Source organism: Monodelphis domestica, chromosome 2 (genome assembly GCF_027887165.1).
Source record: "Monodelphis domestica isolate mMonDom1 chromosome 2, mMonDom1.pri, whole genome shotgun sequence".
In the NCBI taxonomy this organism is placed as follows: Eukaryota; Metazoa; Chordata; class Mammalia; order Didelphimorphia; family Didelphidae; genus Monodelphis; species Monodelphis domestica.
Window position 1 is genome coordinate 299,793,325 of NC_077228.1, and position 72,089 is coordinate 299,865,413.

At 37.0% G+C, this 72,089-nt stretch overlaps 1 protein-coding gene across 1 annotated transcript; it reads right to left on the minus strand.

Annotated features, from left to right (window-relative positions):
* Nucleotides 1-20,422: 20,422 nt before the first annotated feature.
* On the minus strand, nucleotides 20,423-58,650 carry LOC100016305 (interleukin-17F). Its single transcript, XM_056814718.1, has 4 exons — nucleotides 58,573-58,650; nucleotides 51,370-51,522; nucleotides 24,681-24,898; nucleotides 20,423-21,287 (listed from the first exon to the last, which is right to left on the minus strand). Exons 1-4 carry the CDS (start codon nucleotides 58,648-58,650, stop codon nucleotides 21,047-21,049), a joined length of 690 nt encoding a protein of 229 aa, XP_056670696.1. The 3' UTR covers nucleotides 20,423-21,046.
* Nucleotides 58,651-72,089: the final 13,439 nt, after the last annotated feature.

A 72,089-nucleotide genomic window follows, 5' to 3' on the forward strand; every position in this document is an offset into this window, starting at 1 on the left:
GGGCCATAGCATAGTAGAAAAGGAACTGGGAATGTTTACTTTAGAAAAGAGAAGACTTAGGGAGGAAGAATAAGATAACTCTCTCTTAATATTAAAAGTATGACATGGAAAAGGATGTTACATGTTAGAGGCCATATCCAAGTCCTCCGACCCTAAAGCCCAGTGCTTTGCACTCTCCCGTCTTGACTCTTGACCTATGGTGCTAGAGAAGACTTTTGAGAGTCCCTTGGACACGAAAGAGATCAAACTAGTCAATACTTAGAGAATTCAGACTATTCACTGGAAAGCCAAATATTGAAACTGAAGCTTAAATACTTTGGTCATATAATGAAAAGGCAAGACTCACTGGAAAAGACCCTGATGTTGAAAAAGGTTGAAGGCAAAAAGAGGAGACAGAAAACAAGGTGGATAGGTAGTGTCATGGAAACAATGGACATGAGCTCAGAAAGACTTCAGAAGATAGAAGAAGAGTGCAGATAGAAGGTCCTGGAATACGATCATGAAGATTTGGACATGACTGAGTGACAAAACAACAGCTGACAGCTTCTTGACTCTATGAAGTCCCTCCTAACTGAAAGTCTATAATTTCCCCATCATCAATCTAGTCTGAATCTTTCATTTTATCAAAAAAAAAGGCCCAAAGAAATTAAGAAAATTAAGAATCTCAGAATCATAACTTGTTAGGGCTGAAAGATACTTTGGAGACAGTCCAGGCTAACTTCACAGCTGGGAAAACTCCAGCCTAGAAAGGGAAAGTGATATATGGGACATATAGCTGATCAGTGATAAGAGTGAAGACCAGTAGTTGGGTCTCCTGACCTTCTGCTCCTTTCAGTAGATGAAGGGGTTTTCCTGAAGAGAAAGTGGATGGAGAGAGATAACAAAAATCAAATTTACCTACTTAGCAGTTTGCTCAAGGACCAAATTCAAAATGTTATTGTAAAAAAAATTTTTAAACACACAGAATAAGTCAAGGGATTGCCAAACATGGGGCACACAGACATCACTATGGCAATGTGGCACTTACCTTCAACCCGCTGAACCCTGTAGCAAAAAACAGTTGAGTTGGGGGCAGCTGGGTGACTCAGTGGATTGAGAGCTAGATGCAAAGACAGGAGGTCCAGGGTTCAAATCTGACCTCAGACACTTCCCAGCTGTGTGACCCTGGGCAAGTCACTTGACCCCCATTGTCTAGCCCTTACCACTCTTCTGCCTTGGAACCAATACACAGTATTGATTCTAAGACAGATGGTAAGGGTTTAAAAAAATCAATTGAGTAGCTAAAAAAATTAGGTCATGATCCTCCAGATAAAGTTCGTGGAAGGAGCATTTCACCAGTAATCACTTAACTCCCACAGGCATTATTACTGTAAGAAGTGGCTAGTTTCAGTCAGATTGTGAGAAGCCTAAAAACTTTTCCTCTTTCACCACATCGTCCTGATGTTGTCAAACTGAAAGAGCTTTTCCCACTGTATCTCCATTGTGGCTAGAGACTAGAGACAGTTCTCAGACAGCCTATTAACCACTTGTGTCTAATGTTCATCATCTTCCGGGGGAACCTATCCAGCCCTGGATTTCTAATTATAAAATAATATAAGAATGTATTTAATTCCCATTATTATAGTGATTTAATATTTACAACTGTGCGATTCAATTTCCTCATTGGTAAAATGAGAGAAGGACTGATGGCCTCTAAAATCCCTTTCTAGGCAGATAGGTGGCTCAGTGGATTGAGAGCCAAGCCTAGAGATGGGACGTCCTGGGTTCAAGCCTACCCTCAGACACTTCCTAGCTGTGTGGCCCATGCAAGTCACTTAACCCCATTTGCCTTGCCCTTACCTTTCTATCTTAGATTTGTTACTGTAAGATGGGAATAAAGGAGAACCCCTGGGATGATGTTATGTTAGTTAATTAGTTAGTACTGGTGATCTAACTCCCAAAGCAACTCCTTCCCTATCTGAGTAGACAACTAATTACTGCTCTCTACTTCAACCTAGATCACTAAAGGTGACTTGAAGGAGAAGCAGATTGCCCCAGATCAGAGGTCACTTCAGGAAATCAGTATGTATCAGTTGGCTAGGGATTTTGTGTAACCTCGATCTTCCTTAGATAATCTCTTTCTCTGAACAGATCTGCAAAGAGAAACCGGTATCAGACGCCCTAAGATGACTTTTACTTAGGACTAAGAAAGGTTGCTCTCCTAAAGCTCCTTCTACCAAACCCCTTCACCCTTTCAGTAATATCTGACTGCATATGAATATATTTCAAATATGGTTTATTAATATAGCTAGTAAGGGAAAGATAGAGGAATGAGGTAACTGGGAGGTCCCTAAGCTTAACTCTTCAGACCAGACTTGAGTCCCGGTTTTGACCACCAGACAGGACCAGTCTGGAAACAAATTCTTCCTTTCTCCTATGCTATACTAACAAACTAAATGTCTAAGTAGTAGCTTGAGTCTTGAGGTTAAGATGTTACAGACTGATGCTTTATCTTCAGGTCAGACACATAGACTGCCCTCCTGGGAATATTCCCTCTTGGGCCAATCTGAAATGTCTTGTCTGACCACCAAGTTCTTGACAAGATGAGATTCAAGACTGTTAATAGACACCAGAGACATAGAAGTCAATTTGGGACACTTCTGGGAATCGGAAGGAATTCACAATCCAGAACTCAGGAGAAGCTGGTTCATCCCACAAGGCTCAGAACTGAACTCCCTGTATTCGTTGAAAAACTTTCCCAGCATCCCTCTACAACATTCCGTCTCCCAGTCTGTCAATCATGTCTCTTGTCATGTTCCATCTCCACTCTGTATTAACTCTACTCTTATATTACTAAGGCAAAAAGTAAAAAATGTTTTTCTAGTTCTAAATGTATGGTCCTTTGATTCTAGCCCCTGGTTTTGCAAATGAAGAAAATGACTCTCAGAGCAATGAAGTACCATATTAGCTCCTGAGGCAGAATTTGAATCTAAGTCTTATTGACTCTAAATCCAGCACTCTTCTCTTCTAGAGCAGTTAAGGTAGCCCACAGTGACTAGAATTCAAGATTTGAAGTCAGGAAGATCTCACTGCCCTCAAGGCACATACTAATATTACCTTTGGGACCCTAAGTAAGTCATCTAATGTCTCTGAACCTCAGTTTTCTCATCTGTAAAAAAAGGAATAAGAGCATCTACCCCCACAAATGTTGTGAAGATCACAACATTTAAAAGCACTTTGCCAACCTTGAAGTGTTATATAAATGCTAGCTAGTCTAGGCACCAAATACAGCAAGTTGTTTAGCCAACTAATCAAAATGTATCAGGAAAAGAGATTACAAGACCAGATTCAAGACAATGATCTTTCATTTGTTACTTCAATTAAAAGGCAGTCATGGTATCCATTTTAGAGCTGGAAGGTGCAATAGTGGACCTCAGATGATCTAAATTAAATTTGTTTGGGATGTGAAATATTGCATATTTATTCATACTCAGTTGATATATTGCTTGGTTTGGCTAATTTTTTTAAATTCCTCTCTTTATTCTTCATTACAAAAGAAGGGTCACTGGGTATGGGGTGGGATATACTTGGAAATGAAAGGAATTTTTTAAAGATAGTAATGATTTTTTTAACAATCATTAACCTCCTCTATCTTTATATAGTAGACTCTATTATCTGACATGTCATTGGAAGTTTCATTAAGCACATTCTCTTCTTGATTTGAAAAGTACCGAAAGAATGGATGACTAAATTTCAAAGATGTATAATATCTCAAAATGCCTTTAACACAGAAAATCTATTGATTAAAATATAATCATACTTCAATGACAGGAGGAATTCATTCATTCATCAATCATTTATTGAACTACATATTCTTCTTTCCTTAGCCTCCTGGTTATTGAACAAACAAGACACTCCAGCTCTAAATTCCAGGCATTCCCTCCAGCTTTTCCCTATGCCTGGAATACTCTCCCTCTTCTTCTCCTTCCCCAAATCCTTTCATTCCAGAACTTTCACCTCTGTCAATTATTTCCTATTTATTCTAAAAACAGCTTGCTTTGTATATATGTGTTTGCAAGTTGTCTCTCTCTTTGGATCATAAGCTCCTTTAGGATGGAAACTATCTTTTGTCTCCTTTTGTATCCCCAACACTTAGGACAATCCTTGGCACATAGTAGCTACTTAATAAATATTGATTAATTGATTGATTGGCACTAGGGACCCAAAAACAAAAACAAAGCAGTCCCTGCCATTAATTTGACTGAGATGAGTGTACATTGAAAGAAAGGTTTTTTAAAATGTCATTGAAATCAGAAAACAAATAACTATATTAATCAGGGAAGGCTTTACTGTAAGAGATAAGCTGTGATGTGAGCTGTGGGATCCAAGAAGCAGAATTAAATCAGATTAGGATGTTTTACACAATGCCTCACAGACATTTAGGAAGATAAGTCTATCATGGTATTATAGAAGTACAGAAATGTCTGTTAGCATTGCTCTGTTAAGCACCATACAACATCATTTTAATATCTTCCTATTACCTGTAGGATCAAATATAAGATATTCTTTTTGAACTCTGAAAGGCTTAAAAACTCTGATCAATGCAATGCCAAATCATGGCTCCAAAAGACCAGCAATGCAACTGATAGTCTTAAGGTACGGAATGAGATCTGTATTTTAGGACACAGTCAATGTGTGAATTTGTTTTACTTGACTCCACATATTTGTATTTTGTTTGATTGTTAAAACTTTAACTTCAGCCTTAATATCAATTCTAAGACAGAAGAGTGGAAAGGGCAAGGCAATTGAGGTTAAGTGACTTGTCCAGGGTCACACAACTGGGAAGTATCTGAGGCCAGATTTGAACCTGAATCGCCAGAGCTGAAGCTCTATCCACTATGCTACCTAACTCTCTCTCTCTCTCTCTTTCTCTCTCTCTCTCTCTCTCTCTCTCTCTCTCTCTCTCTCTCTCTCTCTCTCTCTCTCTCTCTCTCTCTCTCTCTCTCTCTCTCAAATTTTAAACCATTGCCTTCTGTTTTAGTATCAATTCCAAAATAGAACAGACTCTATATTTGTTAAATATTGTTAAATAATGAGGCAGAGATAATATCTGAGGAGTTGTTAGAAGAGAGAAGTCAGCAAGTAGCAAGCCTGTCAAAAAAAAAGAAAGAAAATACAGTCAATGAAGCATTTTTTAAATGTACAGAAGAAAGCAAAATAAGCAGAACAGCTCTGAAAGTACAAGCTGTGAATAATGGGGATTTGTGGCTTCCTTTATAATCCTTTCTATATCTACTTTGTATATAAAAATATTCATCCTACTTGACATTTATTAAGTTAGAAATAGATTTTAAGAAATGTTAAACAAGTTTTTTAAAAACCCTGATCTCTTCAATAAAGTCTCTCATAACCTGGCTTTTTCCTCCCTTTCCAGTCCTTTTATTTGTTACTTCTCTCCCCATGTTCTACCATCCAACCATACTGGCTTATATACTGTCCTTCACACACAACATTCCATCTCCCTTCTCCATGGCTTTGGACTAGTTGACATCTCTCCCTACCCCATCCCCTTGCTTTTCTTCCTCACTAGGTAGCACAGTGGATAGATAGGACCTGGAATCAGGAAGATCTCTGAGTTCAAATCCAACCTCAGACACTTCCTAGTTATGTGGCCCTGGACAAGTCATTTAATCCCTGTTTGCCTCAGTTTGCTCATCTGTAAAATGAGGATAATAATAGCACCTACCACCCCCAAGATTGTTGTGAGAATAAAATGAGATAATAATAAATTGTATTATAAATAAGATAATAAAATGGAAAGTGTTTAGCTCAGGACTTGGCACTTAGTAAATGCCATTTATACATTTGCTATTCTTATTGTCATAGAATCCCTGGCTTCCTCCAAGATTCTGTCTTCTAGATAAGGCCTTTCCTAATCTACCACCTCTCACCTCCACCTCCCAACCTGAAGCCACTAATCCTTTCCCTTTGAAAGTTAACTTGTTTTCACTTGTGTTTCATATATATCTACTATACACATATAAACATATAAATGGGTATATCAATTCTTATGGTTGTCATGAGGATCAGATGAGATGAGAAATATAAAGCAAGGAAATATGAAACATGGCATAAATGTAGGCTACCAGTATTAGTGAAGTGAAAACTGAAAAATCTAACCAGTGAATATTTCCAAAGATCCAGATTTTGGAATTCCGTAAAAGTTAAAGACAAGGGTGAGAATTAGTCACATGTACACACCACCACCCTCTTTAATGAATCTCACTCAGCCTTGAGGTTGCCCCAGAAAAAAATCAGGCAATGGGTCCGTGGCCTGTAGGATAACCTGCACCGAGAAGTCCTCTGCCTCCTAAAACTCTTATCAAGTGGTTCCATTTTACACACTGACAGATCATCGGCTTTGATGTAGCCACACATGGATTTGTCCATTACGCCTCACGGAGACAATCCAATAAGGATCCCACTCCATTTCCCAGAGCATCCAGCCTCAGAGCCTCTGGCATTCATTTCTGTCAAAGCAGAGTAAAAGCGGTTGTGGGAATGGTTACATGGCTTTTCCTGTTGTCACCACTTGTTAAGTCATGCAAAGCCTTCACCTTCTGGCTCCGTGGAGGGCTGTGGTATATTACCTACAGGCAACAAGAAATGAAACCACAAAAAGGGAGCTCGACCAAGTGAGAAATCTTACTCTCTGAGAATGAGCGATCTGGAAGGGATCTCCGAGGTCATCTCACTCAACTCCTAGTTGAAATAAAGCATGCATCCATGTGGTATGTGGATCCAGTGTGGTACAAAGAGGGAGAAAAAACCCATTGGGTTTGGAGTCAGAGGCTCTTGAGTTCACATCCCAACTCTGCCATTTAGTGTTACTTGTATGACCTTGAACATGTCACATTCACTCTGGGTCTCAGTTTCTTCATCTGTAAAATAAAGGGGTTGGACTAGATGCCCTTTTAGAACTCAAACTCCCTCAGCTCCATATTATCCCCAAGATCAAATATTAAATCCTCTCTTTGACTTTTCGAGACCTTGATAACCTGACCTCTTCTTACTTTCCCAGTCTTCCTACACCTTACTCCCCTCCACATATTCTGCAACCCAGTGATACTGGCTTCCTGGGTGTTCTTTGCACATAGCCCAACTCTAGGCATTTTCCCTGACTATGACCCAGTGCCTGGAACCCTCACCTTTCTCATGTCTGTCTCCTAGATTCTCCAACTTCCTTCAAGTCCCAAAAAAAATCTTGCCTTCTACAAGGCATTCTTTCCTGATTCTCCCTTGCTGTTCACAATCTCCATCTACTGATTGCCTCTAATTTAGCATACACACACGTGCGCACACACACACATATGTGTATATATATATATATATATGTATATATCTTGCATGAGGTTGTCATGTGTTGTTTTCTTCACTTGATTGTGAGATCCTTAAGATTAAGGATATTGTTTGTTTGTTTTTAATTTTTAACCTCCTACCCTCTTTGGTTCCAAGACAAAAAAAAAAAAAAACCAGTAAGGGTTAGACAATTGGGGATAAATGACTTACCCAGGATCACACAATTAGAAAGTGTCTAAGGGCATTTCTGAACTTAGAACCTCCTGTCTCTCAAGGAGTGCCAAGCACTAGGGTTACAGAGAAAGTCAAAAAATAATCATCTAAAGACATACTTACTTACTTACTTACTTACTTACTTACTTACTTACTTACTTACTTACTTACTTACTTACTTACTTACATACACACTTAATAAATGCTGGTTAAAGCAATAACACCATTAAATCTATAAACCAAAGAAATCAAAAAAGAGGGAGGAAAAACCTATCTGAACAAAGATATGTATAGCATCTCTTTTTGTGGTGGCAAAGAACTGGAAGCTCAGGGGATGTCCATCAGCTAGGGAATGGCTGAACAAGTTGTAGTTTATTATTGTAATACAATGTTATTGTGCTACAAGAAACAATGAACAACTTTTTTTAAAAACCTAGAAAGACTTATATGAAGTGATACAAAGTGAAGAACATTATATACAGTAATGGCAATAGTATACAATGATCAACTGTGAATGACTTGGCTATTATCAGCAAAGCAAGAATCCAAGACCACTCATGATGAAAAAATGTTATCCACCACTGGAGAAAGAGCTGATGGAGTGTGAATGCAAATCAAAGCATACCATTTTTCATTTCATTTTATTCAAGAATTTTTTGTTTTAGTAATGTGTCTTCTTCCACAAGCTGGCAAAAAGGGAAATATGTATAACCTATATCAAATTGCTGGTCATCTAAAGAAACAGAGAGGGGAGGGAGGGAAATAATTTGGAATTCAAAATGTGAGAAAATACATGTTAAAAACTGCTTCTACATGTAGTCAAGAAAAAAGTAAAATTTTACTGAAAAAAATAGCTTGTTGACTTGACTCATCCCTTCCAGCTCTAAATCTATGATTACATGACCCTAGGAAAATGACCCAAGCTTATCTTGGACAATCCCCCAGCACCCTCATCAACTGAGGGAGCCTATTCCTTCTGTGGACAGATCTAATTGGAAGTTTTTCTTTATACTGAGCTGAAACTTGTCTTCTACCCATTGATACTAGCTATGCCTATGCACCTCCAATGACCCATAAACCTTTTTACCATCTTAATTTTTAAATGCACTGCTTTGCGTAAAATAAAGAAAAGATACAGAAGAGAATTGCTAACTATACCCAGGCTGCCTATAATAATTTCTCAAATGACTTGAGGCAACATGCAGACTACATTTAGCAAACAGATGTGCTGGCATAGAATAAAACTGTATTGGACAGTGATGCTTCAATGCTTACTTCAATGCCATTCTTTCATTTTGTTTTGTTTTGGTCTTTTGATTCCAGCTTTGTTTCCAGACCCTCATTTTGGAGGGGAAATTAATTTTATTAATTGTCTCCTAGAGGACTACCTCATGAGGGCAGAAGATGGGAAATCTGGAAATCAAATACTTGAAAACCAGGACTCTGAACATATTTATATAGTGGACAGGAAGAGATGATATGCCTGGGAATGATAACTATGGTTGTATTGATGGCATAGTCAAGGAGTTTAAAACCTATGATGTCTGTCAGTTCCTTTAACCCAACAACCTCAATGTAGATTGTAGAAATTCAATTTGATGAGCATTTATTAAGCACCTACTATGTGCCAACCACAAGAGATGCAAAGACAAAGCAGAAAATAATTCCTACCCTCAAGGAGCTTATATTCTCCCATGGATTCAGGTGATTTTCATCATTTCTCTTTTTCAGAAAGAAAAATCAAAATCCCACCCAAAGAGAAGAAAGACAAAGAGAAAACTACCCCACATCAAAGCTACCCCCCCAAAAAAGATGAAAGACAGAGAAAAATATATATTAGGACTTTTTCTAGTAACAAAGATCTAGAAATTAAGTAGATGACAGTTTAACAAGTAATTCCCAAGCAAATTATTGTACTTGAAAATAAAATAATATTATTATACCATAAGAAACAATGAAAAGGACAAATTCAGAGAAAATTGGGAAGACATATATGAAGTAAGCTGGGCCAGAGCAATTCATATATTGTCTATATTATTTAAAAAAGAGAAATTACGGGGACCACTGAGCTAGCCCTGAGCATAGGATCCAGGGAAAAGAGGAGAACTAGCACCTGTGGCTACAGGACAGCAGGGTACCTGGTCACAGTTCCAGGGCCAAGAAGAGCCTTAGAGCTTGTGGCTACAAAGTAGCAGAGACCCTTCCTGGGTAAACACCATAGGGCAGACCACGAAAGCAATCACGCCATCTTGGAAGCATAGAATATCTTCAGACCCTCCCAGAACAAGCTCTGAAGAAAGCAGCATTAAAAATCCTGAAATATGTTGATTATAAGAAACACATATAAGGCAGGGTGACACACACACACACACACCCACAGAGTAAAGATTAGGGGCTAGAACAGAATTTATTGTGTATCATTTAAAGTAAAAAAAGCAGGAGTAGCAATCATTATCTCAGACAAAGCTAAAGCAAAAATAGATCTGATTCAAAGAGATAAGGAAAGAAATTGCATCTGTCTAAAAGGTACTATAGATTGAAATAATATCAATATTAAATACATATACTCAAAATGGTATAGCCTCTAAATTTTTAAAGGAAAAATTAAATTAATTTCAGGAGGAATTAGACAGTAAAACTATACTAGCAGGGGACCTCAACTTCTCTCTTTCAGAATTAGATAAATCAAATAAAAAAAAATAAACAGGAAAGAAGTAAAGGAAGTGAATGAAATTTTAGAAAAGTTAGAACTAACAAATCTTTGGATAGAATTAAATGGCAATAGAAAGAAAAATAACTTCTTTTCAGCAGTACATGGCTCCTACACAAAAAATGGCCATGTATTAGAGCATAAAAAATTCACAACAAAATGCAGAAAAGCAAAAATAATAAATGCATCCTTTTCAGATCATAACGCAATAAAAATTTTAAGCAATAAAGCTCCATGGAAAGACAAATAAAAAATTCATTGATAATTAAATAATCTAACACCAAAAAAAGGTCAGGTCCAAGAACAAATTATAGAAACAATGAATAATTTTATTAATGAAAATGACAATGAGGAGACATCATATCAAAATTTATGGGATGTAGCCAAAGCAGTACTAAGGGGAGAATTTATATCTCTAAACATTCATATCAATAAAACAGAGAAAATGCAGATCAATGACTTAGACATACAACCAAAAAAAAACTAGAAAAGGAAGAAATTTAAAATGCTCATTTAAAGATTAAATTGGAAATCTTAAAATATAAAGGAGAAATTGATAAAATTGAAAGTAAGAGCATTGAATCAGCAGAGGGAGGGGACTCCCATAGTTCTCAGCACTTAGACCATCACATTATCCTCCATACCTATAATTAGATAGGAAAAATAAGCAAATAACCAAAAAAAGTACCTAACTCTAAAGAATTTTTATGGAGACAAAAAGCAAGGCATAGACATGGAAGCAGAGAGTAAAAGCAAAGGAAACATATGCAAAGTCCAAAAGAAAAATATGGATTGGACATAGATTCTGGGAAGGGCTCAAAAAAGACTTCATAAAGACAATTAAGGGAGGCAGAAGAAAAGTGAGAAAGAGAAATGAAAGTTATATAAGGAGAAATGAAAATTGAAATTAAGAGAATCATTGATCTAATAAATAAGATTAGGAGTTGGTTTTATGAAAAAATATAATAGTATGTTAGTTAATTTAATTTTAAAAGGAAAAGAAAAAATTAAATGATCAGTATCAAAAATGAAAAGGGTGAATGCAACACCAATGAAGAAGAAATGAAAGCAATCATTAGGAGATATTTTGCCCAATTATATGCCAATAAACCTGACATTCATAATGAAATGGATGAATAATTTACAAAAATACAAATTTCTCAGATTAACAAAAGAGGAAATTGAATACTTAAATAGTCCTATTTTAGGAAAAGAAATTGAACAAGCTGTCAAAGAATTTCCTAAGAAAAAAATCCCCAGGGCCAGATGGATTCATAAATTAATCTATCAAATATTTAAAGAAAAATTAATCCTAATATTACATAAATTATTTGGGAAAATAGAGAAGGAATCCTATCAAATTCTTTTTATGAAACAAATATGATACTGTTACTGAAGCCAGGAAGAGTAAAAACAGGGAAAGAAAATTATAGGCCAGTTTCATTAATGAATACATACGGATGCAAAAATGTTAAATAAGATACTTGTAAGGAGACTATAACAATATATCACAAGGATCATTCACTATGACCAGGTGGGTTTTGGACTAAAAATGAAAGACTGGTTTAATATTAGGAACACTATCAGCATAAATAACCACTTGAATAACGAAAGTAGCAGAAATCACATGATCATCTCAATAAATGCAGCAAAAGTCTTCAACAAAATACAACACCCATTTATATTAAAAACACTAGAAAGAGTTAGTAGATATGTGGAGAAAAATAAATAGGGACAAAAAGGAATACACCTTTTCAGCCGCACATGGTACATTCACAAAAATTGACCATGTATTAGGGCATAAAAAACATTGCAAACAAGTGCAAAAGAGCAGAAATAACAAATGCAACCTTCTCAGATCACAATACAATTAAAATAATAATTAGTAAGGGTACATAGTCAAATAAAAAATTAATTGGAAATTAAACAATGTGATTCTCCAAAATCAGTTAAAGAACAAATCATAGAAATGATTAATAACTTCATTGAAGAAAATGACAATGATGAGACATCCTTTCAAAATCTATGGGATGCAGCCAAAGCAATACTCATGGGGAAATTCATATCCTTGAGTTCATATATTAACACATTAGAGAGGGCAGAGGTCAATGAAATGGGCATGGAGGGGAGGGAGGGAAATAATGTGATTCTTGTAACCAAGGAATAAGGTTCTAAATTGACTAAATAAATTAATTCAAAAACTGCACACAAAAAAGCCACACACACTAGAAAGCAAGGAATAAATGGGTCATTCCTTGAAATGGTAAGTAGCTCCCTAAACCCTTCAGCAACTAACAGCTGCAATGGGAATAAGTTAAAAGCCTCCCAATAAGACCAGGAGTGAAGCAAGAATGTCCATTTTCACCACTATTATTTAATATTGTACTAGAAACATTAGCAGTGGCAATTAGGGAAGAAAAAGGAATTAAAGTAGGCTATGAAGAAACTAAACTATCACTTGCAGATGATATTATGGTCTACTTAAAGAATCTTAGAGAATCAACTAAAAAGCTAGTGGAAATGATCAACAACTTTTGCAAAGTTGCAGGATACAAAATAAACCCACAAAAATCATCAGCATTTCTGTATATTACCAACAAAGTCTAGACCAAGAGTTAGAATTCAAAATTCCATTTAAAATCACTCTAAACAATATAAAATGATGAGAATCTACTTGCCAAGGCAACCACAGGAATTGTACAAACACAATTACAAAATACTTTTCACAGAAATAGAGTCAGATCTAAACAACTGGAAAAATATTAATTACTCATGCCTGAGTTAATATAATAAAAATGATAATTCTACCTAAATTAATTTGCTCATTCAGTGCCATATCAATAAAACTAACAAATGATTATTTTCTAGAATTAGAAAAATAATAACAAAATTCATCTTGAAGAACAAAAGGTCAAGAATATCAAGAGAACTAATGGAAAAAAATGTGAAGGAAGGTGGCCTAGTAGTAACAGATCTCAAGCTGTACTATAAATCAGCAATCATCAAAACAATCTGGTACTGGCTAAGAAATAGAATGGTGTATCAATGGAATTGATTAGATACATGATATACAGAAATAAATGACCCTAGCTCATTTTTGTTTGGTAATGTTTGGTAAACATTGTTTGGTAATGGTAATAAAAAATGTTTTGTAAACACCAAAATCCCAACCTTTGGAAGAAGAACTCACTATTTAACAAAAACTGCTAGGAAAATTAGAAAACAGTATGGCAGAAGCTAGGGTTAGACCAATATCTCACACCCTAAATTGAGATAAGGTCAAATGGAGGTATGATTTATATATAAAGAGTGGTACCATAACTAAATTAAGGGAACGCAGAATAGTTTAACTGGAAGTCTTTGGAGAAGGGAAGAATTTATGACCAAACAAGAAACAAAGAAAAAAAGAGTATTAAAAGATGTAAAATGAATCATTTTGATTATATTAAATTAAAAAGCTTTTGTACAAACAAAAGTAATCTAATCAAGATTATAAGGGAAACAACAATCTGGGGAGTGGGGAACAAATGTCTACGATAAAGATCTAATTTCTCAAATTTATGGAGAAAGTTAAATTTAAAAGAATACAAGCCATTCCCCAAATGACAAATGATCAAAGAATATGAATAAGCAATTTCCAGATGAAGAAATCAAAGCCAACAATAATCATATGAAAAAAAAATGTTCTAAATCTCTCTTGATTAGGGAAATGCAAATTAAAACAACTTTGAAGTACCTCGCATCTATCAGATTGGCGAATATGGTAGTAAAGGAAAATGGTAAATGTTAGTGGGAATGTAGCAAAATCAGGACACTGATACGTTGTTGGTGGAATTGTGAACTGATCTAACCATTCTGGAGGGCAGCTTGGAACTACACCCAAAGGGCTATAAAACTGTACATACTGTTTGTTACTAGGGAAAATTATGAGATTTCTTCTGCACAATACCCTTTGATCTAGAAATACCACTACTGGGTCTGTATCCCAAAGAGATAATAATAAAGGGGAAAGGACCTATGATGAATGGGGTCCCAAATAGGGACAGGAGCAAGATAGACAAAGGGCCAAATGAAGGCAATCACACATGAGCTTAGTTCAGCGCTTCATGATTTATTCCATACACCTCTTCCCGCAGCTTCAGCAGCAGAGATATATTTCTTCCTGGAGTGAGAATCAAACCTGGCTAGCATGAGAACCAACCCTGGCTAGTGTGAGAATCAAGCAATAAACAGGAATGAAGTTTGTAGAATTCTGGGAATTGTATTTTCCTTAAGGTACTGAGAACTATTTTTCTTCTGGCAAGAAACATCAAGAACATCTGGAACCAAGAACTTGATTGCATTAGAATTTTATCTCAATGTGCTTTTCCCTGTGGTCAACCCCCTTTCATGACTTCCTTAGGAATGCCAGAGAAGAAGGGAAACATATGAGGGGGAATTAACTCTTTGAGTTCTTCTACATCTCCGCCTTCTTTGTTTTGTGAGTACTGCATATGGCAAGCCAGGAAGGAGGAGGGGAATGTGTTAGGGGGAATTAACCCCTTGAGTTCTCTACAAGGACTCACTTGTACAAAAATATTTATAGCAGCTTTTTTTGTAATGACAAAGGAAACTGAGGGAATGTCCATCAATTGGGGAATGGCTGAACAAATTGTGGTACATGTTGGTGATGGAATACTATTGTGCTTTAAGAAATGATAAACAAGATAATTTCAGAATAAGCTGAAAAGATCTTCAAGAACTGATGCAGAATGAAATAAACAGAACTGGGAGAGCATGGTACACAATAACAACAATATTGTATGGTGATTATTTGTGAAAACTTGACTACTCTCAGCAATTCAGTGACCTGGAACAATCCTGAAAGACTTATGACAGAAAATACTATCCACCTCCAGAGAAAGAAATGTTGGAGTCATCTGTCATGTCAGTGTATTTATGGTTTTATTTTGGGGTTTGGGTTATGTATGAATCTGCTCTTACAACAATGACCAACATGAAAGTGTGTTTAGCATGACAATAATTTTTTTTTAATCCTGAAGCATGGGACAGTACCTCCTCATTCTGAGGTAAGCAGAGTCCCACTTTAACATAAAGTTCAAAGTTAATAAATAGACTAGAAAAAAATGAACAAATGACCAAAAAAAAAAAAAGAACTTGACCATAAAAAGTGACTATGGTGGCAGGGAAGACAAAGCTGCAAACTGAAAAGACAATGTGAAACTAATTATAAGCAAATCCTCAAAGAAAAATTCACATGAATTCAACATGAATTCCTAGAAGACATAAAGGAGGTAAGAATAGTAGAGAGAAAATTGGGGAAAGAATGAGAATGATGCAAAAAAAATTGTTAAAAGAGAAATAACAACTTGATAAAAGAGGCACAAAAAAATACTGAAGAAAAAAACACTTTAAAAAAAGAACAAAATTAGCCAAATGGTAAAAGAAGAATAAAATTTCAGTTAAAAAAAAAGAACTCTATTAAAAAGCACAATTAAGCAAATGGGAAATGATATACAAAAGCTTACTGAGGTAAAAATGTCTTAAAAATTAGAACTTAGCAAATGGAAGTTACTGACTCCACAAGAAATTGAGAAACAATAAAACAAAGTCAAAATAGTGAAAAAAAATATTGAAGAAAATTTGAAATAGCTCATCAGAAAAATAACTGGCCTGGAAAATAGATTGAGGAGGCATAATTTAAGAATTATTGGACTATGAATTATTGGACATGACAAAAGCCAAAATCATAAAAAGAATCTATATATTACATTTCACGAATATAAAGGAAAACTTCCCCATAATCTTAGATCCACAAGATAAAAGAAAAATTGAAATGATCCACCAATCATCTCCTGAAGAGATCCCCAAATGAAAACTCCCAGGAATATTATAGACAAATTCCAGAGCTCTGAGATCAAGGGGAAAATATTGCAAGCTGTCAGAAACATGTATCTGAAAGAAGACCCCACCCCAAACTTCTATTTACTTGCTTGGAGTTCTGGTTAGCCATGTCACATGGAGAATTTAAAGGAATGCTAGACTTCAACTATCTAATAAACATGGTTTGCTAAAAGAAACAACTTTAGAAATCCACCTAAGTTGGAAAACTTCCAGAGAAGACAAATTTGACAAAGGGTATCAGATTTATGCCAGATGAAGATTGGTTAAATTGCCTGGGGATATTTATTTTCAAAAGGAGAAGACTCAGGGAGTGTGTGGTCACTTCCAAATATTTGAGAACTTTGATGCGGAAGGTGAATTAGACTTGTTCTGATTTGACCCCATGGAGCAGAATTAATAGAACTAACCATGAGAGTTACAAAAAATGTAAAGGAAAACTTCCTAACAATTAAAGTTATCCCAACCTTCCCTCTTCCAAACGTCCCAGTTTCTTCTAAGATCAAACATTCTCCCAGTCATCTAAGTTCCCAACCTCAGTGTCATCTTCAATCATCCCACATATTCAATCTCTTGTCAACTCATAGCCACAGTCTTGGTGCAATCATCATCTCATGCCTGTGAGATTCAATAGCCTTCTAATTCATCTCCCTGTCTCAGATCTCTTCCCACTCCAAGCCTTCCACTACTCAGTTGTCAAACCAATTTTCCTAAAATGTAGATCTAATCATGGGACTCTCCTACTTGATCTATACTATCTCCAAAATAAAATATAAAAGTCTGTTTGATTCTTAAAATCCTTCACAATCTGACATCACCATTTCATTCCAGTCATTTTTGTGCTTTATTGCTCTCCATAATCTCTATGATTCAGTGATTCTGTCCTTCTTCCTTACCTTCAAATAGGATATATCATTCCCCCGACTGTGTTTTCATTATCTATCTGCCATATTTGGAATGGTTTTTCCTTCACATCTCTGTCTCCTGCCTTTTCTGGCTTCTTAAAGACTCAGTTCAAATTCCATCTTTTTGAAGACACTTTTCCTGGCCCCCCTACACAACACACACACACACACACACACACACACTGCTAGTTCCAAACCTTTTAGATTACTTCTCATTTACACTTACATACATATATGTCTTGTTGTAAGGACACAGATCCTGAGCCAATTATATAGATGCAAGACTGCCCACCTCAATTATGCCTATTGTGTGACAAACCATCTGAGAGAATATTGAGATAGTGAAGAAGGGCTGTCCATACCAGCATAGGAGAAAATATGTAGATTTATTAAGGTCTATTGGGATAACTGGATTGTTTACGGAAGTTTACTCATGAGATCAATTGTCCTTTGTGGCAGGAGAACTGAAGAGTGGCAGGTCCCCACACCACCCCAAGTCAGGTCAGATATGATATATAAACAAAAAAAAAAGACAGTGCCAGGGAAGATCCATGGTCACATGCAAGTTTTCCCATAGGATAGGTGGGGCTTCTTTTGCTGGTTACATTTGTTTATGGTACTTTTTTTTAAAACCATTACCTTCTATCTTAGAATCAATACTGTATATTGGTTCCAAGGCAGAAGAGTGGTAAGGGCTAGGCAATAGGCATTAAGTGACTTGCCCAGGGTCACACAACTAGGAAATGTCTGAGGCCAGATTTGAACCTAGGACCTCCATCTCTGTGCCTGGCTCTCAATCCACTGAGCCACCCAGCTGCCCCCTATTTATGGTACTTTAAATTCTCCATGGAGTCATAAGTCACATTCTCTCTCTACCTACCACCGTACACTTGTAGCTAAATAACCATTTGCCTCTTGTCTCCTCCATTAGAATGTGAGCCCCTTGAGAGAAAGGACTGTCTATATTTTCACCTTTCCTTGAATCTTTAGTACTTAGCAAAGTTCCTGGCACATAGGAGACAATTTATATATAAGGGTAGATAGGTTTAGATATAGATATAGATATAGATATAGATATAGATATAGATATAGATATAGATATAGATATAGATATAGATATAGATATAGATATAGATATATAGCTTTCTATATACATACTTTCTAATTGTATAAAGCCCAGAAAATCACTTCACCTCAATTGCTTTGCCTTTACCCCTCTTTTGTCTTGCAATTGACACTTTTAGCAATTCTATGGCAGAAGACAAGGGTTTAAAAAATATCTGTTTCACTGATTAACAAAAGTGAAATCTATATCTTGGGAAATGATGAGTTCCCCTCACTCAGGGTCTTCAGACTGAAGCTGGATTCTCATCTGGCATATTATTTAGGAGATTCTCTGCGAGATGAAATTGTTGTCTGAGGTTGCTGCTAACTCTGAACATCTCTGAAAGACCCAAGGCCAAAGGCTTCATCGAGTTAGAGAAAGGAAAGACTTTTCTATAGAATCCAGCAAACTGCCTTTGGCACTGAGGGTTCTGGGTTCTACCCCAATTAGAAAGTCAAAAGAGGTGTCAGCACTCTAACAACAAGAAAAACCACTGGTGCCTCAGTTTCCCCTTCCCCCACTCTACCTAAAATTTATAAATAACCTCTTCATAATCCTCTACAGCAGAAACACAGGTTGAGGTTCTTAGTAAGGAAATTTAATGTGTTTTCAATATGGTGAATGAGACCCAACCAAGGGGATCTGGGAATTTGTTGCCACACTGCCACCTTGTGACAGGTGCAGGAATTGCAAGCCTCTGGGCATGAAAAGAGACATTATGCCATAGACAGTGGGAGCACTATAACTTCAGCGAAGGCCAGCCTGTGTTGGGTTCGCCTTTCCCTTCTCCATCTCATCTCATAACACCCCTTTGCATCATTGGAACCCCTCGAGATGCTTAAATCAGCTTCTTAAATAACTGCTTTATATGCTTAGTCCCCAAATGGCATCTCACTTCAGAGATAATGTGGGATTTTTTTGATATGTTAGTTATAGATATTTAGGTAGATGTATAGATAGATAAACAGATCAGTTTTACATATATTTATATAATTAAGTTTGCTGCACTTTTTCTCTTTTTTAATTCTTTATTGAAAAGATTGGCTTTCTCATTGGGAGAGAGGGGTATGGAGAAGGAAGAGATGCACTGGGAAATGTAGGTAATGTAAAAACAAAAGAAATTAAAATGTATTTTAAAAATAAGAAATACTATGTAACCATGGAAAAAATTTTAAAAAATAAAATAAAAATTATATTTAAAAACAAGAAATATTTTGTTTTTTCTGAATTGGGAGACAGATCCAGAGATGGAAGATCCTGGGTTCAAGTTTGTCCTCAGATATTAGCTGTGTGACCCTGGGCAAGTCACTTAACCCCCATTGCCTAGTTCTTGATGCTATTCTGCCTTGGAACCAATACACACTATTGATTCTAAGGAGGAAGATAAGGGCTTTTAACTAGACACTTTCTTTTTCATCAAGAGTCTCTCAAAGTAGTTAGAAAGAAAGAATAATAAACAGAATACCAGGAAGAGTGAGAGAGAGCTAGAGAAAGCTAAGTAGCTAGAGTGCTGGACCTGAAGTCCAGAGGACTAAGACATTTAGTAGCTGCAGCTGTCCAGCCTAGACACTTAGTAGATGCAAGACTTCGAGCAAGTCACTTAATCACTGCCTGCCTCCATTTTGTCAACTGTGAAATGGAGATAATAATAGCACCTACCTCCTAAGGCAGTTGTGATTAAATGAGGTCAAAGCATTTAGCACAGTGCCTGGCAAAATGATAATCCTTTCCCTCCCTCCTTCCTGTAGTCTTTTTTCTCCCGATTGCTTCCCATTAAGGACAGCTAGATGAAACAGTAGATGGTATTAGACCTAGAATTCAAATCTGGCCACACATATACTTATTAGTTGTATGGTCTTAGTTAAGTCATTTAACCTCTGTTTACCTTTTTTTCCTCAGCTATAGAATCAGGATTGGAATAGCAGCTACCTCCCAAGAGTGTTATGAGAATCCAATGAGATATTTGTAAAGCCATTTGCATAGTCTCTAGCACATAAGAATGTTTTTAAATGCTTATATCCTTCCTTCCATATGACCTCTGGGTTTTAGTATGTTAAATTATCTTCTCTCAGTAAATTGGTCCTAATATGTGCTCCCTCTCAGAGATGTATGGGAATTTTATGAAGTGATGGGATTTGTAGAAAACTTTGACTCCTTTGGTGACACATCCTCTTAGGAGACACTCCCAGTCAGAAATGAACAATCAAATACATTTTTAAGTAATAACATTTTATTATATTAGTTCCTCTTTTGATCTCATAGTATTTTTACTACTGAAATATATATATATTTATATTTATAAGCTTTGAATCATAAATAGGTGAACAGTTTCTTTAAAAACAGATATAAATATACAACAGTTCAGAACAGCCATAAACACATTTAAAATTAAATGATATGCCTTCTACTTTCTCTTGCCCATTTGTTGAATTTGGGGGCTTTATCCTTACTGAAAAAGATGAGAAAATAGGGGCACATTGTAACATTATAAATAAAGCCAAAGGAACAGGGATGGGAATGGATTACAACATGATAGAAACTAGCTTCCAGAAAAAAAAAAGACTAACGGAGCTTTTCAGAAAAATCCTTCACTCATTTTCAAAGTAATACCTAGCACTTAACAATATGGTATCCTGGATAAACTTCAATATAATATTAGATTATTTCAGTATCAAGTTATGTTTCCTGGGGAGCCCCAAAGTGGTGTTCTCCTTGATAGAAGAGAGTTTTCAGAGTTGTGTCCAGGTCAGATTGAACATCTCAAGGACTGGAGTTAATTTGGGTATGGAAAAACCTAAAAGTGATGTGGCAGAATGACTGCTATTTGGGAGAGATGTGAGCTTTTGGCCTCCCCAAAAAAGAGAGGGTCAGATCTCAAGCCATAGAGCGGGTCATGGGGGTGACGCAGGTACAGCCCACTGTCACCAATATCTTCTCTAATCGGAAGGAATGAGAGCAGCTCTGTGCTGGCTCTCTCCGGAGGACCAAGATCTCCTGCTGAATGGGAACAGAATTCTTGCTATTGTCTTCTTGTCCCTCAGCATTGATGCATGTGGAGTACCGGCAGCTGGCCTCTGCAATTTCTGAAGGGAATCTGTCCGGGTCTTTGGTGATGCTGTGGGAGAAAAGCACACAGAAGAAAGGGAAGATTAGACTGAAGGCAGAAAGGAAAGGTGGCTGATGTCTGGGCATGGCAGTGACCTCTTGCCCTCATCTATCTGTAAGGGAGGCATTACCCAGAAGTCTCCCAAACACTTATCTTTACGGCTTTCTGCTGATTGTGGGCTCCAGCCCACAAAATAACACTGAATCCAGTGATGCCAATTACAAGAGAAACCATCAACCACAAGGACTCTGAGACCTGGCACTTCTTCCTTAACAGGATACATCAGGGCATGGTGTTCTCACAAACATAGTTTTTAACATCTTCTCTCTGACCTGGCTGCTTCTCTGTGGGCTGGTCCCAATGGGAGAGGAAGAGCAGTGCCTACTGTCAATACACTCTCCTAAAAGTCAGCAGATTTTGTGCTTAACCCTTCCATTTTCACGTGGGCTTCCTGTATTCCACCATGTTTCCCAATCCAAGTGCCAGGAAACACTTGGGCAATGAAACAAGATTCAGTTATGTGTATATATGCACACACACACGTATTCACACCAGTAGAGAAATGCATTAATAAAGAATACTCCATATTTGTTGTTCAATCAGTTCAGTTGTGTCTGACCCCATTTGGGGTTTTCTTGGCAAAGATACCAGAGTGGTTTGCCATTTTCTTTTCCATTTCATTTTACTAATGAAGAAACTAAGGCCAACAAGGTTAAGTAACTTGCCCAGGGTCACCCAGTTAGCAAGTGTCTGAAACCAGTTCTGAACTCAGGAAGATGAGTCTTCCTGATTCCAGTTCCTGCACTCTATCCATTGTGCCAACCAGCCTGCCTTTATTATATTTTTCTATGTTTCCTTTTTTAAAAATTGATTGAGAGATTTTGATTTTCCCTGCCCTTACTGTGTAGTCTGAACAGCAACATGCCAATACAGTGAAAAGAACACAGTTGTGGAGATGAGACCTGGGTTAAAATCCTGCCTTTGATGTTTTCTATCTATGTAACCTTAGACAAGCCATTTGACTTCGCTGAACCTAGATTTCCTCATCTGTAAGCCAAATGGATTAGACTCACTGGTGTCTGAGGCTACTTCCAAATCTAGTCTATTGATTCTAAGAAAAGGAGATTAAGGAATTATTTCCAGGACTCTATGCCTTTTGGACTTTGATGATTTTGTCCTTATCACCCTTGTATATACATATATATAAGTATGGAAGTGATTATCAATTATAATACCTTTTGAGAGGTAGCCATGTGGCACAGTTAGGTACAGATGTGGCTTTGGAGATCAGTTAGTCCAACCTCCTCATTTCACAAATGGGTATACGGAGGCCCAGGAAGGCAAATGATTTGCACAAGGTCACACAACTAGCTAATGGTGAAGCTAAGATTAGAACTTGAGTTTCCCTATTCCCCTAGAATGTGCTTACTGATTACTGCCTCTCTTCTTTTTATGAGTGGTACCAAACAAATAATCAAACAAGATCTGCATCCTGCTAGCAGAAAAAAAAAAATAGAAGAAGACCAAAGAATCTGTGCAAGTTGAAGGGGGTGGTTCATCTGAAGCTCCCTGGACAGCACATGCCATAGCTAGCCCTGTGAACAAGCCACTGCTTTCTAAGGAACATTTGACACATCTGTATTATGTTTATTTCCCTTTGACTCAAATGGTGCCAAAGAAAGAGCCCTACAGCATTTGGAAGCAGAGAACATCGGGTTCAAATCCTAATTTGTGCTGCTTACTACCAACAGAATCACTGTGCCTCAGTTCCCTCAATTTTAAAATAAGGATATTGGAATAAATGACCTCAAAGATCCTTTCTAGCTCTAAACTTATGACCTTAATTTCTTTCTTTCTCTCTCTTAACCATCCTGATCCTCTCCACTCTGTTTCCCTCGCCCTATCATACCATAAGTTAAGAAAGCACTCATTGGCCATGTGCCAAGAAAATTGATTAGAATCATCAAGCTCAGAGACCCTAATTCTGGCATAAATCTGACCGTGATTGCCCTCCACATCATTTTACCCCACCGTTTTTGTCACTGAAAACTGTCTCCCTTTTGCCCCCCCCAAGATATGTTCTGCACCTTTCCTGAACTTCTGGGAGCAGCTGGGTGAATGGTAGATAGAGCACTGGCCCTGGAGGTAGAAAGACTGGAGTTCAAAATCAAACACTGACTGTGTGACCCTGGACACTTCATTTCATCTCTATTTCTTCAACTCTAAAATGGGGCTAATAATAGTACCTACCTCCTAGGATTGGTTGTGAAACTCAAATGGAGAAGGACATAACCAGACATGCCATACTTTCTTAGAAAAAGCTTCACCCTGGCTCTCTCTTACATCTATTTTCCCACTTGTTTCTCCACTTTTAAAAACTGTAAAGAAATTTTCTAGTCTTTTTGTCTTTGGGCAAGAAGGTACACCACCCTAGACCAGAAATCATCCATCCTGTACTTGAATAACTAGCAAGGTAGTGTGGTTCAGTAGAAAATCTCCTGGAATAGGGCTCAAGAGATCTGGAGCCTGGGTTTGAGACCCATCTTTGTATCCTATTAATTACATTACTTTAGAAAGTTACTTTTACCTCTCTAGACCTCAATCTCTTCATCAGTCAAATGAGAAAGTTTAATTGGATAATCTCGACAATCCTAGCTGTCTCTAAATTAGATTTAGAAATGGACAAAGTCTTAGGTGTCATCTAAGTCCAATCCTTTCATTTTATATAAGGAGCAGAGTGATGATTGTCATGTTCCAAGCTGCACAGGTAATAAGGGACAGATAATGAATTCCAATCCATTTCTTCTCATTCCAAATTCCATGCTCTTTCCACTGCCTCTCAAGGAAATCTCTCTGTATCCCATTTCAGTTTGAATCTTTTCTGAGGATTTTCCCTTAAATCTAAACAGTGTTCTTCCCACTAAGATAGAAAACCATTTCCTACTTTTCTATGTTTGGTGAAGATGAACTGGTCTCCACTCTCTAACTTGACTGAAGATTGTCACTAAATTTTGGATTAAGTCATTTGTGAACCGAAACCTGATTTCTTAAGCCTTTCCCATTTTAAAAATCCTTAATCATTTGTGTTGCTCTTTGATACATGACATCATTCTCATCCAAAGCAGTAAGAGAATATATGGTCTTTAGAAAAGTTCATGATGGAGGCAGCAACGTGATTCAGTGGATTAAGAGTCAGGCCTTGAAATGGGAGGTCCTGAGTTCAAATGTGGCCTCAGGCACTTCCTACCTGTATGACCTTGAGCAAGTTACTTAACTTGTCTAGCCCTCACCACTCTTTTGCCTTGGAACCGAGACATAGCATTGATTCTAAGAGAGAAGGTAAGAGTTTAAAAAAAAAAGAAAAAAGTGTATGACCCTATTTCTATGAAGAATAATCCTTACTTGTAATCCCAGGGAGAGATGGAGCGATTCTGGAAGGCACGTGCAGAGTGAATGACCTTATGTTGGTTGATGTATCGGATGTCAACCTTCACACTGTTGTTCTCCATTGGCGGACAATTATCACCATTCTGGGAACTTGCTCCTCTTTTTGTAATTTTCAAAGCTCCCACATTTCCAAGGAAAATAAGTCCCAGCATCACCAGCAACAGTAATTCAAACTGAAAGAAAAATGGTATATTCTTGGTTATGGGCTCTGTCTCTGGTTGGAGTTAGGAAGATCTGAGTTTAAATCTAGCCTCAGACTCTTACTATCTGTGGGACCTTGAGTGAGCCACCCAACTAAGTCTTCCTCAGTTCCTCATCTATAAAATGATCTGGAGAAGGAAATAGCAAAAAGCTCTAGTATCTCTGCCAAGAAAACCCAAAATGGGATCACAAAGAGTCAGACTCAATTGAAATGACTGAACAATAACTAAAAATTATAATGAATAGTAATACATGATATCAGATTACTGCAGATTACTTTAGGCTTTTTGAAAGGGTTTTTACATCCATTTTTTTCTTTTGATTGATCAATCAAAATACATTAATTAAGTACCTACTAGGTGCCAGGCACCAGGCATTCACGTGCAAAGAATGAAACAATCCATATTTGAAAAAACACTTACACTCTAATGTTTGTTCACATCAACCCTATAAGGACTGTAGAATAGGCAGTATTATACCACTTTATAGGAGAAAAATTTGAGACTCAAACATATATATCCCCATATGTATATCCATCCACCCACCTATTTCCTCCCTACCAGGGACTGCAACTAATGCAAGTCTTAACCTATAGAGTAAAGAGTAGAACCACAGCTCCTAAAGGCTAGTGCATTGGAGTGCTCTATCCATTCATTGTAATTATGATTAACAGTATATATTTGATATTTGAAAACTGGATTCAAGAAAATTCCAGGGCTGAGGGCTTCTGAACCATTATCTGTAATCACGTCTGGCAGAACACCATGCAGCTCAAACGATGCAAGTGCTTTCTTATCTGGAGATCAGACAAGGTTTGAAATCTATACTGCTGGCCTTTATTTAGAAGCCCTGAATCAAAAACTCAAGATTGGTGGTTTATGTAAATCAAGGTGACACATCTATTTTTCTTCTGAAGAACTCAAAGCAATTTATAGAAAGAAAGGTTACTTTTATTTTTCATAAAGCATAGGAATGAATATTTATCTTCATCATGTAAAGGCACAAGTGACGCATGAAAAAGGGCATATTGATGATAATCAGAGCTTGCATTTATATAGTTTTAAGGTATATAATGTTTTTTGCATAGATTATCTCCTATGATTCTTAAACAGTTCCATGAGTTGAGTGCTATCATCCAACTGTAAGCTATAAAGTGGAGAGTCATTTTACAGATGAGAAAATTAAGGCTCAAAGAAATTAAATGGTCTCATCATGCTCTTTTAGCTAATGTCTGAGACAGTATTTTAACTCAGATCTTCCTAATTTCCAAAACTATCATTTAATAAATCCCATAGTGTCTTTCCAAGGGGATATAACAAGGTCTGTACTTCACCTAGGATCAGACTTTTGATCTTCCAGAAGAGAACTAAAGTATTTTTGTCTGAAGCATGTAATGATTCAGTCCCATTCAACAAACATTTATTCAGCACCTAGACTGTGCCAGGTACTAAGGGTACAAGGAAAAAGCAGTCCTTGATTTTCTGCTGTTTTCCATACAATGAATTTAAATACTAAAACGCTATTTCTCTCATCCTCATTATTTTTAATGTCAGTACTGATCTTTTTGCAAGATACAGGCTCTTTAAAGGAAGTCTGCAAAAAGAAATTTGCAGAAGTAGAAAAATCATATATATGACTGCTGTCATTAAATATGGCCATGGTTTCTGCTGTTATGCTATTTTAATAAGTATTTTCTCCTTAGTACAGTCACTTATTCCCAAAGATGGGATGCTAAATTCTATAGAGATTTCAATTTGGAGTTTGGTTAAGTCCCAAGTTTGTCATTTCCTAGGAGTGTGACTTGAATGCAAGTTATTTCATTTCTCTGAGCCTCAAATTCCTCAGCTATAAAATTTAGTTTAAAGTATGAAGTTTAAAATACTAAAACTACTTTCCCACACCTAATAATTCAATCAGATAATGTATGTAAAGCTCATTATAATAATAACTCACATCTTCTACAGTGCCTTAAGTTTACAAAGTGCCTTCTTCCTCTCAAACATCCTGTTAAGCAGGTATACATTTATTATGCCCATTTTACAGATGAGGAAGACTTTAGTTTACCCCTGGTCACTAAACTTTCCAGGATCAGTCTAGGGCTCAAATCTAAGCTTCCTATCACCAAGTCAAATGCTCTCCTTGATGAGCCACATCTCATGTGAGCCACCAAGTCAATATGAAAGCATATGGAAGGATATAGAGTGAGAAATTCCTGCAGATTCTAGTCAATGGAAGAGCCCTCCCATTTTAGAGGGCCACTTCACTGACAGTAGCACTAATATCCTACCAAATGCAAAAGAAAATGCTAAAGCATCCCCAACATGTATTAGAGAGTAAAAGCCTACCTCCTTGGATACAGCTAGGTAGCTCAGTGGATTGAGAGCAGGGGAATAGAGACAGGAGGTCTTGGGTTCAAATTTGACCTCAGATACTTCCTAGCTATGTGACCCTGGGTAAATGGCTTAACCTCCATTGCCTAGTCTTTATCATTCCTCTGTCTTAGAATCAATACCAATACATGGTATTGATTCTAAGATAAGTGGGAGTTTAAAAAAAAAAAAGTCTCCCTTCTGAAGGAGCTGTCCAAAGTGCAAAACCAAGGAGTCCCAAGTTAAGTCTTCAGTCCATGCCCATTCCCCCTTCTATTTGAAGTTTCACGCTGAGCTTGCATTCAATCAGGTATGAATTTTAGAATCAAATTACTGGCAAGCTAGGTGCAAAAATAAAGTGAAATCAGGAGTAACTGGTTCTCTGAGAGCTATATTTAGAGTGAAGATGCCTGGGCTTAAAACCACTTACTAGATGATGACCATAAGCAAGAAAAGTCCATTTTCTCCATGGTTAAACAGGCATAATAACACACTAGTTTCCTCATAGCATTATTTTTAGGAAAGTACTTTGTTAACCTTAAAATTCTACAAAAGCATGTTCTATTTTTCTCATCCCGTAGCCCAGAGCCACCCAGAGTTGTGTATCCAATTATCTCTGATACTGAATCAGGATAGTTGCCTATAAATAATAAAAATTAATATTTCATATTATACATCTATAAAATCTTCTCACTTAATGGTATTCCTACGATTCTCTCAATATCCAAGGGAAACTAGTACAATCATTGTTCTCTCTCTTTTAGAAATGATGAAGCAAAATCAGATAAGTCAAGTAAATTATTCAGTGTCACAGAGCTGAAAGTGGTGGATTTATACTCAAATCTAGACTTATTTTTCCTCCAAGCAGTGTTCTTCTACTAGTAGTAGTGGTAATAATAATAATGATGATGATGGAGAAATAACTCTTTTTTCTGTGATGCTGCAAAATTTACAAAATATTCTCCTCATAACAGGCATATGAGGTGGGTTGTATAGATACTATTCTACCCATTTTGCAGATGAGCTAGCAAGTAGCAATGCAAAATCTATTACGTCTTTTCAATAAAGTCAAAAGTCTTTATCAAACTTCATCCAACAGAGCTTAGCTTTACTAATTATAAGAAGGAAATTATAATACTTACCATCCTTGTGCCCCTCTTGAAAAACATGGTGATTCTTCTCTGGTTGTCAATCTAGTGCTTAAAGCACCTATGTGGAGTGTGTGTGTATGTATGTGTGTTTGTGTGTTTGTGTAGTGTCCTTGTGAATACCTGCTTCTTTTATAGTGGCTATAAAGCAATCTCTGCCCCTATTTCCACCAGCCTGTTTCCCGTCTTAGAGTTGTGGTTAACTTGGAGTTGCTGACTAACTTTTTTTTTTAATTCTACTTTCTGAGGGGTGGAAAGGGGAGACTTGAAAAGAAAGGGATGACGGCAGACTGCTTAAAACTTTGCTTACCACCCCCACTTCCACCTTCAGCATCTCACGCTATAACAGATCCTGAAATATCTGATTTACTGCAGAGATGACCCATGTTCCAAATTGTTTTTTCTTTTAGGTATTTACATAAAATTGCTGACTCTTTCCACGTTGCTCTATTTTCTTATCTTCAAATGACATAAAAATGTTAAATGTGCATTATCTCTTTCAGAGAATTCTTAGCAGGCAGCTAGAAAAGAAAAATTATTGGTCCTATTTTAAGGATGCTTCCAGAAAAGTGAAATATCAGTGACTGACACAGAAAAAGTTCCAATGTACCTTTCTGGGTTTTATTTTTTCATGGTCTACCTTGATAATCTTTTATTTTAATTCAGTTTGACAAAGGACAATACAATTCCTTCAGTAACTTAATTGCTGCTGTGTGTGTCCTGAAAAGTAGAGAAGGAACAGTAGATGTTGTAAATAGAAGTTGGTATCAAGGAGGACTGTGTTCAAATCCTACCTATAAAAATTAGTTCTGTGACCATGGACAAATCACTTAATTTCTCTAATTTGATTTCACCCTCAATTTCCTCCTCTATAAAATGGGAATAATAATAACCCACAGCACCCCTGTCACAGGATGGTGGAGACTCGTGAGAAAATGAATGTAAACTTCTTTACAAACTTTAAAACCATAAAATAAAGGCCAATTATTATTATAGGATAAAATGTTTTCCTAAGATAAAACTATGCTTCAAGGTTTCTAAGTCTATCAGAGTAATAATTTATTGATATCACTTATAATAGACATGAAAGATTATGGGTACAGGCCATTTCTTATACATTTATATACTGAGATTGAACCAATATATTGGTTAGTTTTACAAAATCATTTTTCCTTTCTTCTTATTTTATTTTATTTTTAACTGTTCTGTCTAAGAATTGATTCTAAGGGAAAAGAGCAGGAAAGACTAGGCAACTGGGGTTAAGTGGGGTTAAGCCTAGGTCACACAGCCAGAAAGTGTCTGAGATCAGATTTGAACACATGTCCCCAACTTCAAGTCTGGTACTCTCTTCATTTTGCTACCTAGTAGCCCTCATTTTATTATTTCTTACAAAGGACAGCCATAGGGAGGAGAAGGACAGAAGGATATTGGAAATGAAGGTGATGTAAAAACAAAAGATATTAGTAAAAATCAAAGCCAGGAAAAAGGTTGGGGGGAGGGCAGGGAGGTGAGCAGTATTAAATAACTTTCTTAAGATCCAAAAGAAAATATAAGAATAGGGTATTTGAACACAGGTCCTTTGGGTCTAGAGCCAAAACCCTTTGCCTTATACCTTGTTGCTTCCTGACTGGATGACCAGCTCAATGTGTCAAGAGAAAAGATTTTTTACTTGCTTTATATTGCTAGCCCCACTCACCCAACCCCACTGCATCTGTGTGTAATTTGAATCTATTATCCTAAAAACTCCAAACCCCAGAAAAACTATGATCATCAGCAAAACTACAATTCCCAGCACCCTACTCACTACCTGTCATTATGTGCTGGCATAGACTGGATATAAATTGGGTGGAGTTCCGTGTCTAGACCTCTTTTTCCTTCCTGTGGCAGCTTTGGTGGAGCTGGCTTTTTTGAGCAGGTAGAAAACTTAGTCACATGGTTCTATTTTGTCAGGTAATAAACTTTATAAAATATAATACTTGAAGTATTGGACATTAATTTAACCCTTACATTTATGGTGACCAAAAGTGGGGATTAGAACCTTTAATTCTCTCTGAGTAAATTAGTTTAAAAAGAAACCACATTTCTCCTGCCATGGCTTTTTGAGCCTTCCCTCCCAACCTCCCCTCTCTTCATTCCTGGCATTGTTTTTGCCACTATTGCTCCTTCCACTGTTGCTGCTGCTGATTAAAGCAGCTCTCTAGAGGCTTGGAAAATATAAATCCCTATTTCCCTTATATTGCCAACAGCTGAGTGCTTGTTCAGTGTTTGTGTTTCCCTTAGGAAAGAGAGCTTCTACCCTCTTAAACCCCTGTTGATGTGACAGGGGAAGCAAGCTTGGCATTTTACCCCAAAGGGGAAGTGGAAGGAAGGCTACTCTTCCAAACAGGAAGTAGAATTGCAAGCATGGCTCACTCTATTAAAGAGCAGTGCATTACCTATTTCAAAGAGCTCCCAGTTATAGGGTAGCTTTTTTCCTACTGTTCCTTGGTGCACTGGTCCTTTCTATTAGCTTAAATAATCCTGAGATTCAGGGGAAAAATTCATCTCCCTACACCCCCTTGCCATTCTGGCCTTCCCAGTACAATATATCCAATATGGAATTCCTCCACACTATGTTCATCATGGAATTCTCCCTCGGAGGTGTGACCAAAAGGAACCTAGATGGATGATGATATTGGGGAGGGGAAGGAATCTTAAAGAGTCTGGAGGTGAATTTTAAGCCTTTTCAGACTCCATTGTTTTATGGAAATCTCTGTATTGGAATTGGAAAAAAAAGAATTCTTTAATTCAGTGCCTGTGTCCTGTCACATATATTATACTTGCTGATTGCTTGTTTTAAGATTTTATGTTGTTTATTAAGTTTTGTTGCACTAGGTCATGTTAAGTTGCTATGTTTTGACAATTAGCTATATGTGCTGTTATATTGTCTTTATTTGTACCTCCCCATATGACTGTACTGGAGAAGATACCATTATAAAAGTACCTTTGAGTTGTTTGTAACAAGAGGTAAGGGTCCATTTAGTAGCTGAAGTGAAGTGTTATAGCACTAATCCCCATCTCTGCATTTGTAAAAATGTAATGGATGAGGCATATAAAAGACATGCATGCCTTTTATGGCTGTTACAGTCTCATACCAGAGTAGCTGGGAAGGTTTTCCTAGGGCGTGGTACCCCTGGATGACTCCCAAGAGAGAGCATTTCTCATGAAGCCTAAGTAGCTTCTGAATGATTTTTAACTCTACAGCTTAATCTATCTCCACCAGAATGATCTAGATTCTTGGTGACATTTTAGACCTAAAAGGTTTTCTTAAATTAGTTGCCCTAGTACTGTTTTTTATAAAGCTCTTTTCTTAGTGAAAATTAATGTATCCTGAGTTGATCCATGTGTTTGTCAACACCCTCCTCAGAGGGGATTGTATAATTATCATAAAGTTCTAGTTTTATAAAAGTTAAGAAACTTGCCACTTCTCAGAATCCAGGAAGTGAACTGCTTGGAAAAGGCTCCATGGAGATGCCTGCAGCAACCTCACACTGCACCAAAAGATCCAGAATGAACTTTGGATTGTAGTGAAATTGAACTGTGGGGGATTATAACACATTTATTTTGTATGTATACTCTTATGCCAAAGGGGACTGCTCCCCAATTAGCTTTTTGTCAAAGCACTTAGTAATCATTAGTTTTGTTCTCTTTCCTTTTTATCCCCAAATTATTGTAATTTATAAGTTGATTATGTTTGCAAGATCCATTGGGGAGACTTTGAATCTATTACCCTAAAAACTCTAATCCCCAGAAAAACTACAATTCCCAGCACCCTACTTACTTCCTGTCATTATGTGCTGATGCAGACAGGATATAAATTGGTTGGGTTCCATGTCTAGCCCTCTTTTTCCTTCTTCTGATGGCTTTGGTGGAGCAGGCTTTTTTGAGCAGATAGAAAACTTAGTCACATGGTTCTATTTTGTCAGGTAATAAACTTTATAAAATATAATACTTGAAGTATTGGACATTAATTTAACTCACATTTACCAATGATAATACTCATTGGATTGAGTTATGTCTCATCTATCATCTGATATGTCTCCTCTCTAGACAGAACTATGACCAATTAAGGAGGAAAATACTACAAGATGAACTTAACAAGATAATTTGAGAAAGGAGAACAGGTTCCCTCTTCCTCCTAGAATCAAAAACACCAACTTCCCAACAATAGGACCTAATAAGCCTATAGAAGGGGGGAGGGAAGGGGGAATGTACCATCCTTTATGAAAATAGCATTACTGATCTTTTGTGACCAAAATATGTATTTGTGACATGACCTATTAGAGGTAGATGAACAGTTTGTAGCCATTGGACAGAGTTTTTCATTAGTGCAAAACAAATTGACCTCTATGAGAATGAAACTCAGGGTTTCATTGTGTGACATTGTGTGTGTGTTCAAATGTAGTGACTAACACTGCATTTTAACCAATGGAGCAAATGCCAAATCAGAGCTCCTGGTTCCTCATGGCCCATATCTCACATCAGCATCCCTTTCCTGGGCCTTCCTTGCAGTAAAGCTAAAGGTAGGTCAATACACTTCTAGGACATGACAGAATTTGAGAACATCCTTCTCCGCTACCCTGACAAATTGTGGAAAGAGAAAACAGATGATACAAGTAATGATATGAGGGCAATATGAAATCACATCATCAAAGTACATGTTTGTAGAATGATTCAAAACTTCAAGTGATTTTTGAGTGGTTTTTTTGCATAACTCAAATCAAAGCCATGAAGCTGCAATCAGAATAGGCTTAAATTCAACATGTTCAAAACTAAACTTATTACCTTTCTACTCTAAGACTCTTTTGTTCCAAATTTCTCTGTTATTTTGGAAAGCACCACCATGCTCTCAGTCACCTAGGCTCACAACCTAGATGTCAATCCCCATAGCTAATCAATTGCCAAATAGTTGTTTTAAAATTTAAATTTATTTATTTGTTTGTTACATTAAAATAACCAGTTAATTCCCTCACCTCCCCTTCTCCCATTAGAGAAGGCATTGTTTGACAAAAAGATGTATGTATATATAAAATGTCTTACTTACTTCTGTTTTTCAGATCTTTCTCTGGAGATAGACATTCACAGTTATTCTTCAAACAATATTCCTGTTGCTGTATATAATGTTCTTTTGGTTCCACTCATTTCACTTTTCAGAATTCCATGAAGATTATTTCCAAAATTAACCTGCTTGTCATTTCTTACAGTGCAGTAGTAAAACATTACAATCACAAACCACAACTTGTTCAGCCATTCCCCAACTGATGAGCATCCCTTCAATTCCTAGTTTCTGGACCTCCACAAAGAGAGTTGCTATGAATATTTTATAGCATATAGTCTCTTTTTCTTATTCCCTGATAACCCTTGGAAATATATCCAATAGTGATATTTGCTAGGTCAAAGAGTATACATGGTTTTATAACTCTTTGAGCCTAATTCCAGAATGCTCTCCAAAATGCTTATTAAATTTTCAGTGTGAGCAATTATACTTCAGAAATCAATGAATTCTAAAATCAGGACTGTATTTATTGTTTTGTTGATTGTCCAACCTTAAGAAAGTGATAGAAAAAATATTAACAATGTAGATTAAACAAGTTGTCATGTACACAGTTTTTGGATGTTTGTTGTTGTTTTTTTTTTCCCAGAAAGCTAGTTGGTTGTTAAATATTTACCAACATACCTCTGGATACCTCCCAGGAAGGTACAAAAACAATGGACCATCTTAGACTATCAAAAACCCTTACTTAGTATGTCTTCTTCAATCTGTCACAAGTCATCTGTTCCACTGCTTCAGCTATTTAAAGTTTTTCAGAGGCAACCTGTTTGCTTTTCTTCCTGATCAGCTACTGTCTCAGTCCTATAACATTGTAACTCTCAAACACCAAAGGAAAAAGAGAGGCAGTCATGAATTCATCCCCCTAGATAGGATATATTCTCGTGGCATAGGAACAATATTAAGAACAACTTTAAGAATTACAGCAGGGCTGCCAAATTTAATCCACCCTTTAATCTGGGGATTAAAGGTGGGGGAGAGTTGCATGTGTGTTCTGATTCATAGAAGGATCCAGGTCCTGGGGAATTTTTCTGTTGTATAAAAGTCTCCTCCTCAATTCACTGACAATAGATATTTATGAACTGTGTTTTTTAATTAATAAAAGACCCTGGTCTTAGTCTCTTGCATCAGGTATTCTGCTTTCTAGGAAAAAGAGAAAGGGACTAAATTGTTTAATTTCATTGATAAAGTGAATTCTGGTGAAGAAAGTGCCTGTCACAAACCAAATTGACACTTTCTTTGCAAAGTAGACTATCTTGGAAAGTTGTCTGGGTCACTAAGAAGTAAAATAACTTGCACCAGTTCCCAAAGTATGTATCAGAGGCAGGATTTGAACTTAGGTCTTCCAGGCTTGCTCTCTATCCGTCATCACACCATGCTGCCTCTCTGCATTGTAGCCACCTAAAATCACTCCCTTCACCAACTGAGACTATTAACCAGCAAATCCTTAGCATCCTGCAAGCTTTATAACTTGCTAATGTCTCTTCCCCACCTAGGTGGCACAATGGATAGAGTTCTTGGTCTGGAGCCAAGAAGACTCATCTTAAATTCAAATCTGATCTCAGACACTTACTAGCTGTGTGTCCCAGGGCAACTTGCCTTATTTGACTTAACCTGATTTGCTTCAGTTCCTCATCTATAAAATGAGCTGGAAAAGGAAGTGGCAAACCACTCCAGTATCTTTGCAAAGAAAACCCCAAATGGGGTCCCAAAGAGTCAGATACAACTAAAATGACTGTACAACAATGTTACTTCCAAAATAAAATATTTGTAAATATAACTACATCCAGAATATTGTGATTAATGAATCTCCAGAGGTGGCTGCATTGTTCAAGTTTGCAGTGCATATTTTATGTAGTTATAATATCAAATGTGATATTTGAAATTTCCAATCCAGAGACTGGTCAATGGGGCCAATATGAGTAATCTGCTCTACTTGGTGTCAACCCATCTGGATTCCTAAGAAACCCATTTCTGAACATGAGTAATGATAGACTCTGCTATCTTTTTCAGGGCATTTGCAAGTATTCTGTGACTCTTTCCTCTTTAATTACTATGTGATAAAGAAAACATTTTTAATTAACTGAAAAGCCAGAAATAGATGTGAATACAAAAGGCCCCAAAGGAGAAATCCATCTCTTTTCTGGCAGTAATGGAGAAGAAAATGTCCCCTCCAGATGGGGAGAGACATCTCAGGCCCTTTTCTCCCAACTGAAGCCACTATGTAACATCAAACATATCAAGCTATTGTGTTTCTGTATCTAGTGTGTTTCATACTTTCCTGTTTTGTGGTGGAAAAGTATTTGAGATAGAACAGAATAGGTCACTTTCCCCCAGGAACCAAAGTATTCCATGGAAAAGTGCTCTCCAGTTCAGGAGCATTTATTTATACTTTTATTATTGCTGTATTTTTTCAGAAAATATCTCTTTGTGAAAGCTAATTGATGTAAGTTACTTATAACTGATATCAAATTATTTCAGTAACACTGATAAGACATTAGTGGCACTAGCAAACGCTGGAGAAAATATATAGGAATTTATATACTCAAAAATATACTTAGGTCAACAGTATTAGAAGAAACCCACAGGAGAGCATGAGGGGAAAAAAAGTATGCTAATGTACTATTGGTGGAACTGTGAACCAGTCCAAACACCTTGAGAAACAATTTGGAACTATGAACATAAAGTTATTAAATTGTGCATATCTGTGGAGAACCATCATACCCCCACTGTCTGACTTGCAGTTTGGGATAATGAAGGCTGCAGAACAGCCTTCAGAAAAGATACAGCACCAACTGAACCCCCTTTGTGTGACTTCTCCTTTTAACTTCCCTTACTAGTAGAATTGTTCTCTACCCAGTACAGGAGAATTAATATAAGATCAAATAATTACAGGGTTAACACACATATGTCCCACTTTAATCCCCCCAGATTATTATGCTAAAAAGATTACATTCACAGAATTAAAACCTAAAGATCATCACCTATTACCCTTTTCCCTCTTAGCAGAAGTACACTTAGATGCCCCACACCCACTGTTAGCCAAACACACAAGCACCACAATCATTCCTATGAAACACAAACTACCAACATATTTCATTGGTTCATTATGTTTATGATAACCAGGCAACATCATCAAGGTGTCTTAATGAAACACAAGAAAAATGTAACTTGGAAATTGAGAAAATTCCTGATTTGGGTATGCTTTAAATTACCCTCTAACCCCATATCTAGCTATGAAATGTTTTGTTACCTATCTCCCAAGTAATTGTGATTGATTGTGAAAGCTGATCAAAAGCAATAATGACTCTCCTTGTTGGTCATCTCACAGGTCAGGAGGAAATAACCTCCAGATCACCCTATCCATGTCATTTATCTCCATCACAAACTTCTCTGTTGTAGCAACATAGTAAATGATCACAGAATGTTGATTAAGTAATTTGTTAATATAGGATATATCCAATTATCTGTAGATCATGTATGTTGAAAAATGATTGTGTGCCATAAAACCATGTACTCACTGAAGCTATAAAATAAACCAAACCCCGTGCAATGGCAGAACACTGAGTGACATCTAAGCACAGGTCTGAGCACTCGGTCGTCTCTCATCTCTTATTTGCCTGACCTCTCCACCTAGACAGAAGGACCCTCCTGTTTGAGAGACCACAAGTTTGGCTCTCAAAACATATCCTTTGATAGAGCAATACTGCTATTAGAGTTTGATCCTAAAGAGATCAAAAAAAGAGGAAAAGGACCCATGGATACAAAAAAAAATTATAGCAGCAATTTTTGTGGCAAAGAATTGGAAACTAAGAGGATATCTATCAAGTGGAAGTTGTGAATCTTAAAATTTCTCAGACTTGTGAATCTTAAAAATTCTCAGACTCTACTTTAGAACATTTGGTTAAGACCATTCCCATTTAAAACAATGAAGGTACTTGATCAGGAATGTGAGAACTCTAACATTACTCCACCCATACTTATGCATACTTTAGGGGAAGATAAAGTTGTAAACTCCTTACTGAACAATGAAAAAGTACTTAACCCATACTTATAGTGAAGCCAAGCCCTTAAGCTAGGTCTATTTTTAGATCTAATACAAAAAGGTGCTAAGTACCTATGAAGGTTAAATTAAAGGTCTAAAAAGTCTAAAACTAAAAGGTCAGGCAACTTGCAAACTTGCAAGGGACAAGCTTAACAAAAGAGGTGTGAACTTACTCAGAAGTTTTAGTCTACCCAGAGAAGTTGAGAACTAAAGAAGGTGTGAATTAAGAATGGTCACTCCTGTGAAAATGTCTACTATGATTGGTAGATGTGAATAATAACTATAGAAATGATGATAATAATCATAGAAACCAGAATTTTAGAAATTTTAGAAATTATAATAATGATTATGGAAATAACTATAATGACTATAAAAATAAGAACTTTTGAAACCAAAATTATAGAAATAGGAATTGGGAAAATAATGACAACGCTCCAAATGAAGAAAATGATAATACCTAACAACAATATATAAGAGATGGTGCTCATCCAAAAAATACTCAAGGTGCTAATGACCCTCAGAGGGGTGCCCTTCAGGGGGGTACACAAAGAACATCCCAAATACAATGAAGGTGGTTCTTTTTAGACTCTATTGATTTTATTGATATTAATTAACCCTTTTCAGTTTTTTCTCCCCTCCAAATAGTAGGAAAGAATGAACAAAGAACTTAAAACTATGATTGGAAAATTATGCACTGAGGCACATTTAAAATGGCCTGAAATTTTTTTTGGGGGGGGGTTATGGAGATTGTAATTAATAAAAATTAAGGAATTAATAAAAGGGAGAGGGAAAGTAAAAGGAAATAATGAGAAAAGGGCTAGGTCAGCCTAGGCCAGCCTAGGCTGGCCTAGGCTTAAGCGTTAAGAGAGAAATCAGTCAGTCTTTTATCACTCACCACAAGGTCATTCCAAGCAAAGCTCTAGTGTTCAGAGAGACCCTCCAGTTTAGCTCAGGAAGCTCCACTTCAGCTTCCAAGGCTGCATTTTCAGAGGCCTTCTGGCCTCCTTTTAAAGAGAATTTTCTTCTATGTCACCTCCCAAGTTATAATATTTGAATGTAATGGAATACTATTGGGCCATAAGAAATGATGAAGGACCTAGGAAGACTTGTATGAACTGAAGCAAAGTGCAGTGAAAAGAACTAGGAGAAAAATGTATGCAGTAAGAGCAATATTGTAAAGATAATTAACTTTGAAAGATTAAGTAATTCTAATCAACACAATGATACAATACAATTCCTAAGGACTCATGATGAAATATGTTATTCTCCACACAGACAATTGATGGACTCAGAGGCTAGATGGAAAAGAAAGGAAGGGAAGGGAGCCCCTTCTGTAGAAAAGGAAGCCTTCTCATGTACCATTGGTGGAACTGTGAATTGCTCTTTATTCTGTGGGGAAAAAAAAGTAACTCAACCAACTTTGACCCAGTGATATGACTACTAAGCCTATACCTCAGAGAATTCAAATAAAGATGAAAAGGATCCATATGAACATAAATATTTATAACAAAGTGTTTTTGTAGTAATAAAGAACTAGAAGCCAAGATGGCACTCCTTGTTTGGGAAACAAATTATAGTATATACATATAATGGAATATTATTATGCCAAAAATGATAAAAGGAAAAAATTAAGTGAAACATGGAAAGACTAGTATGAACTAATGTAGGGTTCAGTGAGTAGAACAAGAAAAATGATTTATACAATTAGTTACTTTACTCATTCAGTCACTCATAACTAACACATCAATTTCATTGCACCTTCCAAGGATAATTTGATAAAGGTATCTTTTGAGAATGGGTAGAAGATTACCACAATGGCAAAAAATTGGAAAATGAGGGAATGCCCTTCAATCAGGGAATGGTGGTATCTGTTGGTGATGGAATACTATTGTGCTAAAAGGAATAATGAACTGGAGGAATGAACTGGAACAACCTCTAGGAATTGATGCAGAGTGAAAGAAACAGAACCAGGAAAACCTTATACACAGAGAACGATATACTGTGGCACAATCGATTGTAATGGACTTCGCTACTAGCAGCAATACAATGATCCAAAACATTTCTGAGGGACTTATGAGAAAAAAATGCTATCCACATCCAGAGAAAGAACTGTGGAAGCAGAAACACAGAAGAAAAACAATTGCTTGATCACATGGTTCAATGGGGATATGTTTGGGGATGTAGACTCTAAATGATCACCCTAGTGCACATATCAATAACATGGAAATAGTTCTTGATCAATGACAGGTGTAAAACACAGTGGAATTATGTGTTGGCTATAAAATACAATTAAAAATAAAAATAAAATAAAATCTATTATACAAAAAAAGAAGATTATCACATGTCTCCTCTTCACAAGTCAAATCAGAAATTACTCTTTTTCTTTAGATAACATTTTTTCCTTTGGGTTTGGATCTGTGATTTCATTGAAAAAGGGAACTCCCAAATAAGGAATCTCTATCTCTATTTTTGCTGCTACTTTGCAATGTATGCCTGGGGCACTAAGTGCTAAGTTATTTCCTGGGGTTAAACAACTTGTTGCTCCTGGATTTCTATACTCCATACATACATACATATATACATATACATATATATATATATATATATATATACACAAAGGGTTGGTGCTCTTGCCCTTGTATCAGGTTGTTCCTCTTATGGATTAATTGTCTTTTACCTGTGGCCTTTTGGAAACAATGACTCCAATTTTTGTTATCTCAACCAAGGGACAATCAAGTAAAACAAATCCTCACAATGGCTGTGCCCACAAAATGTGATTCATTCTTATTTAGTATGCTTCTATTTCAGGAGGTAACATTCTTTTTTTGTTTGGTTTAATTTAATCTTTTTTCAATGAGCAAAAACTTATTTTTTCTCCCTCCTACCCTCTCATCATTGGGAGAAAAGAAAAAGAAAATCAAAGATACATAATCAAGGAAAGCAAATTTTCATGTTGATCATATTTTAAAATGTTTGTCTGATTCTGTACTCAGAGCACTGAGTAAGTAGAGGTAGCATGAGGGTATAAGACCTGAGAGGGCAAAGCCCAGGGTTTGGGTATATGGGAAGAAATATGAAAGGAAGAGGGCAAGAAGGAGGATGAATGGAAATTCATGGACAGTTAACAAAGACAGGCTTCTCCTGCTTCGTTATTGTCCCTTGACACATCTTGATAATCATGACAATAGCCAGGTGGTAATATTGGAGGGGTTGGATAGTGACTGGGTTTGGGGTACACTACTAGGGACACAACTGAAAAATGACTGAATAACAAATATATTCTTAGGATTCTCGTCCCATGTCTTACTCAGCTGAAGAGTTATGTCCCCTAAAGCAAGACTATGCATGTTCCCTTTCAGGTTTCTAGCTGTGAGGGATTGAAGTATGTCATCTTCTATACTACAAGTTAAAGCCAATAGCTTCAAGACTAAAGACTAGAAGGTACCTTTGTTGAATAACAGTGGAGTGGTGATTTCTGCTTGATATTTTTACTTAAGGAATCCCAGCTTAATTCCTGCTTGTAAATCACAAGATCATAGGTTTAGAGCTGGAAGGGACTTCAGAGGCCATCTAGTCTAACATCATTTTATAGATGAATAGAAACATGGTGAGAGATGAAGCAACTTGCCCAAGTTTGCACTGCTTCCAAGTGGAGAAGAATAAATTTGACCAAGGTCCTCTGACTTCATATTCTTCTGCTTCTAAGCTATACTGTTTTTCGTCACTAAATTACACTGTTCTCTTCTGACCTTGACCCTGGCAATGAATATCATTGAGAATACAGCAGAAGAGGAGATTAAAACATACCATAGTCCCCCATAGCTAGAATCCTGAAAGGGAAATGTAGCTAGTCTTGCTTTAGGGGACCAAACTCTTCAGCTTGAGTGAGAATTGGGACAAGGATAACAAGAACATAGTTGTTGTTTACTCATCTTCAGCTGTGTCCAACTCTTCCTGATTCTGTTTGGGGGTTTTTGTGGCAAAGGTATTGAAGTGGTTTGCCATTTCCTTCTCCAGTTCCTTTAACAGATGAAGACTGAAGCAAGCAAGATTAAGTGATTTGCCCAGGGTCACCCAGTAAGTGTCTGAGACCAGATTTGAACTCATAAATCTAAGTCTTCCTGATTCCAAGCCCTAGATGCTTTATCCACTGTGCCATTTAGCTGCCTGATTAAACTACATGTTTAGAATCTGTTATTTATACCTGAAACAAAGTAACTAAGGAACAAAGATCAATGAAATTAAGAAGGGGTAAGAAACTGGGGGGTCTAGAATCCCAGATCCTTACTCATACCACTGATCTATATCCAGAAGTTGTTGTTGTTGAACCATTTCAATAATGTCTGACTCTTTGTGACACAATTTAGGGTTTTCTAGGTGGAGATACTGGAGTGGTTGGTCATTTCCTTTTCCAGCTCATTTTACAGATGAGGAAACTGAGGCAAATAGAGTTAAATAACTTGCCTAGGGTCATACAGTTATCCAGGGGACCTAAGTTTAAATAATCCTGAACCAAAAACCTACTAACCTCTGGCATGTACAAAGCTAAAAAAATTATATCAGCTCCTTGAAGAAAGAGACTATTAGGCTGAGTGCCTTTCATGGAGTGAGTGACTTAATAGAGATTGGACTAGATTGCATTGCACTGTAAAATATATTTCGAATGGAGTCCACTGTCAGCATAACCCCAATTTTAGGACATCATAAAATCTGGGAGACACAAAGGATGTACTGTTTGACCTACATAACCACAAGCTGGGGTAAACTGCACCGCCCTGTCTCTTTCATGCAATGTCTCCCTGACTTAGTAACATGAACTGATTGCTCCTTCTTGGGGTGGATTCTATTAGTCAGTCGGCTGCCAAAGTGAAGTCAATGATTCTCTGAATCAATGGCTGTGGGGAAAGCCCAGAATCACTTCTGTCAAACCCTATCTTATTTTCCAGGAGCTCCCCACCTCCAAAAAAGAAAAGATGCAATTTCTCCTCAGCTTGTTTCCACCAGGGTAATATCAGAACTTAGGATCAGCACCTTTCAGGTCTGTACTTCCCCACCTTGTGACCACTACTGACAGCTGGCCAGACCAGCTTGGCAAAACATCATGATATTAGAGTAGAACAGAGCAGAGCTTCAGTATAGTACAGTAGAGCTTTAGTATACTATAGCACAGTATAAGATAGTATAATAAAACACAGCCTGCTATAGTATAATATAATATGATATAGGATAATATCAATTATATTGTATAACACTAAAATTTACAATGCACTTTACACATGTTCTCATCTGAGCACCAGGAGGCAGGTACAACAGGTATTCTTTAACACCATTTTTTAGATGAGGAAATAGGTTCAAAGAGAGCAAGCAGCTTGTTCATGGTCACCCAGCTGATAATTATCAGAGCTCTTCCAGTCCCAGAGTCCTGCACTATATCCAGTATGTTATGTTGCTTCTTAGGAATAGCTAATTTAGTAGGGTCCTCTATGAGCTACGGGAACTATTTTGTTTTGGGTAGTTACACTGGACCTAACCCAATGTCCTAAGTGGACATCAATCCCTTGCTATCAACTCCTTAACCTGGCATTCAAAGCCTCCTATAATCTATACCCTAAGTTACATTTCCACACACTCATCTTTATTTCCTCACTTCCTATTCGTCTCAACCCCATCAAGCTGACTTCCAACTAAGGGTGGGCAACCTTCAGGTCTCTTTCCAGTGCTCTCTACTCTTCAGTTTTGCTCTACAGTTTCTTCTTTATTTCATCTCACTTCTTTAGCTCCTACAGGTCCAATGATTTAAAGGGAAAGACTATGGGAAGAAAATAGGGCAGATAGAACCAGACAAAGCTTGAGGGGATGCCCACACTTGAAGCAACTGAATTTCAGAAGGAATATGGACATTTGAAAGTGTTCTACATAGTCCTTTGAATTCTGATATCATTTCCAAGCTTCCTAATACACATCTTGACCTCAACACGCCAAAACTGAACTCATTATCTTTCCTTCAAAAATCACTCCTCCTACAAACTTCTTCTGTTAATAGTAAAACCATTCATCTACTTTTCTTGTTTGTTTCATTTTTAAAACCCTTACCTTCCATTGCAGAATCTACACTGTGTATTGATGGCAAGGCAGAAGAGTGATAATGGCTAGGCAATGGGGGTTAAGTATGACCCAGGGTCATACAGCTAGGAAGTATCTGAGGACAGATTTTAATCCAGGACCCCCTGTCTTTAGGCCTGATCCTCAATCCACTGAGGAGCCTAGATGCTTCATTTGCTTTTTTAAAATCACCAGAATAACAATACTTGGATCATCCTTGACTCTTTTCTCTCCCCCATCCTTCATATCCAATCAGTTCTTATGTCTTGCTGATTCTTCCTCCACAGCCTATTTCACATCCTTCCCCTTCTCTTCACTCAAACAACCTCTACCATTTTCTCTTACTTAGAATAGTGCAAATAGTCTTCTAAAGCTCCAGACACTTTTCTCTCCAATCCATTGTCCATACTACTGCCAAATTGATATTCCCAATAAAAAGGCTTAACCAGGTCACTCTATTTTTATTCAGTTTTCCAGATTACATATTGATACAATTTTAATAATTACTTGCTGACATCTTTGCAATTCATGTTATGTCCCTCTCTCCTATCCCTACTTCCTCCCCAAGACAGCAATAACATGATATAGGTAATACATGTGTTATTGTATAATACATATTTCCATGTTCATCATATTGTGAAAGAAGACAAATATCACTTACTCTAGAGAAAAATTCATGAAAGAAGTACATGAAGAAAGGTATACTTCAATCTGCATTCAGACCCCATCAGTTCCTTCTATGGTGATAAATAGACATTTTTTGAAATGAGTCCTTTAGAGTTGTCCTGGATGCTCAGGATTGCTGATTTGTTAAATAGCTGATCATCATACACTATTGCTGTTGCGGTGTATAATGTTCTCATGGTTCCACTTAATTCACTTGGCATCACTTCATATAATTCTTTTCAGGGTTTCTTTGTGGTCATCTTGTTCACTATTTTTAGGTCACTCTCTAATCAAAACAGTCAATGCCCATCTATTGACCCTAGGATAAAATCCTCTCCCTATCATTAAATTTTCTCCACAATCTGCCTCTTACCTTCATTTCTAGTCCTGTTTCAAATTCATTCCCCATCTAAGCTGAACTCTTGACTCTCTGGACTTGCCTTCCCATGTCACAAAAATAATTTCAACCTGGAAAAAGTTCACTTTATCCCTAGACTTTTCATTCTGGCAGTATCCTCTGACTCCTCAGACTTACTCCTCTGATTGACTAATTCCTTCCAGAATCTCCAGTTTAAGGAGAATGCCCCAAGTCTGCCATATCTTTATTCCTCTCCAGGCTGTATTCCTGATCCTTTGGATTTTTTCTACTATGCCTCCATGGGAATAACTCCACCCCATCTCACTCCCATCATGAGCTTCCTTTTATGTGTTGCCTTCCCTCATTAGAATTTAAGTTCCTTGAAGACAGGGGCTATCATTCTCCTTGTACTTGTGCCTAGAATAATGCCTAGCATGTAAGTGTTAGTTGTTACTTGTTTCAGTCATGACTAACTCTTCATGACCCCAATTGAGGTTTTCTTGACAAAGATACTGGAGTGGTCTACCATTACCTTCTCTAGTTGGTTTTTTAAAAATCCTTACCTTCTGTCTTAGTATTAATTCTAAGACAGAAGAGTGGCAAGGATTAGGCAATCAGAGTGAAGTGATTTGCTCAGTCAAACAGCCAAGAAGTGTCCAAAACCAGATTTGAATTTAAGGTCTTCCTGATTCTAAGGCTAGTGTTCTTATCCACTGCACTATGTTAAGTCCTTGATCAACGCTTATTGCCTTCATTTTTCTTTCTTTCATGAATTCTTAATTCCAATCAAACCTATCTTGCATAATGTTCTCTGTCCTCAACAATCTATAGACTAGCTCTGTCTTTGACTCTATGCTAAAAATGTGCTATTTTCCTCACCTCTGTCTTATAGAATACCTGGATTCTTGCCAAGTATATCTGAAAGGCAACATCCTATATAAGACCTCTCCCACTTCTCCTGATATAACTTTGTATCACATTATATTTATTTAATTGGTTACATGTTCTATCCTTGAAGTCGAATGCAATCTCTTTGAGGACAGGGACTGTTTTGTTTGACTTTATATCAACAGAGGCTAGGACAGAGTCCTGACACAAGATAGCTGCTTAATGAATGTTTGTTAAATCAGATTCTATTTCTAATGTTCTTCCCACTGCCTGCTTTATTGACCTTTGTGAAGTTATTATGTATATCCTAGGACAATTTCATTTTTGTCTTTGTTTCCTGGGCACCTAGTACAGCATATAGTACATTGTGTATGTTTAATAATTTTTTTTTTAATCAAATGGAATCAAATCTATGAGGCCTATGAGGCTCTGTAACAGAGTGGAGTCAGTCTGAATTTGAAATCAGGGGATTTAAATTTTAATCCCAAATCAGCCACTTGCTACCTATTTGACTATGGAGAAGATGCCTTTAACTTTGCTGTGTCTCAATTATCACATTTGTAAACTGAGAAAATTGAACTACAGAAGGTATTAAATCTCTCTCGTGTACTAATGTGATTATATTATATAAACATTATAAAACATAAAGGAGCTTTCCAGGGGGCAGCTGGATAGCACAGTGAATTGAGAGTCAGATCTAGAGACGGGAGGTCCTGGGTTCAAATATGACCTTGGACACTTCCCAGCTGTGTGACCCTAGGCAAGTCACTTAACCTCCATTGCCTAGCCCTTACCACTCTTCTGCCTTGGAGCCAATACACAGTATTGACTCCAAGACAGAAGGTAAGGGTTTAAAAAAAAAAAAAAGGAGCTTTCCTTAAAGTGATAAACAGTGTATATCTAAAACCATCAGCAAGCACTCTTTGTGGTGGCAAAAAATTGGAAAATGAGGGGATGCCCTCCAATTGGAGAATGACTGAACAAATTGTTGTATATGTTGGTGATGGAATACTATTGTGCTCTAAGGAATAAAAAAGTGGAGGAATTCCATGGGAACTGGAATGAACTCCAGGAAATGATGCAGAGCAAAAGGGGCAGAGCCAGGAGAACATTGTACACAAAGACTGATACACTGTGGTACAATAGAATGTAATGGACTTCTCCATTAGTGGCAATGCAGTGATCCTGAACAACTTGGAGGGATCTACGAGAAAGAACATTATCCACATTCAGAGGAAAAACTGTGGGAGTAGAAACACAGAAGAAAAACAACTGCTTGACTACATGGGTCAAGGGGGATGTGATTGGGGATATAGACTCTAAATGAACATCCTAATGCAAACACCAACAACATGGAAACAGGTTCTGATCAAGAACACATATAATACCCAATGAAACTGCAAGAAGGGCAGGGGGAGGGGAGGGGAGGGAGAGAGGGAAATAATGTAACTATTGTGACCAAGGAATAATGTTCTAAATTGACTAAATAAATTAATTTTTTTAAAAAAGATTAGATAGATAGATAGATAGATAGATAGATAGATAGATAGATAGATAGAACCATCAGCAAGCATTATCTGCTATGGGGATAAATTAGAAGCCTTCCCAATAAGATCAGGAGTGAAGTAAGAAAGTGAAGTTAGCCCATTATCACCTCTTTTATTTAACAATGTATTAGAAATGCTAGTGGTAGCAATTAGAGAAGAAAAAGAAATTGAAGGAAATTGTGTGAACTTAATACAAATTGTAACTCTTATTCCATTTGAAAATCCATTTTGGTTGGTATCAGCCCCACCCTTCAACTGGGTGGCATATGTGTACTATGGGAGGATGCCAGAGGCCTCAGGACTCCCTGGTGTATAGGAAGAGGCTGGTCCTTAGGCACATGAGACTTTTGGCATCCAGCAGATTGAGTTCTAACCTGGACTGAGGTCAAGTCTGTCCATCCAGAGAGATGCAAAAGGAGTGATGCAATGGCTTAATAGAAAGGGGATCAATGTATCAAAAGGTCTTTCTCTGGGGGCTTTTTGGCTCTAATTGCTCTGGGAATGGAGACTCACTGGTGGAGACTAGCCACTTGTGGCTAGTCAATGGAGACAAGCATGGCAAATTCAAATTAATTAGGCACAGACAGGTGACCATGTAATTCTCTGTCTCTGTCTCTGTCTCTCTGTCTCTGACTCTCTCTTTTACTAATCAATAATTATACATTAATATACAGTCTCCAGAGAATTTTAATCATTATGAATTAGAATACACAATGAAGAAACAAAACAATTCTTTTTTGCAGATAATATGACGGTATACATAGAGAACCTCAGAGAAACAAGCAAAAAAAAATAGAAACAATTAACAACTTTAGCAAAATTGCGGGATACAAAATGAACTAACATAAAGTTATTATGCTATAATTTCGAATTTCTCTGCCTTTTGAAACCTCTGCTTCAACCAAACCAGATGAATGGTATGTACAGTAGAGTGCTGAGCCTCAAAGTCAGGAAGACCCAAGTTCAAATTGAGCCTCAGAAACTTACTAGCTATGTGTTACAAATCAATTAACCTTTTTTGTCTGCCTCAGTCTCCTCAATTGTAAAATAGAAATGATAATAACACCTACCTCACTAGTTTATTGTGAGGATCAAATGAAATAATATTTACACATATACCACACTGCCTGGTATAAAGTAGGCACTTAATAAATTCTTATTTCCTTCCTTCTGTAAAAATTAAATTAGTTTCTCTACTAAAAGTATTATATTTTTAGAGGTTTATTAAAGATTATTAGAATTAAGAAGTAAAGAAATACAAAATAAGAAAAGCACGTGTAACGTACTCACTACATTTTGCCTGCCTGGTAGAGAGACTCTTGAGCCTAGAAGCGGAAGCAGAGAGACCCAAAGTAGGAGGAGAGTCAGTTTAAATACAAATTGTGTTCTCGGCCCAGGTAGGTATCTTCGGTGAGATTTTAGGGCATTCTGGGAAGTACCAAGGACTTCTGGGGATTGAAGTCTGGGGTTCAAATATCCATTTTTACGTCCCCCCCCCCATTTGATTCTTATTGGGAAAGGTTTTCCCAAAAAGGATCATGAAAATATAATCAACTTAAAGCTTACAATAATTTGAGGATAAGAGGAAAAGAACAAAACCAATAATTGCTAGATGCATTGACAAAAAAACAGCTAGGGGGTAGTCCCCTTTGGCATGAAAGTATACATACAAATAAATGTTCAATCAACCACACCCAAAGTTCATTTTTGATCTTCTTGTGCAGCTTGTGGTCTAGAGGCATCTTCATGGTGTCTTCTCCAAACAGTTCAGTTTCTGGATTCAGAGAGGTATCATGTTTCTTAACCTAAAATTCTTCTCAAAGGGAATTTAAAATTTGCAATTTAAATAATAATATTTTTACACTCCCCCTTTGAAGAGGGTGATTGAAAAAACACAGGGATCATTTAGGGATGCATGGCTGAGTTATGAGGTATATGAATCAATTGGCAAGAGAAATTAAAAAGACATCAGAAAAATCCCAATAAAAAAGATAATTTCTGGATGAAAATATAGATAATCAAAGTCTTATATGTAAAAATTCCAAGTAAAGGAAAAGTAAATTTACAACAGGTCCTTGAATCAGGGCCCAATTAAAATGATATGAGCAAGTAAGCATTTACCCAGTCAGTAGCCAGGACTACAGAAAGTTTGCCACACTATGAAAGACAGAAAAGGGAATAAATTATAGGAGCCAGGTTAGGAGTCAAGTTTGGGATACTCATCTGTAAGTATTTTCACAAAAAATGTGGATACAAGGAAGGCCTACAACTTAACATATGTTAACTGTTGTAACCTTGAGTCTTCACACTAGGTTCAAGTCCTTTGTATTGGCTTAGAAGTGCATCAATCCTTCCTGAATTTGTTTCTTTGTTGACCTGTGTGCTCTTTTGGCACAATTCAGGTTTAGCTTTGCTTCTTTGGCCCTGTGAAATGGCTCTTTTGTATATCTTGTCCTGGAATCAGACAGAACCATTAAGCAAAGTCCCATAATTTTTTTAGACAATTAGTGGCATCATTTTTATAGTCTCAAGCTTTTGGGGCATGCATTGACATTATAGCAAATGTATTTTAAACTTATATTACTGCAAAATCAAAAAAGTTAAATAAAATCTTAATACTGATGACATGTGCTTCAAATATAAAAAGGAGAGAAAAAATAAAAAACTGAAATAGTATATTGCATATGCAAGAAAAATATAATAAAAGAGTTTTAAAAATCTTATAATCATTGACACACTGTGTCAGCTAAGGAAATATAGAATACAAGTCTTTCTGACCAAAAATGAGGTCCATTTCCTCTTGATATCTGGCTATGATCCACTGTGAATACAAGCAAATGAATTTTACAAGGTAACAGTTTTTTTTTTCATAAAGAACAGTAGTACAAATATGTAGGTATCAATAATCCCAAAATTCTCAATAGCCCAGTTAATTACAATAGCAAACAAATCCACTATCATATTTCACATAAATTGCTGTATTGCATTTTAAAAACCCTATGCACTGATAGATATTTGTCACAATTTTTACAAATGTAGCAAATCATTCAACCGTGGTAAATATATTTTTAAACAAAATAAAACTTAGTTTGGGTTTAGAACATCATCAAGAATTCTAGATATCATTCTGGTGGAAGTAAAATGAGCTGAAGAGTTATAAATGAGAGATACTCCTCTTTTGGGGGGCCATCCAGGGGTACTATATGCCCTGGGATTAACTTCCCAGCTTCCATTCACATTTTTCTAAATGCGGGAGGTGGGGATTATAATTGTATTTCACTTCAGCTACTAAAATGGGCCTTACCTCTTGTTAGGGGCAGGAAAAATTATCAGAGTTGTCAAAAAAAAATTCTAAAAATTATGTCTAAAGAACCCTTAAAATCAATTTGAGATATTTAGCTCATTAAATTTCCCAAAGGTTGTAATATAATTGTAGCAATTTTCTGATGGAGTCCATCTATCGTCTATGTGACAATTTACAAAGTCAAAATTAGAAAAGCTATTTTTATATGGGCTTACTCAATAACATTTGTTCAATATGGTTATAGGGGAAAAACAACAGAATTTAACAGTAGTTAAAACCCAGTACATTAAAATGATTCAGTGTAACAGAATAGTATTGAATGCAGTAACTTAAACTTAAATTGAACTTAAATTAAACTTAAAATGAACAAGATTAAGTCTTAAACAAAACAATCAGTAAAATGCAATAGAATACAGAGATTTTTATCAAACATTGGAGTCTGAAATGCCTTAAAAATATAACCTCCAGTCTCTTTAAAGTTCCTCGTGTTTTTTTTTTTAATTATCCATTTAGATGCCTATAGTCAGAAGGCAGAAAATTGGTAAGGGGTAGGCAAACCTGGTCAAGTGACTTACCCAGGGCCACACGGCCAGGAAGTGTCTCAGGCCAGATTTCAACCCAGGACCTCCCATCTCTAGGCCTGGCTGTCAATCCACTGAGCCACTGAGCTGCTTCCCCTTAGTGAGGGTGGGTTTTAGGAATCTCAATGTGGGCCAAAGAATTGCAGGGCGTTGAAATTCTCCCCTGAATCTCAGGTGAGATAAATAAAAATATGAATGCACTCAAAAGATATCCTTTTAAAGTAGTCATGCTTGTAAGTTCCTCTTTGGAAAAGTCTCTTCCTTCTCCTCTTCCCCCCACTATCCTCTGCTCCTTGACACGTGGAGGCTAATCGTAGCCTAAAGAAAAATCACCCCCATTTTTTACCAGTTGGTGGAAGTGAGTCCTGTGCCTGGGGTGATGAGCGATCTGCTCAGAGGCCAGAGTTGCTGGGGCTGAGCGGGTCGGGACCAGGTGAGCTGATCTGGGCCAAACAGGTCTGGATTGCAGGAGTGCAGAAGCAGGCAACAGGATCTGGGCCTATCCGGGACAGGCGGGAAGGTGTGAATTTCAAAACTACTCAACCCTATTCAGACCATTCTTTAGAAGATGGGATTTAGCTATTTCCTGATCAATAACAATAGAGATACTTGGAATAACAGAATCAAGTCTTGGAAACTACAATCTCCACCATACTCAGGGTAATAAGATTAGGAAGGGCTGCAGCAAAACTCAAGATTTAATTATTTGAGAATATGGCCTTCAACAGACATGTGCAAAAAGGACAGACCTCTGGGCAGTTCTAGGTCAAGCTAGAGCCACCATTGGCACATGTGAGAGACAGGAAGTGAGGTAGAGGACAGCTCAGGAGTTCTGGGGACTTCCTGTGTGGAGGGAGAAAGTGGTTGGAGCCTGGTGCTTGGAGTGGAGGCCTTCAGACTGTTTCTCCATTTTGGTCACGTGAGTGATAGGGACTGATCTCTTTTCTTTGCCTCGGCTATCCAGGGCCTTGAGCCTTTGGCTCAGCCTAAGCAGAGTGGGTATTTAAGCCCTATTCCCTTCTCTCCCCTTTCTCTCTCTCTCTCTCTCTTTCTCTCTCTCTCTCTCTCTCTCTCTCTCTCTCTCTCTCTCTCTCTCTCTCTCTCTCTCTCTCTCTCTCTCCCTCTAATACTTTTCTTCCTCCTGTTTGTAATTAAAACACCATAAAAAGGTTAACAACTGACTTGATTTTCATTTAGGAATTACAAAGCTGAATTCCTTGGCGACCTTAAATTAATATATATCAGTCTTTTAAAGTGATTTCCATATCACAAAGGGCTGGGACCAAGTGAGCAATATTGAATCAAGAAAGTCCGAAGCAGATGGCTGCAGGCAGGAGCAGGCAAGGGCAAGCAGGCTCCAGCGAGTTGGTCAAGATGCTTTTCTGAAAAGCCTTGGAGAAACTTGGCTTAAAAAAAATCTAGGCAGTTGCTATTAAAAGCTGAATTTAGTCACAGTAGAGAAAATATTTAAGAAAGTTAAGAAGATTGAGGGTATTTCATCATAACCGATGTGGTTAGCCAAACTATAAAAATTAAATTAGTTTCTCTACTCACTACATTTTGCCTGCCTGGTAGAGAGATGCCTGAGCCTAGAAGCAGAAGCAGAGAAACCCAAAGTAGGCGGAGAGTCAGTTTAAATACAAATTGTGTTCTCAGCCCAGGTGGATATCTCCGGTGAGATTTTAGGGCATTCTGGGAAGTGCCAAAGACTTCTGGGGATTAAAGTCTGGGTTCAAATATCCATTTTTACACTTCCTACTCAATTTTCCCCAGAGTAGCCTTTACTTTTTCCTGTCCATATACTTTTGCTCACAGTTTCTCCCACCTAGAATATCCTCCCCATTGATAAAATGGAATTAAGTAAGGGAAGAAATCTTGAAAGTTTCTAATGAAGTGTCTCAGGTCCTTTGCCCTGGGCAATATTTTAAACAACTAGTTGGATAAAAAAATGGATGACATAGTTATCAAATTTATAGATGATGAGTAACTAACAAGAATAGTTAACACATTGGATGGTAAGAACTCAAAAAGTCATGACAGATTAGAACAATGAGTTAAATAGAAAAAAATTTCAAAAGGAATGAATATAAAATTCTACATGATTTTTAAAAGTTAAAAGTCAATTGCAGCTTATATGTCAAATTTATGTTTCAGTGGATACAGCAACATTGGAGTCAGGAAAATCTGAGCTCAAATCTGGCCTCAGACATTAGCTATGGGACTCAGAGCAAGTCACTTAACTTCTATTTGCCTTAATCCACTGGAAAAAGAAATAGCAAATCATTGCAGTATCTTTGCCAAGAAAAACTTCTGTGGACAGTCTTGAAGTACTATAGTCCATAGAATCACAAAGAGTTGGACTCTACTGAACAACAAACAACAATTAGCTATGTGTCTAACAATAAACAACAATTAGCTGTGTCTCTGGGTAAGTCTTTTAATATTTGTTGTCCTCAATTTTTCTCCTCTGTATAATGGGGATAATAATAGTACCTACCTCCATGGGTTGTTGTGAGAATCAAATGAGAATATTTATAAAGTACTTCATATAGTGCCTGACACATAGTTGTTTCCGTTATTGTTTATCCTTCATTTTCAAAGAGAAGCAGTAATGTCATGGGGTGCTATCTTCTTGACTTGTGAGTGAATTTGATTCAAGTGAGGCAGAATTGCACAAAACCCTCAGCTTACTTTCTCTCCCAGAGTCATCCTAGTCCAGTGACAGGTCAATCAGGACAAGTGGAAATGACTTGGGATGCAGTAGATGATGTTGGAATCTTTGATGTCTGACCAAGCTCTAAGCACTCCAGAGCACCTGCTTCAGCTGCCTTCATGGCTATTGGAACAAAATGCTCTCCTCTGCCCATTCCACTGGGGGAAATCTTCACATTCTTGGGGTGGACAAGCCCCCTAACTCACCTATGGGTTTGAGACCTGTCAATTTCCCTCAACCTGGTTTATCCAGCATGCCAAGACAGTTTTACCAAGGTATAACCAATGCTCTTGCTACAGCTTCTTGGAGCCACAGGTGAGAGTTGAATGATAGGACCAGAGGCAGATGAGCAGCCCTGAAAAGGGCCCAGCAAGCCATACAACAGAGGTGCTACACTCCATAGAGTAGGTATGATATAAATACTCATTATTATTATTATTATTATTATTATTTTATTGCATTAAGTTAGGGATATAGAATTTTGTGTGTCTTTTTTTCTCTAACAACAATCTAATGGACATCGAAAAATGCTTGAAAGCCCAGTAGTGTGGGTCACCAGAGCAGTTACAATTTCAGTTGCAGCCTCAGTAGCCGACTTAAACTTAGGATAAGTAAAAAGTTGGCAATGGAGAAGGAAGCCTACTTCATGTGCCTTAACGAGAAGTCAAGCAACCACAGAGGAGTAAACACAGAATGGCAGCAGCAGAAGACAGTCACTGGCAAAGATCAACTTACTTCATTCACTTGGCATCAGTTCACATCTTCTCATATTACTCTGAATCCTTCACATTCATTGGTTCTTACAATACAATTATCCTCTGTTACATTTTTTTTTTGCCATGACCACAATTTGTTTTACAATTTCCTAATCAAGGGGTATCCATTCAAAATATTGCTTTGCAATATTTTGATATATATGGGACCTTTCTTCTTTTGTAATTTATTGGAATCATTACAAAATATTTCTAATGATTACTACTTTATCATTTATCTTGAAGTTTGGATATGCTATTTCCACTTGATTCCTATTTTTTTTTCATTATTGCCCTTGATTTTACATATCCTTTGTACCTCTTGATGAATTCTATTATTATTCCATCTAGATTTATAAAATAAACCCTATATATAGTAGCTTCGTTGTTAATTTAGATAGTATGTTAATTTAGATAGTATTGTCATTTTTATTGTATTGACATTGTCCAACCATGAGCAGTTGCAATTCCATCAATTATATTCTATAAAGAATGTTTTGGGAGTGAGACAAATACCTATACAGCCAAATCTTGAACTAATCTTGCAGAAATTAATAGACTGGTTATCGAGTGAAGCGAATTTTGGAATTCCAGTGACACCCAAGAGGAACTTTTAGGGCTATGACTTCTTTTGAATAACAGTGCTTTTTGTCACTATAAAATGAGAGGGCAAGAAGCAAGTACATGGTAAAGTGGATGAAGGACTGGAAATCAAATTTAAAACCTGAGTTGGAATTCTGCCTTCTACTGTGTGAAATTAGAATCATAGTTGGAAGAGGTCATCTCATTTCTGGACAAGAATTCTTTCTTGAACATTTCCAAAAAGTTATCATCTAGGATTCAAACTGTTGTGGAATTTCAAACTATCTACTCTACTGAGAAAAGTAGCTGTCCATAGCTATCAAAACAGTATAGTCCAGTCCCAAGAACTCTGAGGTTCCTGAGAGTAGATCCTTTAGATTCAGTTCTGAACTTTTAAAAATCCAAAGAGGCCTAATCTTAGGATGTGGAGGTCAGTGCCAGAACACATGGGCTCCAAGATAAGACCCAATATAAGCAGTCAACATACCCAGAAGGTCTATCTGTGTCATAACTCAGTTCCAGGAGAAAATCTGAATTCAGGAACAAAACCTGGAGAGACGAATAAATTAAAGATGAAAATAACATCCAGAACCAAAACCAGAGATCCTCAAGATGAAGGAATGAGCAACTCTATAACAACTCTAACTAGAGACTTTAAGGAAAAAATAAATTTTCCACAAGAATTTCATCAATTCTTAGAACAAATGAAAGAAGAGATAAAAAGTGAAATACGAGTCCTAGAGGAAATAATTGGGAGTAAATTAAAGCTTAGAAGAGAATGTGGAAAACCTTGCCCAAAAAGTAGAGTTCTTGGAAGCAAGAATAGATCAAACAGAAATCAATGACTCCTCAAGACAGCAAGAAATATTGGAACAAAATCAAAAGATTGAAAAACTGGAAGAAGAAAATGTAAGATATCTGGTATCAAAAACAACTGATTTAGAAAACTGGTCAAGAAGAGATAATATTAAAATTATTGGGCTCCCTGAAAACACTGATCTAGTAAAAAGCTTAGATACTATTTTTCAAGAAATCATAACTGAAAACTGCCCAGATTTATTAGGACCAGAAGGGAGAGTAAAAATTGAAAGAATCCATAGATCACCTCCTATAAGAAATCTTCAAATTAAAACTCCCAGGAATGTCATAGTTAAGATTCAGAATTCCCATATCAAGGAGAAAATATTGCAAGAATCAAGAATGAAACAGTTCAAATACCAAGGAGTTACAATTAGGATTACACAAGACTTTGCAGCTTCAACAGTAAATGAGAGGAGATCTTGGAATACAATATTTAGAGAAGCAAAAGACCTGGGTTTACAACCTAGAATAATTTATCCTTCAAAACTTGGCATAATCCTATATGGGAAAAAATGGACATTTGATTCAGTAGAAGATTTTCAGGCATTCTTGATGGAAAGACCAGAACTGAGTATGAAGTTTGGAATAGAAACAAAGGAATCCAGAGAAATGTAGAAAGAATCCTGGTAGTGTGAACTGATGCTGAGTGAAATGAGCAGAATCAAGAATTAAAATCAACAATGTAAAGAGAAATAATGCTGAAAGTAATGAAAAAAACTGGACAACCAAGTTTTGAGACAGAAGAGATGGACTCAAATGCATAAAGAAACCTATATTTTGACTACAGTGATTAATCCCAATATGGGGATTAATTTTGTTGGTGTTAGAAATCCTCTCAACACTGTTTTTGGAGGAGAAATGAGGTTGGGTTTAGCAATAATGATGTCTTAATGGCCATTGCAATATTGTAAAATCACACAAAGGAAGAGAAGTTCAAATAGCATGACAAATATTTTGAAATGAAAGTAAGGAATTTTATACTTAAAGAAAATGGTATGATGCTAGCATTCCTGGTTTCATATAAAGTCCACTTTTTTTGTGTTTACATATTTTGTTTTAGGTTTGGAAGGGCTTTTTATGTTTATTAGTAATAAACAGTCCCCAACAAGTTGTAATTCACATTGTCCATTGAAGATGTTTTATGACTGACAACCTGCCTTCCAAACCATCATATTTTGTTATAATAGAAATTTGGAAATTTTCATTACAATAACTTGTCTGATCTCCAAAACTTGGCTCACTGGTTCTAGTTCTTTTCTGTCCCTTCCAACCCACCTCTTTTAAGAAATAGAAGCCTTATTCTTACTCTTCCCCATGATCTTTCTTTACTGCTACTGTCAATCCTACTTCAATAGGTTTTGAGGTTTCCCCATTACCTTGAAGGATAAAGTTCAACTTGTTTACCTTGACTTTCATCTCCCTACATTTTGACACTAACTCAGTCACTCCAGCTACTCTCATCCACTGAAGACCACCAGCATTCTAACCTTTATTCCTTTCTCTTGAGAAATTTGCTTCCCTCCCCTTCAATCATAGAAAAAAGTTCCTTGAGTGAGTTGAGGATCCTTATAAGTATACCTTACCTTGTCTAAAAGCTTTTTATGCATATAATAAATATTTGTCAATATCAATAGCTAAAAAAAAAAAGAATGTTTTGTTATTTTTTAATGTATTGAATCTTAGTAGATTACATTACACATATTTTTTTATATTCTAAGGTAATTTTGAATAGGATTTCTCTCTATATTATTTCTTCCTGGTTTTTGTTTTTGCTATATGAAAATGATAATTATTATTGTGGATTTATTTTGTTTCCTGTTAATTCACTGAAGCTAATAATTGTCTGAGTTCCTTTGATGATTCTACATTTCCTAAACAAACTATTATGTCATGAGAAAAGAAAGAATAATTTTATTTCTTCTTTGCCTTCCTTATACTTTTAATTTCTTTCTCTTTTCTTGGTGCTATCTTTGCCATTTTGTATTTGCTAAGAAATTTTCTAGTGTTTATCGCAAATAATATTAGCCTTTAGTTTAAGAGATATTCTTTTATCATATACTAAGGCTATCTTATTGTTTATATGCTTTTTAGGAATTTTAGCACAGATGAATATATATATATATATATATATATATATCATCAAAGCTTTTTTCCCCCTAGCCTAATCATGTGATTTTATTGATCATATTTAATATGATTAATTTTATTATTTTCCTAATGCTGAACTATCCCTCCATCCCCATGGTAAATCTAACTTAGTTGTAGTGATTAATAATTTTATGTATTTCAATAGTGTAAGTAAAAAATTATGGTTGGACTAAATATTTGAGAGTTGGTTGCCGGGGATTTAATTACTAAATCCCAATGAATTCCTCAAGTTAGAATGGCTTTTATGGTAGTTTATTTACAAACAGAGGGAAGAAATTAAGGAAATGAGAGAGAGAGAGAAAGAGAGATAACTGCTCCTGCCTTGTCTCAACCTGGCAGGAATTCAGAGGCCCCAGCAAGGGGGAGGGAGGGGATCCAGAGGATTAAATTTAACATGTCTTTCAGCCACAAGGCCTCCTCCAAGACGATGGGCCTCTCCAGAGGCTAGTGCCTCCAAAAAAGCCAAGGAAAGGGAGTCAGCCTTTTAACTCACCATATGACAGTCCAAAGGGAAGCAGTCTGAGATCTCAAGCCCAAGCTCCTCCATGGTCAAGTTCCAAGACAAAGCCATCCTCACAGGAAGTGACCACGAAATTTAAAGGCAGTTCTTTGCATCACTTCCTGTGCCTTACATGTACCGATGGTGGCTTAAACTTGTCTTTGGCCTGCCCGGGAAGCAGTCAGTTGTTTCTGATTTGTCACTTGCCAGCACCAGTGGGTCATAGATCTTCCTCCCCTACACTTAATCCTTAAGTGGGGGTGTATACATTCCTGGTGGCTAAAATTCTAAAGAATAAGTAGGGTGGAGTTAATCTCAATTTCACAATAGTCTTTTTTATGAGGATTTTATGTAAAGGTTTTGATTAATATTATTTAGTAATATGGGTTTATGGCTCTCTTTCTCTGCTTTGCCCCTCCTAGTTTATTCATTAAGACTATATTTTTTCCTCATAGACTGCCTTATTTCTAATTTATTGAGAATAATTTGCTTATTCTCAACACTGATTGTTCTTTAAGAATTTGATAAAATTTACCCTGCTATTCCATCCCTTTTCCCCTTTAGTGTTGCTTAGTCTTGATGAAATGCTTTTTTTTTTAAAAAAAATGCTTTCTTTTTTATGTGTTGTTATGAGGAATAGTTTATTAGGTGAGAGAAAAGTAATATATTCAGAAATGAAGGTAATGTAAAACAAATTATATTAGCTAAACTTAAAACTTCCTAAAAATTAAATATTGGTTTGTGTAGCATATAATTGTGTACAATAGTTTCTGATAATCTTTATTATTGTCTATTGTTTCTTATCCATAAGGGTAATTTTATTTTTCACTTTTTTTATATAAATGAGGTTTAGGAATATGGCAGCGTAGAGGCAACAAAAGTTCAGACCTCTGAAAACCCTTCCTTAGTAATTACAAACTAAATGCTCCTGGGAGACTGAAAATCAAACCTAGCAACAAGACAGAGCCAAGGAACCCTCCTGCTAGACTCAACTTAAAAGGTACACCCCCCAAAAGCCAGAATTCAAGAACACTCTGGTTTAAGGGGAAGGAAGAAGGAAGGTCCCAGGGCCCCTCCCCCACCTAGAGCACTAAGCCTCCAGGGGCAGCTGGAACCTCTGGGCAGGCAAAGGCACTGTCTGGAGGGAGTACTTTGCGGGCAAAGCTGTGCCAGGCTCAGAGTGTCCAACACAGGCAGTGGGGAAGCAGTTAGAGAAGAATCACAGAGCGCAGAGTAGGAGGCATAGTTGCAGCAGCAGAGACACTCCATATTGCTCCCCACCCCTTCCCAAGGTTTTGGCCTCAGGGCACATTCAGCAACCCAGCTGGACTTAATCCCATCAAAGTCTTCAGAGGTCAGGAAAGCTCAAGCTCCAACACCCTTCCCCCACAGACTGCACTGAGAGATTTACTGACAAAACTCCAAGGGTGAAGGCTGAAAGAAAAGCCCAAAACCACCAAAAAATGAGAGGAGCAAGAGCTTAGGTAACTGTAGGGAGTAAAGAAGGGGTAAATATGAGCAAACAACAGAAAAAGAAAAAGGAATTACAATCGATAGCTTCTATACAGGCAATGAACAAAGAGCAAATGGAACAGAGAAGGATGAGGGAACAACAAGCAAAAAAAAAACAGAAAACCCAGTGAATTGGATACAGGCTCTGGAAGAACTCAAAATACAATTCAAAACACAATTAAGAGAGGCTGAAGACAACTGGGAAAAGAATTTAAAAACTAAGATAAGTCATTTGGAAACAGAGGCACTTGAACTAAAACAAGAAAATAGTGTCTTGAAAGCCAAAATCAACCAGCTTGAAAATGAGGCAAAGGAGATAAAAGATGAGCAAAGAGGATGAAAGATGCCCTCCAAAGAAGATCATTCAAAGCTGCACTCTTTGTGGTGGCAAAAAATTGGAAAATGAGGTGATGCCCTCTAATTGGGGAATGGCTGAAAAAAATGTGGTATATGTTGGTGATGGAATACTATTGTGCTCTAAGGAATAATAAAGTGGAGGAATTCCCTAGGAACTGGAATGAACTCCAAGAATTGATGCAGAGCAAAAGGAGCAGAACCAGGAGAACATTGTACACAAAAACTGAAACACTGTGGTACAATAGAATGTAATGGACTTCTCCATTAGTGGCAAAGCAGTGATCCTGAACAACTTGGAGGGATCTACGAGAAAGAACACTATCCACATTCAGGGGAAAAACTGTGGGAGTAGAAACACAGAAGAAAAACAATTGCTTGAATACATGGGTTGAGGGGATATGACTGGAGATGTAGACGCTAAATGAACATCCTAATGCAAACATAAACCAACAACATGGAAACGGGTTCTGATCAAGGACACATGTAATACCCAATGATATTGTGCATCGACTGCAGGAAGGGAGGGGGGAGATTAATGGGACAATTTGGTTTTTTTACCACCATTAAAAAATATTCATTTCTAAAAACTAATTGTCTGGTTGATTAACTAATACTTACAAATAATCATGGGGGAAAGGTCACTGGTGAAAGTTCATTAGGTATAGAATTAGAAAAGAGACCCTTTTCCATTAAGTTGATATTTATTCTGTCCTCATTTCTATCTCATTTTGGTCTATTCTGAGTTCTGTTCTTTGATAAGGCTACATACCCTTACTTGTTCCTTTTTCATTTTCTCTACAACCTTCATAAAGGTAGAGGAAATTTTTGGAATTCTAAAATTGAGCTTCCTCCTCTATCCTATTTCTATATTATTGCATTTGAGAACTTTACTTATACTCTGTTCCCTTTGTGTCTATCTGTACATATTTAATTTTTTTGTGACGTAGTTTTAGAAATATAAGTTAAAGGGGGTAGCAGTTTTGTTTACTAGAGACATGTGAATTTTAGATTTTCTCCACCCTGCTTAGTCTTTAGAATTCTAGCAACTAGAAATGTATACACCCCCACTTAAGGATTAACTGTAAGGAGAATGGCCTATGACCGACATGTGCCAGCAAGTGACAAATCAGAAACAACTGACAGACTCCCTGGGCAGTCCTAAACCAAGCTTAAGCTACCATTGGTACATGTGAGACACAGGAAGTGATGTAAAGAACTGCCTATATATTTCACATCACTTCCTGTGCCCTCTCTCTTGGAGATGTTGGGCTCACTTGGCAATGTTGGGCTCTTGTGGCTCGCTGATAGGAGCTTGTGGCTGTGTTCTTGGCGTGCTTGCGGGTTTTTGGTTCTGCGGTGGTTTAGATGAGGCATCTTCCCTGAGTGACCTTGGTGAGTGGCTGTTGATTCCTCCTTTCCTTTACCTCCTAAAGCACTATCCTCCTAGAAGACCCCTCATCTTGGAGGCCTCCTGGCTGGAAGCCGAGTTAGATTTAATCTTGTAGGATTAAAATCTTGGCGGAACTTCCCTTAGTTTAGGCTAGGTCAGAGAAATCTTATACCCTCTCCTCTCTCCCTTCTTCTTAATTTCTTCCTACTATTGCAATTAAACCATCATAAAAATCCCAAACTGACTTGAGTATTTTATTGGGATTGAATTTAAATCCCTGGAAACCATTAGCATAATATATTCAGTCAACAATCCCTAATTTTACCCTTAACACCAGTCTTTATCTCAAGTCATAAAACTTGGTCCTTCATTCAATTCAATTTCTTTTTCTTTTTGTTTTTTAACAATAGCTTATAAACATGAGGATTTGTCTTTTCTTGATAGTTGTATTTATTTCCCTTTCTTATTTTTCACTTGTTTGGACTATTTGTGCATCTAATGTTCTGCTCACTTCTGGCTTTTGTTTTTGTTTTTGCTTTTTTGCAACACTGCCACTCATGCCATTTTTAATTGAAGATTTACCTTTTTTTTTCACTTATAATTGGGCTAAAATCTTCAGAATTTGTTATTTGGGGTTATAATTTGAGTTCCTTTATATTTTAAAATATACCATGCAACTTGAGCTTTTTCTATCTCTAGACTATTCCACTCTTATCTGATTTCCTCTAGCCACTGTTACTCAGATTGATGTTGCTTCAAAACATAATTGTTGTTTATTTTTCTAATTATGGAATTTAACCACTACATATCTTGGAATTTCCAGTTTGGTATTTTTGCCTGGTGGTGATCTCGGGATTAGAGCAATATACTCTAAAATCTAATTAATTAATCTACTATCTCACTAATTAATATCTAATCTAATCAATGTCAATTTGATACATGATAATTTGATAAATTGAGGAAGAGAAGAGAAAAAATACTAATATGTAAAGGAATGGAAAAAGATTCCCAAAGGAGGAGGCACATAAACTGAACATTAAAGAAAGCCAGGGACTCTAAGCAGGAGAGATAAGAAGTGTATCCATGGCAATAGCACAGATGTAAGGAATAAAAAATAAAGTTTGGGGAACAGGAAACTATCCTGTTTGAAGGGAAGAGGGAAAAAAAGCAGATGAATACAAATAGATGAACTCTTCTTAATGAAAAAGTTTGGGTGGAAGTAAGAGTTTGAGGAAAGTGGAGACGTTTTAGAATACTTGTTATTGTGAGTGGGATATGGAGTCAATAGGAGTTAATAATATATTATTAATTAATTATTTTTTATTATTTATATATATAATTAATAATTAATTAATAATAATAATAAATAAATAAAAGTATTTCTTGAAAATATAATTTAGGGTGAGGAGGGGGAGGTATGAGGGAGAGAATTTAGAACAAACATTTTTTTCAAATGAATATTAAATTGTTTTTGAAAGAAATTAGACCTCAAATTGCTGTGGGGTATAGAGGTATACCCCTGGGATTCAGGAAGGATACCTTTTGCAAGAATGCAAGACTCTGAAACTTAGCTTAAAAGTAAAGAGAGAGATTTATTAGTAATGTTGAATTTTTGGCCAGCAAGACAGCATGAGTGGAACAACCTGGGAGGTTACTCCCAGAATGCCTCCATTCTGGGGTTCTTATATTCTTCTACAAGTAGGGATGTGACTCTGGAGCAAGGGGTTGGGGGGAGGTTAGCCCGAGGGCATGGGGGTGGTTCTCTGATTTGGAGGATGAATGAATTAAGTGTGTCTCTTTGTCCATCTCAATTCAATGGGGGCAATCAAAGGACAGTAATCTCCAAGGTCAGGTGTTTTGGATTGGGAGTCAGGAGGGAGTAAGAGAGCAGAGGAATTTCCCTGATAATAGTTTGCCTGAGTTTCTGGGGGTACAATGCCCATGCCAAAATCATATACAAGGCCTTTAGTTGATGGTACTATCTCTTTATAAGAGATATCTTCTGCCTTAGAACCAATACACAGTATTGATTCCAAGATGGAACATAAGGATTTTTTTTAAGGTCATTTTGTAGCTATTGGGGAGGTGAGTAAAGTTGGACTAGACATTTTCTAAAGTCTTTACTACTTCTAATGATGAAATTATATGAAACAAAAAATGATGGGGGTGTTTAAGCCTTGTTTACCTTTTTTGAACTCCAATAAATTTCCAAGGTTAGGTATCTACCTATCATAAGAGCAATGTCTGAGCATGGACAGCTCTCCATGGAAGAAGCTTTTTGTAGTCAGTGGTCCTCTAGGATTTAAGATGTAGGTGAAAGATGAGGATTGTTTCATTGGCCATACTTCTGCTGAAGTTCTTCTCTTTCCCCTATTTTAAACTAGCCCTTGAAGTAGTAAATGTTTTTTAAAAAAACATTTGCTAAATTGATTTTAATTAAGCCAACTTAGTTGCTGAATTAGGAAAACAAAAATTCACTATGTATAGTAATCTGATGAAAAATCCAAATGTACCTGAAAGGACAACAAACATGAAAAATGGAACAAATATGTCATCTCAGGTCCGGTTTTACTGACATGGGCATTGTACCCATCTTTGCCCCTACACAAAAAGAAAAAAAATTTCTACACATATTTTTACAGCTATGGGGTCCTTTTCCTTTCTTTTATTTCTTTGGGTATCATTATGTCATACAATGTTGTAACTTTTTGAACATTGTTCCACATTGCTTTCCAGAACAGCTGGATCAACTCAAAATTCCAATAATAGAACATTAATGTGTCTGCTTTCCCACAATCCCTCCAACATTTGTCATTTTCCTTTCCAGTCATCTATCACAGTTTAAAGGAAGAGTTGGAACCTCAGCAATGCTTTAATTTGTATTTCTCCAGTTATTAATAATTTGGAGCATTTTTCCCTTTGGCTCTTGGTAATTTTGATTTCTTCTTTTAAAAATTGTCCATTCATATTCTTTGAGCATGCATGAGTTGGGGAAAGGCTTTTATTCTTATAAATTTTAATCAGTTTTCGATATCTTAGAAATGAAACATTAATCAGATAAACTTACTACAAAGATTTGTTCCTTCTTAAATGTTTCCTGTCTAATCTTAGCTACACTGAACCTACACCTTCCTTTAAAAAAAATTAATGAAAAACTTTCTTTTCTCTCTGCCCCAATCTATCTTTTATTTCCTTAATTGTTAAGATAATTTCTAGGGTAGTGATTCATCATAAAACCATAAATTTGGAGCTGAAAGGGACCTTAAAATCTGAGTCCTACCAGCTAATAGTGCCTTCTGTAAAAATGGAGATTTGAACCCCGGACTTCAATTCCCAGAAGTCCTTGGCCACTTCCCAGAATGCTTTGTAACCTCACCTGAATTCCCACCTGGGCTGAGAAGAGAAATTGTATTTAGGCTGATTCTCTGCCTACTTTCAGTCTCTAGCTCCCTGCTTCCGCTTCCAAGCACACCCTCTCTCTAGATGTAGTGTAAATGAAACTGAATGGGACTTTCGACACTCCTAGGCACGTGCTTTCTTATTTTGTATTTTCTTTATTTCTTAATCTTTAATAAACCTCATAAAAATATAATACCTTTAGCAGAGAAACTAAATTTAAATGTTACCCTTCTACTTTTCAGATTACCATCTACTATTCATATCTCCTTTGTATCTAGTTACATTAGAATGTATACTTCTTGAAGACAAGAAGTTTTTTTTCTTTTCCTTTCTCTATATCTCCAGTACATAACACAGTAGCATAAAGTAGGTAATTTGATTGCCCCGACTAATCATAGACACTTCCCAATCATCACCTTGGTGAGTCCCCAAACTGGCCAAAATTAAATGAGAAAGGCACAAAATGAGCTAGTGTATGTTTGAGAACTGTAGCAATGAGGCAGCATGGCAGAAGGAAGGGAGGGAGGGAGGGAGGAAGGAAGGAAGGGAGGGAGGGAGGGAGGGAGGAAGGAAGGAAGGGAGGGAGGGAGGGAGGGAGGGAGGGAGGGAGGAAGGAAGGAAGGAAGGAAGGAAGGAAGGAAGGAAGGAAGGAAGGAAGGAAGGAAGGAAGGAAGGAAGGAAGGAAGGAAGGAAGGAGGGAGGAAGGAAGGAAGGAAGGAAGGAAGGAAGGAAGGAAGGAAGGAAGGAAGGAAGGAAGGAAGGAAGGAAGGAAGGAAGGAAGGAAGGAAGGAAAGGGAGAGAGGGGGAGAAGGAAAGAAACCCCAAATGGGGTCAGCAAGAGTAAAACACAGCTGAAACAACTAAACAGCAATGGGCCAGTAGTTTCCTCATTGGTAACAAGAGAGGACAGAGGTATCAAGCATGTATCCCACGGGCCCTATCCAATGTGGTCCCAATCAGATTAAAATACAATTGGAAAATATCTAACAAAACAAAACAAAAAATAGTGTGGCTCCTAGTAGTAAGAATAGTAGTCAGGCATGTAGCTTCCCCACCCCAGCATGAGAACTTAATCCAATTCCTTCCCAAATACTAAATGTCCTTCCAAGAAATAACTAGTGCAAGAATTCTGAAAAACTCTGTTAGATGGTTACACATTAACATATTAATTTATTATCCCATAGAAAACTCTAAATTTTGGTGAGGTAAACTAAATCTTTGTAATAAGACTGTAAATCATTACTAACCATTGTTCATGTAAAAAGCTTACCTAATCCCTTAGCCTATGTCACTTTCTCTATAAAAATACTAGCTGTGATAAATAAACCTCATCTCTGATTGCTACCAGCTTCAATGGCCCTCCTGGCGTATGTCATCCTTCTCCCCACATCTCATTCTCTTCACCCCTTCAAGATGCCCAAATGTTTGTCAGTCACCTGACAAAACAGTACATGCTGTTGTTCGTAGTTCTCTAAATCAATATGTAGACACTTTATGGTTCAGTGGTCCCTGATTCTATTTGGATTTTAGCCCATCACTCTAAAGTCCCTTTCAGTTCTAAATCTGCTGAATCTGGATACATATCATTTCTTATTCTTTCTCTTCCAATCCAATAACTATTTTCAGATTCCCACCTTATATTATCCCCTAGTAGTGCCAATAATTACAAGATAGTTGTAGTTTTTCCTTAAAAAATAAATAAACAAATAAATAAAAGCAGGAGCAGGCAGGGATAGGGAATCTGAGGTCTTACCAAGGGCAAATTAATGAACATTTTGCAGAGGCTCCAAATATTGATAAGCATCATTTTCCCCAGGCCTTCTCTGCCTACCTTAGGCAATTAAGCCAGGATCTAAAAATAATGTCTTTTGGTTTTGTGTGCTGATGGCTTAAGGGTCAATAATTGTGCCAAGTAATTGGTAAATGGGTCAAACTATTCAGACAGAAGTCCAAATAAGTCTTCTTGCACACTCTTTGTATCTGAAGTCACTGGAGGCCAGCTGTGTGGTGTCATGGTTAGTATACTGGCCTTGTAGTACAGAAGACCTCTGTTCATATACTATGTGTGGTCCTGGGCAAATCAATAAAACAGAAAGAATAATAGCACTTACCTCCAAGGTCTATCCTGAGTTAGTTAACAAAAAATACATAAAGGATTTTGCAAAACTTTATGTGAATGCAAATTATTATTTTTTCTGTTTCCAATGCTTCAAATTAGATCTGTGGGTTATTTTTTTCCTAGAGTGATTATAGATTTGTAAATCCATCAATAACCTCTTATCTGTCCTCCTGAAGACACATGATAGCCGTTTGCAAAATAGAATCTATTTGGCAAGAGCACAATCCTGGAACCTAGAGCAGCTAACTGGCGCAGTGGCAGATAGAAAGCATGACTGCTGCCTCATTAGCCCTGTGCTCTGAACAATGGAGTTAACCAGTCAAGAGTGAATTAAATACTCAATTTCTATTAAAGTGTTCATTGTCTAATTTCTTATTGGCTCCACTCTTCTTTTCTCTCCCTTGGGCCAGTGATCACCTCTAATTTCCATTGCATTTGTAAAGAATTTCAATTTTGAGATGAACAGCTAATGAAGTTTGTTTCACTCCCCTGGTCACTGGCTGCCCTTCTGCTACCAACCAGTCCCTCAAAAATACATACAGATCCAAAAGCCACCCATGGTACCCACATCCCCTGCCAATGGGGGACAAAAAGCAGAATCCTCACAAAGAATGCTTTGGATCTTGGCAAGTGCTGCCAATGGGAGATGAGGAAAATTAGGGTGTCAAGGAATCTACATGAGAAACAGTGATCCTGGATACCAAGGTATTCATTGTTCATCCTTCATTTTCTAAGAGGACTGAGGATATCATGGAGTGCTATCTTCTTGACTTGTGAGTGAATTGGATTTAAGTGAGGCAGTCGCACTGTATAATTACAAATCTGTTACCCTAAAAAAGAACTACATTTCCCAGGAGCCCACTGACTTTCTGTCATTACATACTTCCTGTAGACAGAGAATATTAGCAAGTTAAGTGGTCCTACTTTCTTTCTTTTTGGCCCTGTCAGTGAGTATGGCAGTGGTAAGTGGGGATTTTGTAATGGCTAATCAGCCATGGACACATGGTCTATATTTTGTATCATCTTTATTCCTTTATTTCTAATGATCTTTAATAAATCTCCTAAATATTATATTTTTATTATTGAGATTTAATTTTAAATTTTACATTTATGGCAACCAGAAGGGATGAGAAAAAACTCAATTTCTTTTAAAGATAACCTAGATAAATTTTTTTAAGCCATATTTCTCCTACCAAGGCTTTTAGCCCACCCTACCCACCCACCAAACTCTGAGTTCTCTACTAGAGCTGCTGCCTTTTTCTTTCCCTACTTTTTGCCTGGTCGCTCTCCCAACTGGCTGGGCTATTTTTACCTGGGGAACTCTTAGAGGAGAAGAGATTAGCCACTTCTCTCACCCATCTGCTTGAGCCCATGTTCCTCAGTTCCTCACTGCTTCCTCTGGAGTTGCTGAAACTGCTGCTGATCCAGCCTTCTGGGTTGTCCCAGCCATCTGCTCCTGACCTTCTTGATCCCAATCGCTCCTCCTGCTCTGGCCCCAGCCCCAGCCCCAGCCCCAGGCCCTGACCCTGGTAACTTCCCCTGTTGCTGATAATTTTGGTGCTGCTGATTACTGCTGCCAAGAAGTTGAGAATCCTTGGAGCTGTTCTCTGGGCAGCTGGTAAAAAGACCTGGGTCTGCTTTCCCTAGGCAATAATTAGCCTCCATGTGGCAGGGAACCTCAGGGGGATAAGGGAAGAAGGAAGTTACTATTCCAAACAGGAATTAAATTGCAAGCATGAAACATTCTATGAAAGAGTAGTACTTTGTCTATTTCAAACAGTTTCCAGTTTTAGAATGTTTTTTGTTTCTGTCATTCATGAGGGCACTGGTCCTTTCAATTCTTTTTTTTTTTACTTTTAAACATTATTTTATTTGGTCATTTTCAAACATTATTCATTGGAAACAAAGATCATTTTCTTTTCCTCCCCACCCCCTCCTACCACCCCTCCCACAGCCGACCCACAATTCCATTGGGTATCAAATGTGTCCTTGCTCCAAACCCATTTCCATGTTGTTGGTATTTGCATTAGGGTGCTCATTTAGCATCTCTCCTCAATCATATCCCCTCCACCCCTGTAGTCAAGCAGTTGCCTTTCCTTGGTGTTTTTACTACCACTGTTTGTTCTCTGCTTGTGGATAGTGTTTTTCTCATAGATACCTGCAGATTGTTCAGGGACATTGCATTGACACTAATAGAGAAGTCCATTAGTCCTTTCAATTGTACCACAGTGTATCAGTCTCTGTGTACAATGTTCTCCTGGCTCTGCTCCTTTCACTCTGCATCACTTCCTAGAGGTTGTTCCAGTCTCCATGGAATTCCTCCACTTTATTATTCCTTTGAGCACAATAGTATTCCATCACCAACATATACCACAATTGGTTCAGCCATTCCCCAATTGAAGGGTATCCCCTCATTTTCCAATTTTTTGCCACCACAAAGAGCACAGCTATGAATATTCTTGTACAAGTCTTTTTCCTTATTATCTCTTTGGGGTACAAACCCAGCAGTGCTATGGCTGGATCAAAGGGCAGGCAGTCTTTTATCGCCCTTTGGGCATAGTTCCACATTGCCCTCCAGAATGGTTGGATCAATTCACAACTCCACCAGCAATGAATTAAAGTCCCAACTTTGCCACATCCCTTCCAGCATTCATTACTTTCCTTTGCTGTCATATTAGCCTATCATGTTAGCTATCTGCTAGGTGTGAGGTGATACCTCAGAGTTGTTTTGATTTGCATCTCTCTGATTATAAGAGATTTAGAGCACTTTTTCATGTGCTAATTAATAATTTTGATTTCTTTAGCTGAAAATTGCCTATTCATGTCCCTTGCCCATTTAACAATTGGAGAATGACTTGATTTTTTGTACAATTGATTTAGTTCTTTATAAATTTGAGTAATTAGACCTTTGTCAGAGGTTTTGTTATGAAGATTGTTTCCCAATTTGTTGCTTCCCTTCTGATTTTGGTTACATTGGTTTTGTTTGTACACAAACTTTTTAATTTGATGTAGTCAAAATTATTTATTTTACATTTTGTGACTCTTTCTAAATCTTGCTTGGTTTTAAAATCTTTCCCTTCCCAAAGGTCTGACATGTATACTATTCTGTGTTCACCTAATTTACTTATAGTTTCCTTCTTTATGTTCAAGTCATTCACCCATTCTGTTTATCTTGGTGTAGGGTGTGAGGTGTTGATCCAAACCTAATGTCTCCCAAACTGTCTTCCAATTTTCCCAGCATTTTTATCAAATAGTGGATTTTTGTCCCAAAAGCTGGGGTCTTTGGGTTTGTCATAAACTGTCTTGATTAGGTCATTTATGCCAAGTCTATTCCACTGATCCTCCTTTCTGTCTCTTAGCCAGTACCAAATTGTTTTGATGACCACTGTTTTGTAATATAGTTTGAGATCTAGGACTACAAGGCCACCTTCCTTTGTATTTTTTTTTCATTATTTCCCTGAATATCCTTGATCTGTTGTTCTTCCAAATGAACTTTGTTATGGTTTTCTCTAATTCCGTAAAAAAAGTTTTTTGGAAGTTCAATGCGTATGGCACTAAATAGATAGATAAGTTTGGGTAGGATGGTCATTTTTATTATGTTAGCTCATCCCACCCATGAGCAATCAATGTTTTTTCCAATTGTTTAGATCTAGTTTTAATTGTGTGGAGAGTGTTTTGTAGTTATGTTCATATAGTTCCTGTGTTTGTCTCAGCAGATAGATTCCTATCTATATTATATTGTCTAGGGTGATTTTAAATGGAAACTCTCTTTCTAATTCTTGCTGCTGAAATGGGTTGGAAATATATAGAAATACTGATGACTTATGTGGGTTGATTTTGTATCCTGCAACTTTGCTAAAGTTGTTGATTATTTAGACTAGCTTTTTGGTTGATTCTCTAGGATTCTTTAAGTATACCATCATATCATCCACAAAGAGTGACAGCTTGGCTTCCTCATTGCAAATTTTAATACCTTAGATTTCTTTTTCTTCTCTAATTGCTATTGCTAGTGTTTCTAGTACAATGTTAAATAATAGAGGTGATAATGGGCATCCTTGTTTCACTCCTGATCTTATTGGAAAGGCTTCAAGTTTATCCCCATTGCAGATGATGTTTGCTTACGGTTTTAGATATATACTGTTTATTATTTTTAGGAACAGCCCTCCTATTCCTATACTTTCTAGTGTTTTCAATAGGAATGGGTGTTATATTTTATCAAAGGCTTTTTCTGCATCTATTGAGATAATCATGTGATTTTTGTCAGTTTGCTTGTTAATATGGTCAATTATGTGGATGGTTTTCCTAATATTGAACCATCCTTGCATTCCTGGTATAAATCCTACCTGGTCATAGTGGATAACCCTTGTGATGACTTGCTGGAGTCTTTTTGCTAGTATCCTACTTAAGATTTTTGCATCTATATTCATTAGGGAGATTGGCCTATAGTTTTCTTCTTTCTCTGTTTTTGACCTGCCTGGCTTTGGGATCAGTACCACATCTGTGTCATAAAAAGAATTTGGTAGAACCTCTTCTTGGCTTATTCTGTCAAATAGATTGTATAATAATAAATATTGGGATTAGTTGTTCTTTGAATGTTTGATAGAATTCATTTGTGAATCCATCTAGATCTGGGGATTTTTTCTTAGGGAGTTCTTTGATGACTTGTTCAATTTTGTTTTCAGATATGGGGTTGTTTAGGTAATTTATTTCTTCCTCTTTTAGTCTAGGCAATTT

Excerpts from the sequence above, each read along its gene's own strand:
- LOC100016305 (XM_056814718.1), bottom strand. The coding sequence starts at position 58,650 with ATGGCTTTGTCTTGGAACTTGACCATGGAGGAGCTTGGGCTTGAGATC. Across the intron at positions 51,523-58,572 it reads TCCCTTTGGACTGTCATATG|GCCCAGATCCTGTTGCCTGC; the intron begins GTGAGTTAAAAG and ends TGTCCCGGATAG. Across the intron at positions 24,899-51,369 it reads GGACTCACTTCCACCAACTG|TTTGAATTACTGTTGCTGGT; the intron begins GTAAAAAATGGG and ends TTTTTCTTTCAG.